Below are 72089 nucleotides of genomic sequence, written 5' to 3'. Positions count from 1 at the left end.
TTTTTTAATATGCCCAACCTACAGGCTGTTATCCTCATGTTTTCCTTATCCTAAGGTTGCCTGACAGAGATAGCTGCTTGTTTTTTTTTTACTCTTCTTTGGGTTTTTTTAACTTGTAGTGTGCAAATAAAGAGCAAAAATAAATAACTATGATTATAAATATGATTATAAATAATAATAATACAGAATAATACATCCCTTATTCAAACTGAACTATAGAAGTAATCCTTGTTGCGTACATTACGTTTTTTCGTTATTGAAGTTATGATTACAATTACGCTCGTTAACTTAAAACTGACTAAAGCAACGAGGGTTACACTCACACAAGCCCGTAACAATGGCAGTCCGTAATAATGATTATTTATATATTGTTGTAATGACTACCTAAAAAAAACAAACGATACTTTTTCTTTTTAAAATATATAGTAATACAGTCACATATAAGCAGACACATATAGTCGCATGTTATTTAAAGTGTGGAAGTATATTAATTAGTCTTATGTGTTTAGTACTTAACTTCAGTATTTGACCATCTCAATAATTTTGCATCCGAAAGTTTTTTTTGAATATACTATGTACCTACTGTTATTAACACGAATGCTAACAGCTAAATGGTCACCTCGCCTACCCTCCTCTCGCGAGTTTCGTACGTGGCGACTAAAGTGAAATAACAGAACGGCCAGCAGCGTCCTCTGTGCAACTACCATGTATCATATACTGCGATCACCAACCCAACCCGTCTACCCAACTTGGTGATTATAGGCAAATCCTCACGCTGGTCTTTTTACCAGCAGTGAACTTTAATGAACAAAATAATATATCAACAGCTACATGGTCAAAGATCTAAACTTTATTTAGAATATTTTTATGAAAAGTATGCAATGGTTGATGTCGGTAATTCGTTAACCCTGTTCAAGAGTTTCAATACTCTATTACCTATCACTTCCGACGACGAACTAATCGTTTACCAAAATTTCCGCTAGCTCCCCGTCTATATCCGAACGACGTCGTATTTTTCCGTCTGGCTGCGCGGGGTGAAGATTTTAGGGTTCTCTTTTAAAATATATACCTACATATAAATATACGCGAAGTAATCGCTTTGTTTACAGTTTTGTATATTTAATGACTGTGAAAATGTACGCGAAATACGTTGGTATATTCAATTCACTGGTTTTTATTGTTTCTTTGTATTCTGTACTGGAAACCCCAGTCCAGGTATATATTTGTTAGATCCGATCTACGTATTATCCTCGTACCGGACCAAGAGTCTTACCCTTTTGGTTTACTTCGTATAATAGCATGATTCTGTACCCAAACATACGGTACTATGTCAGTTCTCGTTTGATGATCGTTTAAAAAGCGACTCTATATAGTAGAGAACGGGTAATATCGTTTTTTGTTAGAAATCTATAGCGAGCGGACGAGCAAGCGCGGGTAACCTGAAGTAAACACCGCCTCCTATGAAAATCAACAGCACCACAATCAGCAGCCGGCCTTTGAGACATTTTTCATCCGCCCCTTAATAATCCCGTATTATTTTTATTCCACTACAAGTTAGCCCTTGACTGCAATCTCACCTGGTGGTAAGTTATGATGCAGTCTAAGATGGTAGCGGGCTAACCTGTTAGGGAGTATTGTAGTCATACCCTAGTCGGTTTATACGCGACATCGCACCGGAACACAAAATCGCTTAGCGGCACTTCTTTTTCGGTAGGGCGGTAACTAGCCACGGCCAAAGCTTCCCACAAGACTAGACCAGAGAAAATTCAGAAAGTATACATTCCTAATTTGGCCCTGCCGGGAATCGAACCCGGTACCTCCTACTTAAATTCACAGCGCTTACCGTTCCGCCAGGGAAGTCGTCAAAGGTATTGACATTTAGTGGAAACACCGCGGATGGAATTGTCGTATCCAGGCGGCCAATCAAGACCGCGTATCGTCCCCGTCAACATATGCGGACATAATATGCGTCGACGAATAAGCATACGCTGATCGGATCTGGAATGACATACATATCTGGACGTACATTAAGACGGCCGTTGAATAAATGCGCTGGAACCATTTGTTTAAGAATATGTTAAATTAAATAAATAAACACAGAGCTACAAGCACAATCTGGAAAACACACCCATGCATACCGTACGCACTTACACACACACACACACTCATACAAACTGACGCACTCAGCACAGGCACATCAAAAGTAGACACATTTTATTGTAATTAAGGTAAAGATAATTAAAATATGCGAGAAAAACTTAAATCACACATATAGGATCTACTTATTTGTTTGTATTTGTATATGATGTCATGGAAGAGCGGGGCCGGCTGCCACAAGTGCTAGTAGTACGAAATACTAGTTCTACTACTAGTACCAGGATGGGCCCCGATCTAAATGTTTTGCTAAGTCGTTTTGCGGTACGTCTTTGTCGGGAAGACAAGGCCAAACTCGACATTCTACGAACATGTTGATTCTCATAATGCTGAATCTCGCTTCCTATCATTATATATGTCATGGTACATTTTACTGCGATGCTACTCTACCAAGGGTGCAGGTAGGAGAGCAATCAAGTTGTTACATTCATTAATTATTTTTCAATGTCTAGGTGTTTAAAATTGGTTGCGGTCCACCAATCCGCACTGTGCCAGCTCGGTGGACTACGGCTTTATTTAACCCTTTCTCACTGTGGGAGCAGACCCGTGCCCTGTAGTGGGCCGCTAACGGATCGATATGATGATGACGATGACGAGGTGTTTATATGTATATTATAAGAATTTATGTATACTATTTATAAAAATATTCATCAGTCCTCTTAGTACCCATAACCCAAGCTACGCTTACTTAGGGGCTAGATGGCGATGTTTGTTTTGTCGTAGTACATTTATTTATTTATTCCATCTTTGTAGGAAAAAGTACCTAATTGGATAAATGACCTAGCATTCATGGTAACATATTATATATGAACCCTTCATAAGTGTCTGTGATAGGTCTACATGATTAAAACCAATTTAAATCGATTTTGCTATAAGACAAACTATATTACAATATGACAAAGTCTGTTTACACAGTAAACAGACTTTTCATTACTTTGTAGTGTAAAGTATGTTTTAAAAATAGAAGGAAAACAAATTTACTGAAATTTCTATATGTATATTAAACAAAATATATAAGAATAAAAGATATATTCTTTGTGAATGTGTTCTAATTATTTTTCAAACGATCTTTAACGCTAACAAGTAATTTGAATATTGTTTACGTAGAATGACATGTAAAAAAATGGAGTCTAGGTATTTAATATTCTGCGGATTGGTGTTTTCATACATCCAATCATACTTTATGCTATATTTCGCGTTCTCAATAAACATGGGTTCTGTTTCAGATGTCTTTGTTTACGTTACACGGGGCTACACATGCAATCTATTGCAATTTGTTTTGCAGCACTATCACCTTTATATTCACAACGCTAAGGGTCATCTTCACATCTATCGTTTAAAGTATCCCCGGTGGCTCGTACGTAAATGTACACGGTCTGCAATGAAAATGCGCTTCGTTTTGTGTATTTTTAGGCTTCAGTAAAAGCTATTGTGTTCCACTGTCATTTTGAGTTAACAATTAATGTTTATCTATCTATTTTTTTCTCATATAATAACTTTTAATCTGCGTATAGGTATTATGACTTTGATTTGTAGCAAATATTTTATCGAAGTGTGGAATGACATTCGTTTTGAAACCATTTTGGACTAAAGCTTAAGGCACTCATTATTTTGGATCCGCCAGTGTTCATATTTTCGATTGTAATTCATAGCTCACCAATCTTCAGGCCAAGGTTCTCTTTAGACTGGCGATTATGCTCCCTGAGACTGGATTTAAGATACCATAGTATCCTATAGTCCTCATATTATAAAATCCCAATAGAATTTGGGAACGTTTAATTGTTTGTTGGTTACGCTATTGGGCCAACAAACAATTAAACTACTCAACCGATAAAGGAACAGAAATGGTCACAAAGTATTTTTCATTCAGGAAAATAATTGAGCTCTTACAGCATTTTTTAAAAACCTTAATCTACGCGGATAAAGACGCGGGCGTTTACTGGTCTCGCATAAAAACCTCCCAGACGCTACTCGTATATGATTATTTGTTAAAGCACTCGTATAATGTGCCATTCGTCAAATAAAACTCGAGAGCCAAAGGGTTACGGAATCATTCCCCGCCGCAGAAAATCTGCCGACTCCACACAAATTGCTGGGGTCACGAGATTGTCGAAACGTCGATTTTATTCCCTTTGTAAATAAACATCGTTCGAATCGCCTGCGCAAGGACGCACTTTTAAAAGATTGATCGTTTCATTTATGTGATTCAAACAAAGGTGAGTTTTAAAGGCAATATAGTAAAGTTTTGCTGGTACTATAATACGGCTTTATTCAGTTTCGTATGACACAAAGAGATAGCGATATTACAAACGTGAGTAAATGCGAGTAAGCGCGGTATCGTTTAACTTTTAATTATTAACATAAATATGTGTTTACTTAAAAAACATTATCGACCGCATATCTCCGGGGCACGGGTAAAAGCTTAATGCCAAATAAACCCCCAATATAGAGTTCCGGCCAATTAAGCTCCTAACTAAGATGCCCTTACTTAACTAATATTGCTTACTCAAAACGATTAATTTGAGCTGGGTCACACCAGCAAGAGGAAAAAATACAATTCGTACAAATTTTTGCTCGACTCGGGAATCGAACCCAAGACCTCATAATCGCAGTCAAACATGCCAAATTCCTCCTGCATCATGTTTTTCAAGTCATCATTATCAACCCGTTAACAGAGCACTACAGCGCACGTGTCTCCCCTTAGAATAGGTTTAGACCCTAATCCGCCACGTTGGGTAAGTGTGGATTGGTATTGAGAACTTTATGGAGAACTCTAACGCATATAGGTTACCTCACTATTTTTCCTTCATCGTTACAGCAAGTGGTATTTAATTGCTTTATTTCAAGTGATTTTCCTTTATTGCTTATTTTTATGTTATGACTTATGAGACTTTGAGGTTCGTAATTCCATAATTGAACTGTCCACGTGCATATTTAAGGCAGGAATCCGGTAGCCCGGCTAGGCTGTTGCCGGGAAATGGGATTACTTCGCCCAACTGAATATAATTAATTGCGGCACTCCGTGTTAAATCGGCTTGGCCGAATTTGCTAGATGGACCATATAATAATGTCATAGGGTTCATTTAATTATCACTTTTACCCGCGACAGATGGAATTATTACTCATTATTGCGCGCGAATTTTTCATCGTTTGTTTCGGTTTTTACAAAGAACTCGCAGGGTCCATTTTTTCCGAGCTATAGTGTCCAATTACCGTCTCCAGGATTCGAGCAATTTCTATGCAAAATTCATAAGAATAAAATAGGATAATTAGGGCTGCTTTAAGAATCTACACATTCACGGATGCAAAGGGAGATGAAGTTGGTATGACCATCTTGTACTCTTATCTGAGTGTGACTGAGGCTACATTTTAGCCCCTGATATCATCTTATTTTGACAATTAATCCGAAATTGTACTGGTAGTTTATCTCTTAGTCTATTTGGAAATATCCATGTAAAAATTGCTTTGAACCCTATCTCCGTAAGGTCCGTCGATCTGCGCGAGATAAGAAAAATAAAGAAACAAAATTTAGCATTTAAAATTTAGTTGATATTCTACAAATCATTTGTCATCTGGTCAAACGAGATACAGTCACAATTGAAAAATAATGTCACAGACCTGTTTTGCTTTCAGAACATGTTAGATTGCTAGGTTTAAAAGGCTATAACTTTAGTCATTATCCAGTCATTTACAATTACTGTAAGCCTTAACAGAAGGCGAGTTTATTTACATTCCAGCTTCTGTAAATCAGCTCTTCATGGGGCGATCTTAAATTATTTAAGGATAAAGATGCGGGGAACAGCCAGTAAATAAAATTAATTAATTGAAAAAAAGGGTCCGGCACATACAAGTAAATCCCGTGAGAAATACCGAAATCTTGCTTTAATATCACTTGCACCTGCGTCGGCGAAGGGTGACGTTGAATAAAAAGATTCATTCAACAAAAGCTTTACTGCAAAGATTTTAAAACGCTGGGGATGTGGTATATTTCAAAGTTTTGCTCTTTTTTACTTACACACAGCTGATTAATGGACTCTATTCTAGCATGTCCTATCTTTAACATAAACTGTTCGAGAGCTGACGCAGTTATTGAGTATACGTACAGCCCTTTCCACATATATCTGATCAATGTTTGTGTCAGTTCTTAGTTTACCACATCACTTATTTTTGCATCATCACTCTTCACGCATTATTACATAATTTTGATTGAGTTAAATTACCTTTCAAATTTCTATTTTTTTCTGTTACAGGTAAAGTTTATTGTCTTCTTCATGTCCAGTTGGTGCATCTGCCACTTCGTACATGGCTTTGGATAGTGAATAAAAAAGAGTTAATTAGGGTAGAAATATTTAAAATGTCAAAATATGATAGGGCTTCCCAAAAACCTGGGTGCCCGAAAGCTTTGTACCGCAAGGCGCTCTTTCTGTAATATAAATATCAAGAAAAATAATATCAAGATTTTTTTCTGTGTAGTCACGGCTTGTCCCACACTTAAAAAAATTGTGAGGAGATCACTCAGTCATCCCATTATTGGTGTGGTTTTATTTTTTAATTTTTAGTTTAAACTTATTATTTATTATGGTTTCATTCGTTTACAATGAGGATGTATTATTTTTTGCGGCTATCTAACTAACTAACAAGTACCTATCTTTTTTAACTAGCTAGGTTAGGGCGTGGGCGCGTGACATTTTTTTTAACTTGTAAGTGCATCGATTCCTAAGGTTGAGAACCCCTGGTCTGTAGACCTTTCAATGTGACCTTGCTCAAATTTGCACTTGTAGAACGTGCCCACAATTATAATTTTGTTCCTCTTACCCTGATCAATGTCACTTAATCTATAACGAATAATAAAATAAAGCTACCGAGTGCGCTCGACTTTGTCCCCCGTTGGCCCTAAATTTCCCCTCACCGCTCCCTCGGGATCATCCGCCTATTTCCGCTACGGCCGGCCAACCGTTCCACTTGTCATGAAATTTGGGTCACCACATATTACTTATCTGTATGGAATTTTCATAATACCCGATAATAGGATTTTTTTAACAAGGCCACGTAACAGGCCACGTGAATTTTTTAACGATGTTTCGTATGTGTACAACTCCAATATACTAAGTGGTACATATAGGTTTGCCCTGTTTTCAAATATAACTAACTTTTTTATGCTTTAAATTTCTACATTGTAACTTCGTAATAAAATACTGATTTGTCTTTAGGAAATCAATTAATTTATTTAAAATAATCCAGAGGGAGTTCTTGGAGCCAATGCTATTGTAGCATAGTCTATATTTTGATAACCTTTAGCATTATTTTAGAGCTATCAATATTGTTTAGAGATGTGTGTCCAACAAAACAAGCTGCACCCTCAACTGTCTAATATATTTACCTATTTCGTTTATCCAAATTGTTTATACTCCCTTAAATGAAAACGCACTTTCTGTACACGTTTACCAGAACTTTAATAGAACCTTGTAACTAACGTAATTCAACAGTTCAGCTAGCAGTACACGTATGCTAATTGATGTTGGAGTTTATTTTAACTGCCATGTTTCGTACTAAATTTAGTGTAATAAACATGGAGTAGGTACGCCCCTGAGTGTTGAATGTTGCCGAATTAAATCCTTTGATGTTTGTCCATTACTGCTCAGATTATGTACGACTTTGACGTAGGTTATTCACTATAACTCGCACTGCTGTAATCTACGCCTAATTGGGGTTGTCCTGTAAATAAATGAGTGGAAAAAAATACTTTCCGCGCACCACGTCACGGCTCTTTTATTAAACTTGCCGCGAAATAACCAGCGAACTGATACATTCATCAAACGAAGAACGCTTCTTAATCCGACCAAAATACTGCGAGCTACAGCGTCTTGCTAAATAGAAATACGCAACAACACATTCTTGCTGAGACGGAAACGAAATCTTATTACTTCAGAGTACGGTCGGTTTTGAAAGAATAAGTTAGGACAATATTATTCAAGAAAACAAAACGTGGCATTTGCCTTAAAACGGACAATGCTTAAGCAACTCCAATACAGTTACAATAGAGTACATAATAAAAGAGTCGTTAAAATAACAACAATTTTCGATTTAACGGAGAAAGAGTGGTTTCCCAGGATTTTTTATCGAATTCGGAGTCATGAGTTCTTGTGTTAAGGTTAATTTTTGTCTGTGCTTAAAGGCCATAGGACGCCAAAATCATTGCCGGTCTCTAAAAGCGGCGCCTGCCACATTTCAAGGAGCGATACCTTCTTTTTTGTTGGTACACTTTTCTTACGTATCGAGTCACATTATCGGCGTTGATATATAGCCTTCGTTACATTTTAATTCATGTCGCGAGATTTAATTTGCTGTATTTCTTATTGATATAGCCGACAAAAGTAATGTAATTAATGCGGCAATAGAAGAAAATAATGAATTGAGTAGAGTATTATAACTCATCGCCGTTGATTTGATTATCAAGATAACGCAGTGTCATTCCAATGAATGCGTAAGGAAGCGAGCGAGGCTGACGCTGCAACACCGGATTATTTGGAACGTTTACAACATAATAGAGAGCATTAGTCCGATCCACTTTTGACATCATTATCTGTGTAGTCGGCTCACGATAACCTGCGAGTGGCGTACGTCGCACCCGCCCCGCCTCGATCGGCACTCGGCAGTCGCGCACTACGTCGCATGCCGTTTGGACGTCTGCGGTGCCTCACCCTCATTCTACTGAGTGATCATCTCACTTTTGGCGGGTATTCGCACGGACGCGGGCAAACGTGACGTGAATCGGAATGCGCGCGTGTTGTCAACGCGCCCGACTCGCCGTTCGCAGTGAAATCTGTGACTCGGAACACTTGGATTGCAGTGTTGGATTGTTGTATGGAATAGTGTTTCGTGGCGTTTTTTGTAAGAACATGCGGATGGATGCGGTGTCCATGATGTTGACTCATGCATGACGCGCTTGATCGCTGGAACTGGATTTTTTTCAACGCCGATTGGTCACTTATTGCAATTTTTATTAACACAAATGCCTAATAGGATATTATCTTTGTACAAGTTTAAGAAGGTTTATAGTCTAAGGCAAATTAATGTTATGAATCAGATCTCCGCTAAAAAAACAAGACCCTTTTAACGTCGTATAAATAGAGAAAGTATTCACAATACGGATTATTTTTTACTGTATACAAATACGGGCAACCACCATCGTAAATGTTGTTAGGAAAAATGTTTTTCATATCGCTTCTGACTTATATTTTTCAATGACAAAGAGAAGTCTGCAATATTTGTTTTAGACGTAAAGCTAAAGTCAAAATTACTCAAGTTTAATTACAATGATACGCTTTGCCTTAAGGAAAACAATATTCTTATAATAATGAGAAACGTGTTTGAGTAATGATTGTACTTATCTGAATTAAATTAGCTATGAGGTAAATCAGTAATTATGATTCAGACAAAAAAAGTGACATCAATGGCTTTAGTTTGAATGAAATCTCTTTTTGCTACAGTCCAAGGAATGGTTTTTGTACACAAAGAAGTCTTTTTTTAAGAATACGTAATTTGTTTAAAGGTCTTCAGTTAGTAAAACGCTGATATTTACTGTTCCTTTAATATAAAATTTTACTAACGTTGATAATTTTAAAGCTTTAAGAACGCTTTTTAAAATTTTTACAACGTCACGTCTGTATGCTAGATGTAACCAGAAATGAAGTCAGAAAGAAACTGGTCTGGAAATCCTATTGTTACCTTTTGAGGAATTGGAGTTAAGACAAATCTAACACAAATCTTGTGTGCTGATATATGCGGAACAGTATACTCTCCTGCATAGTTGTTATTATAAAATTCTTTGAATGTATAATACTTTGACTTATAAATGTGTGTTAAGCAAATTAATTAAACTTTATGAACTGGCAGTTCTGTGATTGTCTTCGGGATCATGTTATACGTAAGAATGTACTACTTAACGTTATTTCGTGACTATGATTAATAATGAAATAAAAGTAGTAAACATTAGGTACCTCTTAACATTTACTTTACAAACACAAACACAAGTGTCTCACACTATTTCCTTGAATTGAGTTTAGTAGAGGCTTATATTGTTACTATTTTGTGTACTGCTGAGAGTTAGTGGATAATAATGGTTGAACCTCAATTTGTTTTTTCAGACAAACCAGAACCATGATTGTTAACAAAATTAAAATCGAAAACATACGAAATTAAGTTTATTCGACTTATTTGACATTCAATAACTCTAGATTGACATTATAAATTGCTGTTCGAGAGTGTGTTAAGATTTGAATATCAATTGAGTAATAGAAATGTTTAGGTAATCAACGCTCAATAACCATGCACAGATGTACTTAGAACAGATAGTAAACCTTAACAAGATGGTATCGTCAAATCAAGTGGGAAGGCGATCAGCTCGACCTCGGTTTAAAGTGGGTTAATGTATATGAAATGTGGCACAAGCAAGATTTGGCTCCAATAGAAGTTTCCTCGTATATACAGAGATTGTATCAACCTTGACTGACATTTTTAATTACGACTTGTTTACACCCGCATTAGTTTGAATACACTCTCAAGACTTAAAATCTTCATGACACTTTCTCGATTGTTGACGTAATAATTTTGGTAATTACGTTTTCTTCTACTCTTGTTCATCTTAGCATATATTTCTGAAATAAATTTTTATTTTACGATGTAACTTCATTTTTCCGTGCCTTTTTTAAGAACTTGTTTGCTATCTAGTTTGAGGATTTAATCTTATCTTTAAAGATAAAAGAACCATTATTAGCAAATCTCAGACAATCAGTGCAATTGCTTAAAAATTCAGTTACTGTTTTAGTTGGTAATTTATGTAAGTCTGTTAAGTTTTTTTTCAATCTCAATGTTTTATTTGATGCGGGGATATTTGGTATTTAGTTCAGTTAATTGTATCATAGCAGTTTATTGATTTGATATAATTGGTTAAAAATATTATAAATATAATATGCGTAAGTCTCTGTGGGGGACTAGGTTTTTATTAGTTATCGTCTTGCACAATCTCAATGGTTTTTTGTATACTTTTAGTTAAAGCTTATGACTTTATAATAGGGTAATATCAGCAATCGAGCCCAGTTGAATAAATAACTTTCTTAAGTATAGGTTAATCATCATCTTCAGCCTATTAATTTATTTATCCAGTTTAGCTTAGTGTAAATAAAACTAGCGTTCGTCGTTATATTTTTTAATATCATTGTTATTATCTGTTAAACCAATTACGACACGCCTAAAGATGAACTACGTAGTTACTCGTATACGCAACACCATAAAATGTATTTCGACAACCAACGGCGATCAATCACGCGCGAAAACACCCGCGTAATGGCTCGTCATGACCCTTGCGAAAAACACCACATTCTATTTAACGCCTTGTGTTTCTTTAAGGTGAATAGACACTGGCCTTTTTCGAGGGCATTTTTGATTGACAGCGTGTATCAGTGGATTAGGTTTGTTACCATGTTGACCCAAGTGGTTTACGATAATCGCTGCTTTTCAATGATAGTGGCGACAAATTAAAAGCATTGAAGTTACTACATAGAAAGCGGTTCAATCGCAGTTATTTAGTTAATATTGATCTATATTTAAGTCGCAATAAAAATAAAATTAAGTAAAATAAGATTAATTGGTGGTGAAAAATTTGCAGCTTAACTTGTGCCCATCGACCATATGAGCGATTTTGAGCATAACGAACGTATTCCCTTCACTTATCTTAAAGGAAAAAGAGATTTTGCTTTTTACTGATCTATTTGAGCAGAATCAGCTATTGCCTCTATTAATATCTCTTACTAAAAGTGTTCATTGTTGTTGTTATAGTTACAGTTTTAAGATTTTTTTATCGATAAATAATTAGACTAACCCTGAACAGGTATGCTAGTTTAAACCCCTATCCTTTCCTAAGCACCATCGTACCAGAACAATAAAACGTTCCTTGGCGGCTTACAGTATTTGAAACAAAGGATTAGCGAGGACGTGAAACTGAAGAATGGTGTTAAAAAAGAGCAATCTGCTGAGTTTCTTGCCAATTCTTCTCAGTAGAATCTGCCTTCCGAACAGAGAACAGACTTACTTGACGTGTCAAAAGTGCTTATAAACTGCCTACTTGAAATAACTGAAGTTTGAATTTTGATTTCTAACAACGCAACCGATTATACTTTTAAAACTATCTGACCGAAAAAGAAAAGAAAGTTTATGTAAAGAGATGTGCAGTTACGTTAATGTAAAGAGAGGAGCAAATTTCATTTTAACAGATACTGTGAAGAATCTTCTTAAAAAAGGCAAAAAGTATTTGCAAGCGCCCGTCGCAATTAATCATCGATTGTCCCAAAAATCCGAGCAGAATCATTGTGCCTTGAATTAGGATTACTACTATCTTTTTGGGAACTTGTACCCATTACCATATTTTACCCTATTTTTACTACAATAATTCTCCATCATAACCAGTTTTGTTGAGAGACACCCATGTAATAAAATTCAAACATATTTTAAAATGTGAGTTCAGGATAAATTTCAATGTTAATTTTGGAAGTCTTATCATAAATGTTTTTCGTTGATTGCTAAGGCACGTTCTTACACTTAGTCAGAGCAATTACGTCGAGAAACCTTGAAAGCAAAAGAGAATTTAAGAAATTAATAAATTTGATCTTGTATTCATTAACATCAGCTTTAATTGCAATGATATTTGGGAATGCTAACACACGGATGTTTGATACAGACTTTTTAAAGCACCAACGGTTTTAAAGTGCCATATTCAAAAATATGATGGTATCCGCGTGCAAAAAGGTGCCATATCGAATGATAGTTGCCATCAATCTGTTGGAATCGAGTGGAAATATTTGGTAACCATAGCAATATTCAGATCGTAGCAATTCGCGTCGCGTGATACATGTGAGGGAGAATATTTCACGTTATTTCTTTTATCCGTGACGTTACAGATGATGACGCCACAATATGGCCGACGGTAGATAATGTTACAACATAGTCGTAAAATGAAGAGTCGTTTATTAGAGAACATAACGAGGAAAATGATGAATTTTAAATAAGTGTTTCCTTTTAATGTTGCCCGATTCTAATTTAATAACTTTACAGGTCCAAATTGATAATTAATTTCGACAAAATTTCCAAGTTTAGGCAAGTTTAATAGGATATAAAGGCCGGAGGGTTTTTATTTTAGATGTAGAATGTTTTATAGAAATCGATAGGAATATAATTCTACTCCAGCGATAAAGCGAAGCATGCCATGAATATTAACCGTCAACTGATTGGCTTAGGTCGATTTAAAATGCCGCATCTAACCTTTTTGTTCCCCGGTAGGAATATAAACGGATTGCGTTTCGGCCGATGAATGTTTCCATCCCTAAGAAAATGTTCGTACGTGGAGTAGATTAAAGTGACTGATAAGATTATGCGAAAAGTGCAAAAAGTTGGATATAGTTTTGTGATTGTGTAGGTGTTCAATAACTTCTTCAAAATTTCGTTCAGTGGCAACAAGTGTACAAGGATAGACGGTGCGATAGCACGTAACATGCATATGTGCTATGAGAGGCCGGGCGTGGTCACCACCTTGAACGGGGGTGTTGGGTAAGCATGCTTTTGTTCTCTTTCCTGTATTCATATAAGTGTTTCCCGGCTAAATATGTCGTCGGCTCTTCTAAGATCAGGTCTCCTTTGGAACCCCCGTAGCTTTAGGTTTAAGTTGGCGAATTAAATTATAACAATAAACTCACAACTATTTAAACCCATATGTATGAACGCCTTTATTAGTGCCTTTGATAGGCCCCACATGAATAAAGAATATTTGAATTTGAATTATAATGGGGTAGTAAATTTTTTTTACATAGTATAGAACAATGTCGCCCCCGATGTTTGTAGGGGTAGGTCTTTTAAAATTTGCAACGGATTTTAATGCAGTTCTCAGCAATAGATAGAGTAATTCAAGAAGAAGGTAGTAAACATGCATATTATAGAAGCAATGAAATTAAAAGATTCGTAATGTCATTTCAGTACCATATTTTTGTACCCTTACATTGCAAACGCTGGCTGGCTAAAACGAGATAAATTTAATTAATGTACTACGAAATTGTATTATTAATCACTTTAGTATCTACGTGGCACTCGTGCGAAGCCGGGGCAGGGCGCTAGTAATGCAATAAATCTATAACATTTCATGTTGGTTGTTGGGATCTAGTGTGTTTTTTGGTTATACCTATAAGAACTTGAGTAAAGAAACAAAGATAATGTTAAGAAAGTGGTGCGTAGCAAATATGTTCTCGATTTTGTAATAAACAAGTTCAGAGTTCAAAAATTGGAACTATGTTTCAATGGAACGGATTTTGTGAAATCCTATTAGGACTTTTAGAGTTACAGTGCGTGAAAAAGATTAAGACTTAGAAGATTGCTTATTGTTAAATATTCTCAATGTTTTAGTATAAAGTTTTTGCTTTTATAGGTCAGCGTGCGTCAAAGTCATTTTTTGTCTATGCTATTCACTTATAAATATTTCAATATAATAAAGGCGAATATGTGAAGGCCCAGTTCTCTACTCGACATAATAAAGAATAGATATATAGTTAAATTATATTACAGCGCCTTTTCTTTGTGCCTGCACTGCGAAAAAAATCCGCGCGATTAATATTATTATTATATTCCGCGTACGGAAAAGATATTACGCATAGCGATTAAGTTTCCTCCTTATTTTAGGATGTCTCGGCATAGACACACTTTCATAGTGTGAGTTTCAGAGAATATTCGCGTGAAATTTATATCAAAATACTGAATTTTAACCGTGCGACATTAAATCGCAAGTAAGTAGTATAGCTCTATAGGACTTTTAAGTGTTACAGAAATGTGAACAGAGATTCGCGCGATTTTTTTTCGCAGTGCGGGCTAGCTCTAAAACAAAACAATACCCGCTTTATATCATATTTTACGGCGCATAAACACCGAGCTCGCTTTAGTGGCGTCGTTTAATGAAAACAACGAAAACAATTATTTTGACGCAGCCCTTTCGGTCACTCCGAGACAGTATCTTGAATTCTTAGACTTAACTTATGCTCCCAGTTTTGTTATTATTCAAGTGGTCCGCTCCTTATTTCGACTGTAGTTACGTTTTAGTGTAAATTCAAATCTACGTTTTCCAACAACTTTCAAGTGTCTAACATCAGTTTCAGTACTAGCCTTAGCCTGTCCTACTAGCCCTAGTAATACCCTTTTTCACTAACTATCTATTAAACTTTATATTTCCTCTTGTCCTTATTTTTATTTTAATCTATTTTTTTATTTTGAAAAAATAATTATATTTTAATCAAGATGTGGTCGTGTAGATAATGCTTTGTACGAAATGCGGTGTTTAACTAAGAAGGTTCGGTTGTCTTTCATTATTTAAACTAAGATGTATGAATCGGAATGCTATTTTGCAATACATGACCACCACTTAACTGCTGAGCTCTTCGTCATTTCTGTCGAGTACTGTGTGTATACAAACAACATCAGCTATAATTATTATTTAACCGTCTTTAATATTTTAGTCGCCGTTATGTGTGACGCTTTTCGCTTTGTCAACATCGTCTTATGACTTACAAGTACCTATGTGGGTTCGCAGTTTACGTAATTGTGTTTACAATTCTATGTTGTTTGTATTTAAATAGCAACTGACAATATTAAATATGGTATTTTCTAATGGCTATCACCAACCAGTGACAGCTGAAGCTATTTCTTGGTCTTAATGTTGATAATCAAACATATCATATAAACATAGACATATGTCTAATTACATAAATACAGAAGGAAACAGATTAATCTTAATTTTAACCTGTGGACGTTCAGTGCTTAACATAGGCCTTTTGTAGGGACTTTCACACCTTTGCCGAATGTGTCCAGCGAATTCCTGTGACCCCACTGGACACCTAGTGGGGGATCTACCAACACTTCGCTTTCCATACGGTGTCGCTACTCGATCACTTTGGGAGCCACACGTCTATCGCTCCTCTGTGTTACGTCCCCGACCATTGTTACTTGCTTCGTATCTCTTTCTTGAACGTCGAATATAAATAATGCTAAATGAAATTGAATAAATGCGAAAAGTTGTTAATTTATTTCATAACAAGTTATACATACCCTCAATTTTATCTATAGTAGCAACATTTATGTGGTATTGGAGTATTCAGCAAACGGTACGTGGCCGTGCCGATAGCGTTTTTCTACGTGTTCTCAGCTCAATCGTAATCCAATAAGCTGAATTGGTAGGTACAGTCAACCTTCTTACTGCGATTTGTAACTTTATACTACGTAAACAGTTCTATGATTGTGTTTTTCCCGGTATATTAACATTTACTAACGAGCCGTATCTTATTGAAATAAAGTTGAGTTACATTTGTCCAATATTGATATCAATTTTAAATGTAGAAATAGTCTGTATTTTACTTGGAAATGAGTTTCTATATTAGGTGGAATCAAGAACCGTGACCGTGAATAAAGATAACTTAAGAGCCGACTTGCCGCATAGTAGACCTATGCTAAATATATAGATATGTATATATTAAGCTATAGGTACGTATTAATTGTTTGGAACCAATACCTCACGTATTTTCTTGCTTTGCTCATTCTTGCTGTTTTTGGTGAATTAACACTAAAAAAATAAATTTCCACGCCGTATTAGCAGAAGGTAACGTTTAACTAATTGCTAGTGGAACTATTGCATTTGTATTGTTGTTGATTCCCCAAAGGGATTGTTCAAAAATTTATTACCCCAATTTACTTACTTTCAAGTCAAAACAATATCTTCAACCATAAATATACATTAGACAATTCTAATAACAACAATAAGGTTGGTAGATTTCCTTAATTCCTTTTCTATTTTAATCGATGAAAATCTGATTACTCAATCAATACTAGTATTATGAATGTGAAAGTGTTTCTGTTCGTTTGTTACCTACGTGAGGCTCAACCGTTGCGCTGCATTGATCTTGATTAAATCTGTACACATATATAGGAAATTTCTAAACAGCCCGAGACTTTTATCGCAAGGAAACTAAATATTCTTTAAAATTTGTAAAACTGCGAGCTACAGCTAGTACGTACATAAGTGCACATAACATTACATTGAGTATCGTTACTAAATCAAATTTATGTACAGGTATTAAAATTTAATGTAAATTAGAAGCTATTGGAAGATACAGCGTCCGCCCATACACGGCAATGACCAAACAAAACGTGCAATTTAACCAATTACGACGCTATACTGATTATAAAACGACTGGAATTAATGCATCCGGGCGAACCAGTCGGGTGCCTATCGCAATAATTTTCACCCTTACACCTAATAGCCATAAGGTCGAACCATGTTAATGGATCGTAGAAAACATCGTGCCAAGAAGTGAACAAAAAACTTGCAAGCGGTGGCGCTAGAATTGTTTACAGTGATCATATTTCAAAGAAAGAAGAGCAAAAAATTGCGAAAAGTCGCCTGTTTAACGTGATAACTACGGGATGGATGGTGTAATTATATTTCCTTATAATAGGACACTTTCCCGTTGAGACATTTATAAACATTAATTCCTTTACCGTCCGCGTTTAAATTTAAACGGGAAACAAAGCTCAATGTAATCGCCGTAATGGATAACTGTTTTACAAATAAAACAAAATAAACATATATTCAGTCGGAGGACATTAATTACTGCGGACAGAATTGGACTGTGCTTTTGACGTGTCACTTTATTTTATAAATTAGGTACACTAACTTTGCGATTTTGTTAATTAGGTCATCTCTATATTCAAACTCGTGTCGAAATGTTCGGTGTTGTTTTAATAAAATTAGATGATTGCATGAAGCGTATACAATACTTTGACCGTCTAAAAGTTACTAAGAATGCTCCCGTTGCTGTTAGGTTATTCTCCATTATGGGTAGAGGATGCACAAATTAACTTTACACAACTCCAATGAATTTTTAAAATCTTATGGTGATTTTAACCAACAAAAAGGCGATACCCCTATCCTAAATTTGTGATAAGTTGTGACCTACTTTGCACCTATTCTGTCTTTTACTGTCAGTATTACAGATTCACAGGGATTTAACAGAAATCTTATTTTAACCGAAATATTACTTCAGCTACGTGCCTATAAAGCGGTTTAGCTAAAAGGTAATTTTGCATTTAACTTGTACAAAGCAGAAGTCATTACAAATTTATACAGTCATTACATTAGTTTTCAAAACGGTGTTTATTTGATAAATGGATGTAATGGATGAGTTAATGTTAATTAAACAGGCTGTGAAGTATTTCATATAAGGTATTTCACCGTTATTTCAAACCTCCGTGCCGAGTTTCAGTCTGCCTCGTTCGTTTTTGCCACTTCTTTTTTCTCCATTTTACGATGCAATGCATTATCTTTATTACTTATTATCCCTCGCGCAGCTACATTTGTCTGTCTCTCAGCTTCTAGCTTAATTGTAACTCATACTCGTACGTCAAGATAACGTTTTGATTTAATAGCATCAGCTGTTCCCTCGACATTAGTTGTTTATTGTCTAAGGTCGTTTGCAGCTTTCAATGTTTGTGAGTAATCCTCGCAATTTATTCCTCAAATCTTTACTTTTGATAAAATAATTCACCGGTTAATGTTTTCGCAGACTCGGTGAATGGTGATAGGTGAATTATTATATCTGTTTTATTGTATTAAAAATATACAAGACATAAGCTTTATTTTGTATCTTATAGTAGGATAGATAGATAAACTCTACGCTAATTGATTTATTATTTGAAACTTATCTTGTGCACATTACTAATTACAATTTCATTGCTCACCATAAGCTCAACAACCTCCGTTTTCCTCGTTAATGTATTAAATTTATGTTGCCCGTAGAAATCCGGTATAGATACATTTAAATTAATCGTCCGTTCAACACTTGCCTAGTTGTCTTTAAATATAATTTATATATCCAATTAAGTATCAATAAAAGTTCTTATTAATCCTCGCGGTTGTGCAAATGGAAGATTCTCGTATTAGTTTAAAGCTACTGTAGGCTTCTCGGTGCGGACGTTGACCCGCAAAGTTCCCCCACGCAAACATTGTCACCCGCCGCGGTGTCGGAAGTGGGAAGTTTATTTCCATGTATCGCAATCCAAAGGTTCCGATCGTGACCTTTAAGTTAAAGTCGTACTCGATTGCAATCAAGCCGCGCATTCGTGTTTTTCGCGCAAATTAATGCTAAATTGTAAACCTTGATTAATTAATTTGCGTAACATGTCTAAAATGTTTTTAGCGTGTGGATTTTTCCATAGACATCATATTGCGGGTGATTTTTCTTCACGCCTCTTCATCGCGTGTCATTGCGTTTAGTGTACCTATCGGTCAGTAAAATTCATGTCTTCTAAAAGATTGGAGTCAACGACCGCGTCAGTAGCCAGTAGTGAGCATCGGTGCTCTTGTATCATATATTAAATTTATTTTTTATCGAAAGATAAATGAAAAGGCCGCTTCGAATTCAACGTTTCGCCAATTACGAGATTGCTTTTTTTATATTAATTTTGTTTACAAGTGCAGGCATTTTAATTTTAATCATCTTATTTTATACTTCCTTATAACTGGTATGCATGAAAATACTTTTGTGTCTCAGTAATCAAGACGATCGTAATTGTAATTATTCTTAAATGTTTCACTTCCCCAAGCAGCTAATACTTATACTGCTATAAAAAAGTAAAATATTATTTGCAATTATCAACTAATACAAGAAAAAGATTTCCATTTCCATTATAATATATAGGAAACTATTATATAACTAAACTAACAATTATTTATTACCGATCTTATGTATTTGCTACCTTTCATCTACATATTGCACGATACAATCGTCAATCGTCAGTAATGTACAAATAATAAATTAAATTGGTACAATCTCAAGATATGATATCGTAAATCTGAACATAAAAGGGAGGATTATTGAAAAATTGAAAGCGAGATTTCAATTCGCTTTAGCTTTTTAAGTCTACTTCAAAAAAGAAGAAAGCATTCATTCGACTCGTACTCCTATTCCTTTTCATTCCATATACCTGTCGTATCTCAACCGATTTCGAATATTATTTTTTAATTTGAAAGCGGTTACCTTCCCCAACTTAACTTTTTGGCACAACCATTTAGAGATTTATAAAGTTCTTCGGAGATAAAGCATAAGCGGCCTTCACAGACAACAAAGCATTCGAAATCAAGCGTTATCAATCAAGATACGTTAGTTTCATAAATTTTTATCATTAGTCTCTGACCGTCCACTGCTGGACTCAAAGCCTCTAAATTGAGTAGATATATAATATAGGTTAGTGGTTAAGCAACGATTTCTTTTTTTTTTTATAAAATATTATAATAGACAACGGGCAAAGGGAATCGGTATATGACATTTTTAAAACTTTCGCTCTATTTATATCCTCAAGAATTGTGATGTTAATAAAAATAAGATAAAGACATAGATAGATTTGCTGTTTATATTTGTTTCGAAGGGAGCGTATTATGTGATGCCCTCAAGCCTCTTGAATTACGGTCGATGACCTGAAGAGGGTGACTTTAGTTGTACCTACGCGAGGGGATTGATAAATAGTATAGATACGTTAAAATGTGACGGTTTCAATGTGTGTACGCTGACTTAATTGAATTATAATTTTTTGCTGCGAATAGAAGTGTTAATTTGGATTTTAATAGATATCTGGATATTAAGTGAAATACTCTCGTATTATTTATTTATAACCTTAGCGTATTTATTTATACTCTTTATTTGTAGTCCACACCATTAAAAGTTCAGGGCATAAATAAGAAAATAGAAACTAGGAAACAAAAGGCGACCTTAACATTTAGTAGAGATCTTTGCGAGGCAATCGGATCAGGAAAATAAGAGAAAACAGCTTATAGCATGGGGATAAAAATATTGTTTAATGATATGGTTTTTTAATTAAATCGTCAATGATCATTTGCAATGTTCTCATCTCTTTCTGGATATATTAAAATTATTATGGGCATCCTCAATTTATTATGGAATTTAATCGATCGTTTTCACTTTTTAATAAGCGGCCGAAATCACGTGATTTTTTGTCGGAGATCATCCGATTAGTTTCGAAACCATTTGGGGCTCTTATTCATAAGCTTGTTCTCGCGACGCGGAACGACTCGGCCCCGTATCATCGTCGCCTGGATCCTGGTGATCTTCGTTACTAGAGTGCCAAGTGTGAGATTTTCTATCTACGTTTAATTATTATTCGACCGCGTGGATGTTAACTTCGATTTGTATGGCATCGAAAGAGCGCCATCTAGTGACGGTAAGTTTTCTCGCTATTATACGCGATCGTGTAGGTAAACGAAGGAAGAATGTCTCACACTGGGAAGTCTGTTCCCTATATGCTAGGTACAACATCACCATCATCAGTTCAGCATGTTTACACCAAAAATCCTCCATTCTCTTTCAAGCTCTTAAAGGTCGGCCGGTTCAAAGCTTAAGTTACGAAAATAAAATACAATAGTATTTAATTTCAATGCCGAAAAATAAACAATTCGTATTTATTAATTAACATGTCACTCATTTTAAGGTAGGTGCTTACAGTACCTGTAAGGCTTACGTCATTCAGCTATTTAAAATGAAACGAAAAAATAACCTGTATGTGATATTGACTTTTACAAGCCCGACCTCTCGTGAACGCGGTACTAAGAAGTGCTTCAAACAAAAAGTACAAAAGGTACTCATAGTTATTAAACCTCAGGTAAAAACCGCCAAAAAGTTGAAACTGCGTATGGTATTCTAACTCTTTAAATTATTATCGTTTTGTCCAACTAATTTATTGAAATAGGTCCAAACAATACAAGATTTTTGTAGCTTTTGTAACATTCTATAGTAAAATAGTTTCCATTATAATTCTACTTCGTCCTCTTCCTTGTGTCGTTCTCTCACTATCACGGAATAGTTAACAGTACAGAAGATATACTTCGTCAACAGCGTAAATGTAATAGATCCTAAACTTGATACGTAGTCAATGATTAGAGCGTCGCGCTGCTGGCACCATTTAACGAAGATAAAATTACTTATCAAATTTAATATCATAATAATTGTTTTCATGTTATTAACAAATGTGTGATTGACCTTAACATTATAGTTACGGATGTTGTGCATATAAAAACTGAATTAGAAAATAAAAATGCTTATCTGTTTACTATCATGATAGATGACACCTGCAATAAAAATAATTAAGTCTATATCTAATCTTACTGGTTTATGTTATAGATTACGCTTATTTTCAATATCCCTAGCATTTAAATTATATACTCTACATTAATTAAAATTGTTATAAATAATAATATTTAGCTGTCCCTGAAAATCTTTATTAAAATACATATTCACTTCTGCATAATAAATACTATTTTAGGCAACGTTTATTATTTGGAGGCTAGTAAAATTTTATAACGGTGGAATTATTTAATATAAACTTGATAAATTCCGCTAATACGGCAGGCGCTATCAATCAACCTGACTGTTGGCGTACAGTGGCCGGGAGTAGGTAAAAGCTGACAAAATAACCAGATTGATTGCCCTTTGTCACGTTATACATTGACGCTTTTGTTACTGACCACTATACTAGACAAACTCTGAGCGTGCCAGCAATAGTTTGAACGCGAAACAATTTACTCAATAACTACCGGTAATAGCTGACAAAATATGTGGATTGATTGCCTATGTTACACGTACATTGATAGTATCGTCTGTGACAAGTGATATCGCCGAGCAAAGTAGCAAGGTAACTGCTGCATCAGTTAGCAATCATATAGTGGGCCAGAGTATCTGATTGACGAAAACTGACAGGTTATCCACCAAACTTCATATCCAAAATTGGCTCATATGAAAATATTGTTTCATTTGAAATATCCGTAGATTTCCATTTTTGTACATACCGTAAAACATTGGCGTCGAAATCACCATGTTGTGACTTGTATTTTTGGATACGTACCTGTGTACAAGCAGTACAAGCAGTACCTACCTACACAGAAAACATTAGAATTACTCCGAACTTAAAAGTGCTCTTAATATAAGAAGTTCATAGGTATAGAAGTTGTTTGTGTAATGCTGAAATTGTGTCCTGATGCCTTACAAAGCCCTATGCCCAATTAGCTGTAAATATTGATACAATAGATTTAATTCTTTTAGAGCTAATTTATATAGCGTTCTTGTATAGCTTCTTAGTACCGTACCTAACTACCCGACTTAGCTTCTAACTATTCGAATACCATCGTAGTGTTAGTGTTATTTGACATGACTGCTAATCTACAATAACGAATCTTATTTGGAAATTTTAGAGTGCGACTGTACATTGCCCAACTGTTTGATAGCTAAACTGTGCTGTATCTGTGTTAACAATCGATTTGACAGGATGTATAGGATATGCCCAATAGGAAACTGGCTGACATGATATAGCGATAGATCACCGATGTTGCACTTAAGTACAATGGGTGTAAGGGTCACGGCAATATCGACTATAATTACCAGTCAAGTGGAAACGTTGTGTGACATTGACATAGTAAGTGCTAAAACCAAACTTCCATACTGATATTATAAATGCGAAAGTGCGCCTGTTTGTTTATTTGATTAATATGTTCGAAACAATCATTGCACCGCAGTAGTACAAAGTAGAACACAAAATTGTGACATTGTGATCTTCCATGGAAGAACTACTGTCATGCTCATTTCTGTAAAGTTTTGTTGCGGTTTTATAATAATAATAATAATAATCTCTTTATTTCAGGCAAAGCCCATAATATACATTTAAAACAACAATTAGTATTAGTTAAAAAATTAAAATTACAGTATAAATTGATTCAAATGGCATGTCATGAATATAAAATTAAAAAGACAAAATAAAAAATGTAAAAATAAAATATAAAATTAGTATACGCCAACCACACGCTGCACGTGTAGAACGTTTGGCAGTAAGCTTTAAAAAGCGTAATCTTTACTTCTGCATTACATCGAAATGCGCGATAGTTTTCCACATATCATCGGCTGGGTCATCTGCTTTGTCTCTTAATTATAACTTAAAAAAACTGAAGACACATACCTTGCAATATATAAATACATAACTAACCTTACTTGGTTGAAAAAAATCTCTCGCGGGATTTTAAAAAACGCGAATAAAATGCGGTTGGTTTCTCTCTTATTTTCTCTTAGGTACCGCTGTTACTTCAGCAAATAGGTTTTCTTGCCTTTTGAGCGTGGCTTGCCCTATCTGTCAATAATTAAAACATCTTTGATAAGGGAAACCCATGTAGTGTTGCATATTTCTAAAGCTGATCGCAAACTGCTGCAAATTCGGTACGGAAGGTATTTTACAGTTCTGAAAATTCGAATGACGTTCTACAACTCGAATCGGACCGTCTTAAGAATTCAGGGTGATTTCAGTTTCCGCGTCTGTAATATTTTCAGTACTGATAACAAAAATAAAACGCTAAAACTAACTTCCGTAGTACTGCTGATGGACTTTAGTCGTAAAACATATCTATCAAGATCAAATGAACACCCGAACTCTACACATCTGCTGTACGATGTTACTCTACTAACTGCGCGGACATTATCTTAAGGAATTAAAACGATCGTGATATAAAACTCCGTCAAGTCACAAAGTATTTTTGACAAAAAATAACCGTGTTTGTTATGTTACAACTAAAAAGCGAGAAATAAATATTTCAGTGCCAAGTAAAATGTAGAAAGTTTCTATGTATAGATCATATAATTCGTATTCCTTTATATAAAGTACGCTTTTTAGTGGGTAGTTTTGCAATTTAAATTATAATAGCAGAATTTCAACTGCTTATATTGCATAAAAAAATTGCTTTTCCCGAAGCCGGGACGGGGCGTTAGGGCTTGAGAAGTTCTCCCGGCATTCCACCATCAGCTCCTTTATCGTGAGCATAAATTGCTTACCTACTATAATACCATAATTGCAAAAGCGCAACCATTGTAATACTTATTATTGAGTAGTTCCGGTGGCCATCCGTTATCTCAGTCTCAGTAATCAGTTTCACTCGACCCAATGTTGCTATCAAATGCTCAAGTCACTTTACAAAATAATCAATTCGCTGTAGGTGTCACTATAATATTTAAAGAGTTCCCTCTATTTCTCCAGGATCTCTTCAACAGCTCTTGACCTGATGAAAATGGGACCACATGGGCAGTACACCGTCGCAAGGAAATACATATTTTTTCAAATCGGTTTATAAATTACAGAGTTCTGAGCTAACAAACATAAAATAAATACAACCGAATTGAGAGCCTCCTCCTTTATGGAAGTTGGTTGAAAAGCCGTGTTTAAAACTTCTATTAGAGCCATGTTAGCATAGACAGACACTGGTGTCCAAATTATAACTTCCTTTTCTCGTCTAGAAATACGAAACGTATGTGTTAAGTGGGGCAATGTGCGATCAACTTCAATAAATTACTTATTAACTCGCAAGTCCTTAGTTCGCAAAACTGCAATGCTGTCAGCTACATGGCTTCTTAAAATAATATAGTGCATAGTGATCGTCATATATCTTTTATTTATAACAATAAAACAGTATCGTGAATGTCTAACTGACTTAATGCCAGAATGACTGGCCGACTGACTCTCAATTACTTAAGACAAAAACATAAAGTTCATTGATCATGTTCATCAAAAGCTATACGGGAAGAGTTTTTTTTTATGTAATCCTAGATACATTAAACAGTTTTGTGGTTATAGTTTGATCCTATTTTACTTGCAATTAGTAGTATATAAGTAGGGAGTTTCGTAACAAAAATACCAAAATACGTATTTCAAATCAAATAATCTTATTAATAACATACTTGCAAAAGTGTTATTGTTTGTTTATCGGCTTTTGGTCTGTTTGTTTATTTTGTTATTCAAGTTCGGTTCAACTACTCCTATCTTGATAACATTTGGCACGTAAGTGCATAGCTTGCATCCTGTATGTACATACATCCTGGGTACTGTTCCCGTGGGATAAAACATTTTTTTTTAACAAACAGCTTAACTGATCTTGACGAAATGATGCATAGAGATACCTTGCATCCATCAGCAGGCCGTCTCCAGGAGCCAAACCTTATATATGCATAATTTATACTATATGCACATAGAATACTTTTTAGCCCAGAAATACGAATTGTTCCCTCGGAATATGTTGCGTAGGGATGGCGTGCATCCTTAAGTAGACAGATTCTTTTGTAACTCTAGTACAAAAATTTATTACTAAACAACAATTAATTCTTTTTTTTTTATATACTTCGACTAGCCCCAAATTAAGCGTAGCTTTGTGTTAAGATGATTGATGAATACTTTTATGAATAAATACTTTGAACATATTACATATTCATGCTCATCACACAAACATTTTCCAGTAGTGGGAACCGAACCCACGGCCTCGCACCCCGCCCACGGGGTTGCTGCAAACTGCGCCTATCGGCCGTCAAAGTCTAAAAAGTGAAGCCATTCTTTCCACCCTTTTCATTTTGTTCTTCGTAGAACAGGACAGTACTGTTACTGGGCCTATCAATTTAGGTTATTTAAGAGACGGTGTACAAAATTATAATCTTTATTGAGGAACATAAACGTGCTTTACAAAACTGTAATTTCAAAAGAATACTGCTTCGCGCGATAGTAGTAAACCCTCTGATCGCTGGAGTCAGCTACTCTTATATAATGCTCGAAAGTATATCTATGATATAAACTTGATTTTATTGCACGGGGGTATCCTATGACACGGATACCAAACCGGCTAAGCATGTTTGCTATACAAATTACAATGCTCAGCCGGTTGCTGAATTACTCGACGGTCTAAAATATGTCGTCAATAGCTTGGAGCAATGAGAAGTACTATATATTAGACTTACCTGGTTGTCAAAACATTTATTTTACAGCTTCTTTACATTATTAGGGACGTCGCTAACAGTGACATTTTGTAGCGATACAATCGCAAAATAAACGCGATACAGTCGCGATGCAGCATTGTTGTAGTACTACTAGAACACAAGACACACTAATCAATAACTCACTACAATCAAGCGTTTTTATCTATGAAAATGCAATGATATTGATTCGAGACTACGCGATTGTGTCGCTTTTCTCAAGTTTTGCAGATTCAACTTCAACAATCAGCCAAAAGTAGCGATGCAGAAGTGCGTGACTAAACGCGCTACTGTATCGCTACAAAAAGTCGCCGGGGGTGACTTCCTTAGTATTCCTTGACAGCTTTTGTCTTCGTTAGGCTACGTTTCCACTGATGCGATGGCAGACAAATATCCGAAGAAAATAGTCTTATGTTATGATCTTTATCATCATGCAGTTGTTACATTGATCGCAGGCCTCTTTTAAGCGGCGCCAACTCTGTCTGTTTCCCGGCCTTTCGCTTCTTTTCGATGTTTGCCACTTTCCAGATGCCGCGGCCGTGACTCTTCTTAGTTGGGGGCAGTGGTTTCCACTCGAGGGCCATTCGAGTTATTTGACTGGCACGTTAAACACGTCAAGTTGGTCTATCCGTAATGCTTCTTGTCCGATGCGCAACGGTTCGATAGACAGATTATATCTAGTTAGGAGTTCCGGCTAAAAACTGTAGTTCATATATCATAAATAGTAAATACATTAATATTTATTAGAACCGGACTTAAGATAATTTTGTCTTGTGCGAAAGGCATTCCGTTAAGTAGGTAAATATTTCAACATATTATCTGTAAGTGGACCTTAATGGATTTCATAAAGATTCCATAGGACCACATAATATGATCGGAATGTTGAAATATATTTTTATGACAAAATAAATATCGATTAGTTACTATTTATTAATTCTTTATTTCTTAACTTAGCTTATTTAATCCATAAGGGTTCAGCTTATAAGGATTTATCAGGATTTTCTTAAAAGTCTATGCATATTATAAAGTTTGTGAGTTTGTGAGGTTGTCTGCGGTAATCTACGGATCCACTGAACCGATTTTGAAAATTTTTTCATCAATATAAAGCCATATTACTTGTGAGTGCCGTAGGTTGCCATTTCGTGGTAGTTGGATTTGCAAAGTAGGTTGGAAAAAACTTTCGAACAAAAACGTTTCTTATGCTGCCGTAACGATGGGAGATATATTATGTTCCGGTGAAAAGCTATAGAGCTTGATGATACCGACAATCTAGCGGACGAATTCGCACAATATGGACTCTTTCACCATTTTGTTATGGAACCCTAAAAAGAACCCCCTTTTCATGTTTCCGAGTAAACTGCCGGCCCCTATTCCTAGAAATATACAGCTGGCTGCAAATTGTCGCCGGACGCTTTTGATCAGTAATGTACCTATTAGATATGCATACAAAATGTAGCAGTTTTTGTTTTGCACTATATAAAAACCTTTGATGATAAAACTATTTATTTGAATTAATACTGTGATACTAACGTAACCCACTTGTTTCTACCGGTGATCTATTAACATTTAGAACACAAAAGCTGGTATTGCAACCTAACTACTCGTATGATAGTTAGATATATTCGTTTGCGGACTTTCTTATAGGTAGTACTAATGATTACTTTAATAATGTAGTAAATATTTTTTTTAAGTATCATCAATACATCGCACTACAAGTAATGAAATTTATATATAGTTAGCTTAATTAGTTTGAATTTCTTTTGGTTAAAATTTGGCCAAAATGGTTAAAATCGGTCCAGTACCATCGATGCCCATTGTATACAAACAAACAAATGAAAATTCTTTCCCCTTTATAATATTATATTAGTATAGACTAGCTGACCAGCGCAACTTCGACTGCACCAAATCGGTTATTACGGAACGGACTATTGGAGCGACGCCTACCGGGTCTAGTTTTATTTCCAAACTATATTATACGCGGCGGGCATTTTTCTTGCTTTTAGCTTAGCTTTTCTTGCATTTTGCTTTCATTTCAATAAGTCTAATTTAATTAATTTAAAAAGGAATTTGCAGGTACATAATCAATCTTAGTTATAGAACTATTTATTTGGATAAGGATTAATTCATGATAGGAATGTCACCATCTTCTTATTGTGTTTTAATTGAAAAATTATAACAAAAAGCGGTTATTGCAACTTAATCATAACAGTTAGCCTCGCGGACTTTTTTATTATTATTATTATTTAACTCTTTATTTGTACACCACAATGAAGTTAGGAAAATAAAAAAAACAAAAGAAATACAAAGACAGAAGTAGAATACAAAAGGCGGCCTTATCGCTAAGTAGCGATCTCTGCCAAGCAACCTTTGGATTAGGACAAGATGAGAGAGAGCGGACAGGTGGTGTAAAATTATTATAAACGTACATTCAAATATAGATAATAATGATTACTTTAAACGTGTAGTACATTTTTTTTATGTATCATCAATCATTTTTGCGGAGACGGCCAGTAAAACTCCAAGTTGACAAGGTATGACATCTTTAACAAACATCGTTATATTTCAGCCAGTTTTCAGAAAACCATAATAAAATATACCCTAAAACCTTCCGCATGAGTCACTATGTTAATTAATGAAAACCGTATGAAAATCCGTTCCATAGTTCTTCATGTTTTCGCATCCAGAGATACAGACAGGCGCGGCGGAGGACTTTGTTTTATGATATGTACAGATGTAAAGATAACGCTAGACAAATATAGTATTCGCTAAACGATGATAAGGGAAGAGTTTTAATGGATTGGTAGGCGAATCTGCAATATTGCTTTCAAACGAATTGCAGGATACGCGAGTTGTATCGATTATCGCCGTGTTTATCTCACGTGCGGCTATAGGAGCCGCACTATTAGTCTAATGGTTTATATTATGTTTGCCGTGTTTGGAGTGTATCAGTTGTTTGCCAACCGTTCTGCAACTTACGAGTGGCATACGTATAACTAAATATATATATGCAAACAAACAAATGAAATTGTCTGTGATTTTGATTTGCAATCAACTGCATTTCGCTAAGAACGAGTTATGATTATCTAGAAATGGGCTTATTTAAATACAGAGACATTTGACTTTGACTTTGGCCTTTTAGGGGTTGGTTTTAGTAATACCCTATGTTAACGGATGCGTATATACCTACTCTAAGGAAGGATAGAATGTCACTAACGTTTATAGGAAATAAACTCTTATACAATCTTCATATTGCTAATCCGGCCCTTTGGAAGTGAATTGATTTTTATTTTGAGTTTTGATTCAAATATTTTAAGATGATTATTTTATAAGATGATTATCTTATCTGTTATTACTAATATGACTAAGACACCGTCTATGAATACAGAACAGTGGGCTATCTAAAAAAGTTTTTGTAAACAATATTGTTTGTTTTTCCTTTAACCGCTATGACATGTAAAAGTTGTACATACGCGAATTTGGATGTTTTCCAGGTATAAAAGTAGCCTGTGTTAATCTAAAAAATTTCATCTATCTCTATGCCATCAATCAAGTCGATTGAATGCTAAGTTAGGGCGTAAAGGAAGGACAAACAAACAAATATACATATACTCTTTTTCATCTATAATTTTATTTAGGTTACTACTATCTCTACGTCTACGGTTCTCTACGTTTTTACGTCCCGTGAAATCGGTTCATCTATCCAGCAAAGCGTTTACAAAAGATTCTTTCAAATAGTAACATGGCAGTTATTTCGTCAGACACTTACATTTCATTTATTTGTATAGATAAAGGGAATATTGCGGCTTCAATCTCGGCGGTCAACTGAAAGTTTAATGGATTACCTGCGGCGGTGTAACACTGAGTGCACATGTATATTGCACCTGTACACCGTCGACTGGCAGGTATTGTGAGCGCTCGTGTAGTCCGGATTTAGGTCACTCCACTCCGTTATCGGACAATATGCGACCGATGAGTGATGACCATTAGTCGATGCAGGCGAGTGGTGCATACAGAACAACTGTCGCAGCGATTTGACTTCCAAATCTAAATATTGGATGGAAGGCGGCTTTTCTTTGAAGAGTCGAATTTTCTCTAGTCTGGTCTGGTAGGACGCTTCAGCCGTTTCAATATGATGACGATTGGTAGGAATAAAGTTAAAAAAATTATAAAAGAAAATTTAGTTTATTGCGTATCAAGAAGCACATACAACAAACACATAAACACGACTTAAAACATAAGTGATACAATTGGCGGCTTTATAGCTAAAAAGCTAAGATAAGGGCCTATGGGTTTAATATAACAGCTATACTCTTGACAGATTAGCCCGCTACCATCTTCGACTGTATCATCATTTGCCACCAGGAGAGATGGCAGTCAAAGTCTAACTTAGAATGAAAATAAAATGTAATTAAAAAAATAGTCCATGGCGTAGAGCTATACATTTTAAATACCCATTTGTAAGTATAGCTCGGAGAGCCTATAGACGATAGGTGCTGGCGCAGCGTTGGTAGACCACCGACGAGGTCGGCAGATGACTATCAAACGAGTCGCAGGGAGCCGCAAGCGGCACAAGCCCGTGGTGTTTGTAACTGTACAAAAGACGTACCTATGTCCAGCAGTGGGCATCAATTGGTTGATATGATGATGATCACATTATAGCACTGTGGTGGGGTTTACGCTCTAAAACTCTCTCCTATAAAACATGAGGCCTGCGCTCAGCATGAGCTAATAAATAAGAAAGGAAGAAAGTAAAAGTTTTTTATTTAAATTAGGTAAATTAATATTATATTCTATACTAAACTGATATTGACGAAATAAAGGCATCAGCAGGAGTAAGATGCGCGTGTTTTTAGTGAGAGCTTGATGTTGGCTGAATTCACAATATATTTATTTTTTGTGATTCCCGAAAACCATCATGTGGTAGACCAAAACATTCTTCTTGGTCCCAAGAGTCAGCAAGGGGTAAAGAGGGATTGAAGATAGGCCTTTCGCTTAGTCATGGGAAAAGGCTGACATAGAGTAGACAGATATACAGTCGAAAAAGAAAATTTAATAGACTTCTAGGAAGTTTCAGGAGAAACTTTTTTAAAGCTGCCGGCGCCATAATCAATGGTTGCACTAAGTATGCACTATTCATTTCACTGACTCTGAGCAATACGTGAATGTGGTTATTGAACCTTGTTATTGAACCATACGACGGTTCCGTACCACACAGGCCACCCATCAGGAGGAAACGGGTTAAATACCTACCGAGGGAAACGATGTCCAAGGCAAATAAACGATAAGAACTAGGGCTGCGTGTTATCTTTCTGTCATAGTTTTTTTTTATTTGAAGACATTTATTTCAAAAATACTAATATAAATATTAAACATATCTGAAAATCTCCTTTTATGTAATAGCATTTTGTTGCAAGAAACCGAACCATAATTGGCCAGGTATAGAGATCAATGGCAAGTGCGGTTTGGTAAATATGTTGCGAGCTGTATCTCCCTAAAAAGTTCGTTCTACGACTAGTTTAGTGTGAGAAGAGTGGTTTGGTAAATTGTTTATATTAAATTTGGCTTGCTCTATCATAGTTAAGCTTGATTTAAAACTTTACGAACATAGCTACATGCACAGTGGCGTGCAGATCATATAAAATGAAGAAAATACCCAGTAGTTATAAATTACACTTAAGTGTAGGCCTTTTTATAACTCTTACAGTGACTATCCTTAAGTTTTTTTATTAAAACCGTACTGGAGATTTTCTTCATTTTATATAATCTGCATACCCTGTGCATACCCTCTATGCACGCCACTGCACACGAATAAGTTTCCTGTTGTTGCCGCTATATTGAGAGTAGCTATCTCATAGAAAACCACAAACAGAACCATCGGTATAATTATGTTATAAATCTTTATATATATATTTCTTGTGTGTGTGTATGTCACTGAACTCCTCTTAATAGGTCCACCTATTTGAATGAAAATTTTGGTATGCGTTTGGGTGGTACCCTGGATTGTTTAGATTCACAAATCAGCCCGACAGATGGCGCTGGGGCCTGGTATTTATATATATTATGCATTAAAAATATTCATCAGTCATCTTACTACCCATAACACAAGCTACGCTTACTTTGGTGCTAGATGGCGCTGTGTGTATTGTCGTATTATATTTATTTATTTATTGAATTATATACTTTTGACATTATGTACAATTATTAGAAGAAAGAGTACCACTTCAGCTCTTACATTTATATAGTATAATCTTTGCATCTTTTATTTTCTTCAAGCTCTTATCTCATGTTATGTCGAAGAAGTTCTTCAGACTTGTTGTCATTAGAAGGCATTAGCCACTATGGTGAGTTGTGAACAATGATAGCTCATTTTCAACTCATGATGTCACTCCGGTTTCACCCTAGATTCGCTTGGAGAAATCGACCCTTTCTTTTACAGAGTCCCATAGTGCGTAGTTGCATGGAGAGCTGACGACTTAGAGAGGTATACTTGGAGTATCTCTACGTGTGTATCTCTTATTCTGTTACGTAAATATGACGCTGGTCGCATTAGTCCGGCTACTTATTGATGTGTTAACAATTAGCAACGCTGTTTACATAAATTATCCCGTTCCCTCCGCATGAATATTAAAATAACAACATGATACTGAACACTTATTAGCGGTCTTCGATTCGCGTGTGACCCAATTCCGGAGTTGCTCAGCTGGCAGCCCTACATAGCTAACGCGTTGTTGCACTCGCCTCGGCGAACGTTGTAGTAACAACTTGATAACAGAAACAAACATATCGCTTTTATCTTTGTGTGTGTTGGTAGGTGCGATAATTATCGTCCCTTGAGTATATAAGGTCCCATAACTGGGCACGGGCTTCCTTTGTCATAGGGAAGAGGGATTTACAATAAATTGTATCGGAACGCTAGATCGCTTGGCGGTATGATTTTGTCGGTATTGTGGTAGCTAACCATGGCCAGAGCCTCCACGTCACCAGATCAGCGAAAAATCATGAATCAAAAATTCGGACCTCCCACATAAACGACATGTGTTAGGTTCAACGCTGAGCCGAAGAGGATGTCGAAATGACTTCGACATTACTAGCTGTTGTCATATTGAACTTTTAGCAAAGTTTCTATTGGTCTTAGCGTGATAATGGGCTCGATAAGTGGGCTTTCTAACACTGAAAGATTTTTCAAATCGAACCAGTAGTTCTTGAGATCATCGCGTTCCAGTAAACAGACAAAGAAAATCATCAGCTTTATATGTTAGTATGAGATATTGAGTGTAAGTAATAAGTTTTAAGTATTTTGATAAGAAGAAAGATGGAAGACTATAGCAGTACTCGTGTTGTTGCAGGTACGACAAGTGGGAGCGGGGCGGGGGCGCGGGCGGCGGCGGCGCGGGGGGCACGTGGCCGGGGCGCGAGCCGCGCGACGGCCACGACGCGCGCGCCGCCGAACCGCGCGAGGTGCGAGACCGCGAGCGCGAGCGCGACCGCGAGCGCGAGCGACAGGCGCGCGCCCACCAGATGTCCAACGCGCGCCCCGCCGAGCCCGACGCCTCGTCGCTCTTCCCTGCGCCTTTTAGGGTAAGTCGATCATTTCTTCAGTTTTTAAATTGGGACTTGTGTCGTCGATGTACTAAAACATAAAGTAATTTGAGTATTTCGTTTGTTTTTTTTTGTAGTCATAATAATTGCCTTAATTTATCCATCTAACATAGGTACTTACGGTGATTCCTTGTGGTGACAACAGATCAGAATATAGTTGCCACCACTCCTCTTCCCGCGGCTGTCGTACGAGGCGACTTAGGGAATATAACTAAGAACGGCCAGCGGCGTCCCCTGTGCTGCTAGTATCATCTACTCCATCACTAACCCGTCTGCTCAGCGTGGTGATTATAGGCAAATCCTCCCGTTGGGAGAAGCCTTTATTACAGTTGTGAACTGTTATAGGCTATTGATATTCCGTCTAAAGGATACAAAGTATACCTATAAGATTTTTATCGTAATAATAGTTGACGAATCAACCTGATCACTAATGGTAAATGGAAAACCATCGCCTATGCAACCATAAGATGGTAGCGGACTAAACTGTTAAGGGTATCGCAGTTATACTAAACCTATAAAACGATTCGGTTACTACGTTGCATTTTATCGGAACGCTAGATCGCTTGGCGGTATGCTTTTGTCGTTATGGTGGTAGCTAGACCATGGCCAAAGCCTCCCACGTCACCAGACCAGCGAAAATAGTAATAATAATTGACGAATCAACCTGATCACTCATGGTAAATGGAAAACCATCGCCTATATACAGCAGTATAAGTGATGCCGGTCTAGGGCAACCTGAGGCCAAGATGCTCATCATCATTAAACTTTTGTTTGCTCTTTATATTTGACTTGATGAACACATAAAAGTACAGCTTACAATATTGAGATGGACATTGAATACTTTTTATTCCGGAAGAGCACAATAACGATAGGAATATGGATTCAGAAAAATGGCTTTTGTTACCTATGCTCTGTAACTGATCTAGGCAAAATATAGACTAGAAAATACTGAAGACAGACATGATACTTCTTATCCAGGCAATACTCTCACGAATTAAGAAAATCCGAAAAAATACGTAAGAGAAAAAAATATAACCATCTTCAATAAAAATGACGCCAGTCATTAATAATAAAATAATTAAATAACCTGTATTTTAAACGAATGCAATTTGTATATTTGCATTACTACTTGACCTACAAAATATAAAGCAATAAAATCGAAGAGATCGCCCGCTAGTGGCTGCTATCGAAACCGGATTCTCTGTTTGGCAACAACGTCCGCAAATGCTATTCGGACTAGAAAACAGATTAACAACTGGCAGTGTAATTAATTATCGAATATAGCAATTGTTGAATCAACATAAGTTGTTTGGGAAATTAATGGACCTATTACTAAATTTTGATCAAACTGGTTATAAACAAGGTTTTTTTATTGAATTAGTTATTAGCAATTCAAAAATTACATGAGCTTCGTAAACCACTCATGTATCATCATCTTCATCAGACCGTACCTCTATCTATGTGAGAGAGATATAGAGCTTATACCCTCCAGCATGGCTATCATGGGCAGGAGAAATTTTTCGCCACGAGGAAAGGACAATCTTTTATCTTCTTCTACAGTTTTATTACCTCTCTGAGCATTGGCGTACTTTTGGAAATATTGTAATGCGTGTGAAGCGGTGATAACCGAATTAAACTTTCGTGATACCGAGTTCGAATCCCAGCAAGCACCTCTAAATTTTCTAAGTTGTGTGCGTTATAATAACTTAAATATCGCTTGTTTCGACGGTGAAGGAAATATCGTGATGCATGCCTGAGAGTTCTATGATGTTTTCAAAGGCGGGTGGATTCCAATCCGCACTGGACATGGTGCTCATTGTGGGAGGTGACATGTGCCCTGTAGTGGGCCTTTAATGGGTTGATATTAAATTCAAAATTCAAAATTCATTTATTTAATTTTCAAGTAGGCCTAATATAAGCACTTTTGAAACGTCAAGTCTGTCTGTGTGTAGTGACTCTACCACCGGTTCGGAAGGCAGATTCTACCGAGAAGAAGCCGGCAGTTGCAATTTTCCAATATCAACAATTTACATTTTACATTTTAAAATTCATTTTTCTTTCTTGTGAGACATTAAAGCGGAGCCGGATGCTTCCAAGCAACCTTGTCATTAAGAAATTCATCAATTGTATAATAATCTCGCTGTAATAAATGTGTTTTAACACATTCTTTTTCATTATGATGATGATAAATGTAAAAATAAACGGGGCTAAACTTATCCCACTCCGTGTTGTCGTACTTTGGCAGGTGGTCCAGTCATTTAGATAATAAATTAATATCCCTTGTCAGGGGATATAATTTTTATCTCCTGATATCAAAATTCAAAATTCATTTATTTCCAGTAGGTCCAGTTAATAAGCACTTTTGAAACGTCACGTTAATCTTTTTGTAGTGACTCTACCACCAGTTCGGTTCGGTTCGAGAAGAGCCGACAAGTAACTCAGCAGATTGCTCTTTTTCAACATCATTTTACAGTTAACAATCTTTTAAACTCACTATTTTGTGAGAGATGAGAGCTGAGCCTGCTTCCAAGCAGCCTTGTCGTTAAGAATGTCATCAATCGTATAGTAACTTAAGTAATGTGTTTTAATACAGTGTTTATACTTATGCATTGGCAGGTCCAAAATCACCTTGGGAATTTCTGTACCTATATCTCCTCCATGCCATGCTGTTTGCTCCAATATGGGCTTTCATGATTATTATACCTATTATTATCACATTATAGAACATATATTCTTACTGATGCCATAACATAATAGGAGTCTTGCCGTCTTTTAAGTTAATTATAAATCTTCCCAGGCGAGTTAAAATTGTAAGCTATAGTATATTATGTGCAAAATTGCAAAACGAACAAACATAGTTTTGCACTGAAATTGTCGTGCTATCTCATTCGGACAAAATTTGTACGCCCGTTGTACATATTGTGTGAAAAGGATAACACGAAATCGGCCGCCTTTTATGAAGATATTGTAGCAATCTCGGCATATAATATAACGTATGTGTACAGAAGTCATAGAAAACAGAGTAGAGGTACTGACCGGTGCTATGTATGTATAAATAGGTATTATTATTATGTTCATTATATAATACGGCATTAAAATTGTATTAATAAATAATGTATCAATTGAATACGGTACGGTACGCACTCTTATGTTAATAGCTACAAAATATTTAGTTATTGATTTTTATGGGTGAAAAAGGCTAAAACGAATCGTCTGCTTGAACCTCTGATATCCTCTCCGCCTTAAATTTCTGATATCCCGTGACATTAATAAGTTTTTCCACGCCGTCTCCTAAAGCAAGCTACGGGCAAAGCTAAAAAGGAAATGTTAGTCATAATGCAATTTAGCTCAACAGATGAAAACAATTGTTTAATTATTTTCATTACTTTTATATGTACCTTCATACCCTACATACTTGCATTAATATTCCGTAATATTTTTAGCAGTGAAAACTTTGATTTCTTGACACTTTACCGTCTCACTATATTTTATATTAAAGCATCTGCCCCTTATTTGTATATTAAGTACCTAATATCTTATATATATTACGGAGCTCGTTCATTAATATTCTGCAGGTGTTACGTGCTCCACATCACGTATAGACTCATCTTTCTATCTTATATTCTTGTTACTATTGAATGCTTATGATAAAAGTATAACTGGACGATTCCTGTAATTTAATATTTTTTTAAGGTTTGTATTAGTGGAAGTATTTTCGACGACCCGTAACAGAATAACTTGGCGAAATATAGATATGAGAGTTAGTCCCAATGAATATGGGGTAAGGTCCTAGGCCCCAAATCATCATCACCTAGCTGATGATTAAATGCAATTTGCATTTAGTCATCAGCTAGGTGACGTTTAACGACTAAAACTAAGCGGCAAAATTCTACGCGGTACTTTTTAGTGAGATTCAATCAAGAAATCAGTAAATTTACCCTAAAAAAGCCTTATTTTAACGTTTAATGTTAACTTTTTATTCGCTAATTTCTATCACTAGCTGCTATTTTACACGTGGATACTTTAGTTACACGTGTTTCTATATAACATAATTATTACGGGGTGAGCTTCGCGTCGAGTTTAAGTATCAGTTAATTAAACTCCCAATAGTCCTAGGAGTTGGCGGTTACTGTATTGTTTTAGTTATGATTATAATGTTTATATTTTATTGTCCATTCAATTTTCATCATTCTTCCATCAGCCTTGTGATTAATCTCCCAGTGTGGGGGCTCTAGTCACCTCTCATTCACAGTATTGACAAACAATTTTTTTAAAGAAGTTTTTTTTTAAATTAAAATAAAGAGATCTTTGAGATCTGAGATAGAGATTATTTGAGATCATGCCTTTCCGAGGTTATTATATATCAACACGCTAAGACCAATAGGAGTATAGCACCAAAGAAGAATGTTTCAAAATCGGTGTTTGTTTTTTCCTTTTGACAGCCTCCCCTGCGTGCGCAGCGTAAACAGTTTAAGTTTCGATAAAATCATGTACTACAAAGTTGTTCCCCTTTTAAAGTTCCAAAAAAAAACTCCGCGACAGCATAATATGTCTATCTTTCAAGGTTGACTCATACGCTTAACGAAGACGCGAGGTACCGCTAGTAAAAAATAAACATCAAACTAAAAAACTTTTTCTTCTGAAAAAAGAGAACGGATTCTTAGTTATAAATCATTTTGTGCGTATATCTATTGTCTATTAGTGGTTTAAAAGGAGTTTTAAATCTTTCTTTAAAGGTTACTAAATGTAACAATTTCAAGGTCCGTGAAAAGTGAACTAGTGAGTGTTTTCCAACGAGTTCTCTTCACACAAAGAGTGCCCTAGTTTTCAATTACATAAATGCTATAGAAAGCGACTATCGCGTTAGCAGAATGAAAGGTGGAACAATATTGTCACACATTTGTGAGAGTAAATAACTATTGCAACAGACACTTGATACGCGGCGAGCATGCAACTGTTATAATCGTAGACCACGTAACATGAAATATTCTTTCGTTTTGCACTAAGTTCTAAGAAATTCTTATTGTTGTAACAATCGTTTGATATCGCGTGACCGTGCACGGTGAGTATGAAGTGTGTGGTTTTATGAAACGTCCACGTGCCTTGCGCTTGGCCCGACAAACAAGAGATCGCCTCGATAGCCACTGCACATTTACTTTAATGAGATACTCGATAAGCGGATGTTTTCACGAGGGACTTTTTGTTGTGTCGCTTTTGTGGAAAGGTGACACAACTAAAAGTCTCTAGTAACACACTAATAGCGTTGCTGGGATTCGAAATGTTAATTGTTTATTTTCAAATACAAACACTAGTAGTTCCCCTTAAATAAGACTGCCTGGTATGGTTAAAACCTCTTCCGTTTAAGAGTAATGATGTAAGAATGCACCAGGAAAAACAGTTTATTCACAGCGAAAATTTAAGCGTTTCAATCGTTGACCATCAAACTTGATTTATTCGTTTTGCACTAAGTAAGAAGAAGAAGTCTATTTAATAGTCTATTGTAAAAGTCGAGTATGAAGTGTGTGTTTTATGAAACGTCCACGTGACTTACGCTGGACTGGCAAACAAAAGGTCGCCTCGATAGCCACTGCACATTTACTTTAATGAGATACTCGATAAGCGGATGTTGTCATGAGGGACTTTTTGTTGTCTGTGCTTGTGTGTGTGTGCTTTTGCGGAAAAGTCCTTTACTCCCTTAAACCTTAAACTCCCTAGTAGGAAACTAACAGCGTCGATAAGATTAGAAATGTGGATTGTTAAAGTTAGTTCGCAAAAAAAGTAATTAAAATAACAAAATTAATATTACATATAATAATAATATATGCAATCAGTGCAACATTAATAAATATGTCATTAAAACACAATTGGAAGGTTAGTTAACTACGTTCACAATGGTGATTGTGAATCTTGAAACTTCATTGTCGGTGAAAATTAATGGAAAAATAACGAATACAATTTCGCTTTACTTCCTCCGCATTCTATAATTTTACTAAGCTCAAACTCTCGGCCTCCCCTTGTCTATAATACGTAACTTATAGAAGTAGTTGAGCTTTATGTGACAGAGCTCGTCAGTGCTTCAAATTTTCTTGCAGGACGTGTTCCTTGCCCCGCGAAGTGTAGGCGATATGTTTCCACTCATATCACGTAGGCCATTTTCTTAGTCCGACAATTATTACTATAAAAAAATGAGCCTTCATGTTATTCAATACAAAACGGGGGAGTTATAAGAAACATTGTTTCGCGCCTCTTGTCTTTGTTATCGCAAAACGTACATCTGTTGTTCTTCGTGCAATCTTTAATGACGGCAAGCACAGATTCTTGCTCCGAGGATTTGGTCGAGTGAACGCTAAGTGAGTTCGAGGCCACAGTTGTTTACGCTTTGACGTCGGTAATTACGCTTACGTTCCGTTGGATCGCGGAGGAAATTGTTGCCAAATGATTTAGTTGTTCAATATTTACTCCGGTGGATAACGAGAGTGTTTCGCTTAGTAGCGTCAGTGTTTACATTTCAACCCCCGACGCAAAAACGACGGGTCGTTATAATATGTTTGATGTGTCTGTGAGTGTGTGTCTGTCTGTAACATTGTGCCTCCCGAATAGATAAGGCAATAATGATTTTGTTTTTTGAAGTTTTACTTCTTTTGGCACGTTAGGCAGAAATAAATAAAATTAATAGGCAGTAAACTTTTACGATGCGCGCGCACACCGTCACAAAAACCGACACCCTGAAGTTAGCTAGGTATAAGGTTTGACAGATGACAGTGTACACTTTCAATTGTCAAAGCCTGCAGGCTCATTCCGGTGATTTCATCGATTCAATTGTACAATATTTTATTATGTCCATTTCTTTAATTATGTAGGAATTTTTTTTTTTGTGATATTTAAAAAAACTTTATTTAACTTTAGTTTATATTTTTTATGCGAAAGATATTTATCTTGATACGCCAAAAACATGGCCGTTTTTTTATTTTATTTGAAAGGTGAATAAGTCGGGAGTGTTCTAAGCTATGTTTGATAAAAATCTTTCTACTATGGCCACAAAATGGCGGATAAGGTATATTTTCACAACTCCCTCAATATGGGTATAAAATTAAAGGGCTTGATCAGTAAAATAAAGTGCACTATATTGAAAAGGAATGAGCAATATTAACTAACGAAATTAAAAGTAAGAAATAGTGTTGTTGTGTCGGGGGTTTTTTAAATTTTCTATTTCATTTTATGTTATGTCAGCTCTATTTTCATTGTCGGCAGGCTCGGACCGCGAGGTTATTGCGAGTGCGTCTTTGTTTTGTGTGTACAGAGGATTTCCTTTAACCGTTTATATCTTTGAAACTGAAAATTATAATTAATAACACGCAATGAAATAGCCTTGTTGTATAATCCTCAGGAATCACTAGTGTTTACACGGGCGTTTGTTTAAGTGATTTAACGGAAATTGTGTAACAATTTAACCATTCGAATAGTTACAGTGTATATAGGTCTAACTTTCTAAACTCATGTAGGTTCTCCCGTGAATGTAGATTTTAATCGCCGACGATGTTTTTTCTCAACTCCTTTACTGAGACAGCTACTGAAGTTATAAAAAAAATACTTATTTCGATAACAGTAACAAAATCGGCAATGTGAAATAAAAAACACTGCCTAGGCCTTTATCCTGACATGTTAAAAATTCTAAGTGCGTTGCCGTTATATCTGCCTAACGACAAAGATGTGTCGCGTAGCGATTGCGCGTTCCGGTACGATGCCGCGTAAAAATAGATTAGGAGTACCTATGGGTTATATGTAGATATATAAATGCCACACCCTGAAAGGTCGGCTAACATCTTATACTACATCATCACTTATCACCAAGTAATATTGAAGGAAAATGCCAATTATGAGTGCAATAAATAAATATAAGATAGTCAAACCTACTACAAAAAAGACACTAAGTTTACGCCGACGTCGGGTTAAGTCGCTGTAGGTATGATTTCATACCCGACCGACCCAGTTTGTGTTGCATCGCAATCCTCAGAGCTAAAGCATATATACAACTGTAATTAAAACTCAACTGCGTCTTATCAAAGTGAATTGCTACATACTTGTTGGATGTTTATGGCCGTGTTGCTGTTTAACTTTAAAGCTTTGAAGGCATAATATATCGTCAGAGAGCTACGTGTGTTTTAATTAGGTATTTCATAATTGAAAATATATTAAAATGGTGTCATAAAAAAATACAATACAACGACTTTTAAATGCTTTCATTGTAGTTCTTATTAGCTAAATGGATAAAGTTTACCCATATTATTAATATTAAGCATACGTATTTTAGACTTGTTCGGTTTTTTTTGCTTAGCCACTGAGGCGATTCTGACCAAATTTGGAGCATACTGCAGCTTGAGATACTTTCATCCCGTTAAAGTATGGGATTTCCAAAAAATACTGCTGACTATTAAAATTTAAATTTTTGTGACGGAGCTTTTTTTTTCCGGGAAATACTACCTTAATGCTTATTTACACGATTATAAGCAGCATTTTTGCATTGCTAGGGCCGAAAGACCTGAAGTCATACAGACAGTCGATGTTATTACAGACGCTGACCAAGTAGTAAGCCACAACCTACGTCATGTAATAATATAATATTCTTATGTTTTTTATTCTGTACCTAGACCTTAAACCACTCCATATGTATAACACCTTAATCTCTATCTACGGTATGATTAAAAATAAATATAATAAGATAATACACACATCGCCATCTAGCCCCAAAGTAAGCAGTTTGTGCTATGCGTACTAAGATGACTGATAAATATTTTTATGAATAATAGATGAATAAATAGAAAAATAAACCTACTTGTAATGTACAGATTAACACCCAGATACTAAAATATATTCATGTTCATCACACCAACATTTTCCAGTTGTGGGAATCGAACCCACGGGCTTTGACTCGGACAGCAGGGTCGCTGCTCACTGCACCAGTGAGCCGTCATAAATATATTCAAGATTTGACTTTAACAAAAAATTATATAGATCGTTTTACTTCAATAGATAAAATAAACGTTCGGGACAGATGCAATATTGTACAAAACTGTTCTATTTTAAATATGTTATTCCATCTACAAGATGTAAAATTAAAATGTCTAATTTCTAAATAGATTCCTACCAAGTCGAGAGTTATTTAATCAAATTGATGCTTAAATTGCGCCTCTAATGCAACCGGTTCTGTTGCCACACGTTGTGTTTGCAGAATCTCAGCATCGCTGCGGTTAACAAGCCATTAAAACATACAGACATGTCAAAGATATTTAAACGCATACGCAAGTCACAAAGAGGATCATCATATAAACCCATTATCGGCCCACTACAGGGCATGCTCCACCACGCTAATCCAGAGCGGATCGGTGGACTTCCCACACCTTTGAGAACATTCTGTAGAACTCTTAGGTATGCAGGTTTTCACACGATGTTTTCTTTTACCGTTGAAGCAAATAATATTTTAATTGCACATATGTAAAAAAATGCACACATCTTGTAAAATGTTAGAGGTTAGTTAGTAACCGAAAATGAAGTCGCAGTCCTATCCACTGGACTAACACCGCTTCACCGCGCAAATAGGATACAAAGACTGACACGTAACTGACTGACCACTTTTAGTTTATTGTTATTTCATCTTTTTACTAGTTTTTGGTTATTATATTAATTCAAGGCTCGAACACTGAACAAATGTTGACGAAATTTGGCTTAGAGGCAACTATTTTTAAGAAAAACACTTTTGCTTTTCGACTTGTGCTACATAGCAACTTAGTATCACATGCATAAAAGCAAGTGAGGCCTTCAGTACGTCATAACTATTATCTTATCGGGGAATCAGAATACAATAAATAATTGACCAAAAATCCGTTATTTAATGCATTGGTATGTCTCCTAGGTAAGTGTAGAAAAGGTTCTCAGAGTCTACTCTATTGTTTGTGTGAATCTCTTGGATATATGTAAATAATTTTATAAACAGAAATCTTAAATGCTAGGTGATTTTTAACAGACTCGTTTTGAGATAGTCAAGTTATTAAAATTAAGTAATCAAGTATAACATTATAGGCTAGGATTTGCAATATTGCAGAAAGATTGCATAAATATATTTTAAGATATAAAAAAGAGGGGGATTAAAAAAATAACTACGACAATACACACGTCGCCATCTAGCACCAAAGTAGGCGAAGCTTCTGTTATGCGTACTAAGATGACTGATGAATATTTTGATGAATAAAATACATAAATACCTATAATATACAGATAAAACACCCAGAAACTGAAAAACATTCATGTTCATCAGACGAGCATGTTCCAGTTGTGGGAAATGTACTCAGAAAGCAGGGTCGCTGGCCACTGCGCCAGTCGGCCGTCAAACCTAAGTGAGCTGGTAACACTGAGGTGTAATTTAATTAACTACTATATACTCGAATCCAAACTCATGCAAAACATACTCAAGTAACAGTAAATTTAGTTGCAGTAACATTTGAAATTACCAAATTTTCCTTATCATACTTACTAGTTACTTGAAAATGATTATGACCAGTAGAAGGTTGTTAATTTCGCTATTTCGTTCATAAATATGATTTAATTACAATATAAGTATAGTTATTATGGGAATATACGGTTAGAACATTAAGACTCTTTCGCTTATATCCATCACTTGCATCAGTGATGAACGTAACTTGATCAACGTGAAGTGTACGATTAATTTGAGCTGTTGTTTCTAGTTAATAACCTGTTCAAAAATAATAAATATACATTCTTAAAGTGTAAAGGTGTTCACTTGATATAATGTAATTATCGAACGTCGATTCGAGTACCTCGTTTTTTTTGTTTTACTCGTACGCGATACCTGTTTTGGGTATCACCTTGGCAAGGCCATTCGGATCAATTCCGAGGTCTTCGCTCAGTGTCTTATTATAAATAATATGTTTTGTTTATTTTTTTATTCAAGATCGCTTGTTGGGGTGTAAATAATATAATCAATCATTATTATCATTCTTATTTATGTCTGAGTCCAACTACTGGCTAAATGCCTTCTCTTCCATGAGAGATTTGCTAGTCTCTATTAGCTAGTCTAATTCGGTTTGGACGTCTTTACCGATTATTATCAGTTAGAAATAAACGTCCTCTTCCTGGCTGGTATTAGTAATATTTTGATTGAAAACTCCAATACGGAGGTTCGAATCTTGAATCTTTTGTACCTTAAACCTATAAGTAAGTAGTCACATAGTAGACATGCTTACTAAAAGGCTAACGAGAGAGGTTTTTCAGCTTCACCTAATTTTAAAGTGGCAAAACTAGATAGTAAAAAAAACAAGTAGATTACGGTACACATAATATGTGTTAATTTGCCAAAAAAACATAATATGCGTTTCGAATTTATAACCTAACTAGTTTTTATTCAAGTCAATACAGACCGTTTAGCTATTTAATTTCAAAAATAATTAGTTATTTAAGCGTGCCATGTTGTAGGTACAGCTCAGTAAAACATTTGTGATCACAAAGAAAGAGAAATTTTATTATCGTTGTTGCCACACATTTTTTCCATAAAAGAACAAGTAGAGTTATAGATGTAAGTGTACGCCGAATAAGATAAGTGATAGATAATTTTATCGCATCATCTTTCGTTTATCTGATTGGCCCATTCCCTCACGTCTACACTCCACTTATTCGAAACCAACCCTTACAGCGCGGGAACTACGCGCTAAATCAACTGTTGACGTTTAAAAGGGTCTACGCTCCTTGTTATAGATAACTCAACGACTGCAAAATTAATTGATAAGACATAAAACCCATGTTTATTATAGATCCAATGCGACACTCAAAATGTCTGTTATTTATTTCCCTATGCGAAAATAATTAAGTGTTATTTTTTTATCTTAATACAATTATAAAATTAAATAGTTTTATAATTGTATTAATATAAAAAAATAACAATTACAAATCTGAAAAAATATCTAGTTTTCATTCTGAATGTAAATCAAGCTAAATAAAATCATACAGATGGTCATTGTTGTGATCATAAAAGCAAATTGACCAAAAGGGTAACAGTCATATTATTGCTCATGCCTATTAAATGCCATTCAAAGTTCTTCATTATTTTTTTAGTACACTAATTTTTTCCAAAAGTGATCCCATTAAAGAGTTAATATTCAATAGACGTAATTAAAATCAAAAATAACTAAGGCCCCATTCAAAAGTAATGGAGAAAAAGATAAAAAGGACCCTATTATAAATAATAATTGAAACATTTTAAGGAGAAGCGTCTCGACCATTCTTATGCATTACCAATCGCTTGCATTCCGTGCAGTACAGATTCTTGGGGTTAGGACGGCATGAAGAAGTATGGGGAATAATACAAATACAATATAGCATTGTAGTGTTGTACGGGCGTCTAGACGGCCTCATTACTACCACCCCGGCGCTCCCGTCCCCCTCTTCCACACCCTTCGACATGCCCTCGTCGTTGTGCAGAAAAATACTCTTTGATAATATTATAATCATATTGTCTTACTGCTTTTATTGTACGGGTGTTTTTAGACTGCGCGCGGTTTATGATTGCGGTCATATTATCTTCTATTTTCGACCATAACGAGTTTATAAGGAGTTGTAAAGATATGAAAGGAAAGCTTATTATTGTGACTGTCATTGATGTTTTTTTTTTTACTTTAATATTAATAGTTAAAAAAATTTATGCCGTTGGTTGTTTTGAGGCCGCGCGGTTTATGGTTGAGGTCGTATTTCTCGATCAATTTATGTGTTTAATAAAAAGAGTTTTAATAAATCATTGATTTATCTTCGGGCAGTAATCTTAATAACTGGTGTTATAATTAGTTTATCTTACTGCTTTTATCGTTTGAGTTTTTTAGACTGCGCGCAGTTTTATACGAGTGCGGTGAAGCGGTGACTATTTCATATTTTTGACGTGTAGGATTGACGCAATGGACTAATTGTTCAAACTTACCACTCTGCTTCAATGCAGGATGTCGACTTTCAGTTAAAAAATTACTTCTCATGAAAAACCTAAAATAAAAAGAAAAAAAAACAACTTTCCGCCAAGAATAACTACTTAAGTTATCAGCATCTGTTATAGAAGGAAACTGAGACTCGGCTAAAGCGAAAAGAGCAAATAAATTTGTCAACAAGAATTATACGATCAATTGCGTAGACGGTATTTTCTACAATGTTGTTGCTCTTTTATTACCTGTCAGAAGTGTGGCAATTCTTGTTATTAATGTTCCAGTAGAGAGGTCTCTGCCAAATTTGTTTAAATACGCTTGAAACGAACTAAGATTTCGCTCCATAAAATAGCTCTTTAAACATTTGTGATACATTTTTTCCCCGAATCTGCTGTCGTATTTAGACTTAAAACAGTGTTTCACGCCAAGTTAAAATAAAAACGTAGAGCTTACTCTAATAATCCGTTGTACCTTCTACCTATTTATATACTTTAAAGAATCCCTTCTAACCTTCCACCCCTACTTACCTGACCGATTTTCGGCAAAAGCGATTTTGTTTGAAAGTCGTTAAAAAAACCTTTATCACTTTTCATATCCTAAGGTTCTTATCAAACTATGCTGTCCTTATCTATAAAAAAAAACATAAGTGCCTTAATTTTTTTTTTTAAATACATTTGGTTTTTATAATTTTCACTAAAAAGTATTGAATAGATTGTTTCTATAATAAGGCAAGAAAAAAATTATGATAACAATCGTTACAGCCCGATAATCCGCATTTACACGTGGCGTGACTACTTGAGAGAGCGTCATGCCTTTTGCCGTGATGGCAGACGAGTGGATTTTACTGCCATAATGCGCAAATAGATTTTAATGTGAAAAAGTAAGCTGGTGCAGCTTTCATGGAAAGTTTTAAATATAAGGCTGGTAGATACTATACTCAATATGAATTGACCATGGGAAATTATTCATAAGTAACCGTGTATTTATCAATATTCTCATTTCAGCGCAGTAAATTCTCTCGTAGCTCAATTTAAAGGTAAACATATTTTACTAACCTGTCTTGTCTTATAAAAGCATCCGACGAAAATACATGAATATGTAAATGAAATACGGGCCAATAAGGCCATTATGGAGGATGCTGTAGCCTAGTTACAAGGCTGCAAATCAGTCTTTTTAGCTAGGTAAACAACGGCGACTGTAATCGGTAACTGCAATGCCTCTACCTGTTCTCACCTTTAGCATCTAAAAGTGTGAGCGTGTTACCTAAACTTACCATCCCGTGTTACAGCAGATCGGTCCTCGTCTCTATTTTACGAGGAGTACCTACCCAAAAATATACCCAGGAATATTCAATATTCAATTGATTCCTTATTTTTAAGGTTACCTTTTCTAGAGATCGAGGTTCCCTCACTGTGCTTTGGTCTCCACTCTCGAACAGATCAGTAATAGACAAGACCCGATCACTGCCACCTAAGCCTGATTATTCTTATGTTGATTACTTTAGTACTTCTACGGTTTATTTAAGCATTATGTGACAAAAATACGTTAAATTAAGACTTGAGGGCGCAGGCGTATTTGTTTTTAGTTTGTCGTCTTCGTAAGAAGGTTGGAAATCATTAGGGCTATTTCAACTTTGGAGACCTATACTCTCAGTAATGAATTGGTGCTCGTCCCAAACCATTATCGTCAGTTTTTGAACCAACATATGCTTCTGCGGCCAGGATATCTATCTTCTGCCTGCTTCTTTACCTTTTATAATCAGTTAAAGAAGTTCATACTTTTTCGTCAACACTTCAACCGATTGACCTCCCCTGCTGGACATAGGTCTTTTATAGGGAGTTCCACAGCACACACAGTTCCTTTAGCACGCTCCTGGGCCGCTTGTTTTCAGCGGCCCCCTACAGCGACTCGCTTGAAGTCTTGGTTTTTATTTCTTGGCACCTTTTATGTCGTAGAGTAGATACCTAATAGAAGCACAGACAAATAAAAGCATTTATCTAAGGAAACAATCTACGTGTTCATGAATCTATATCAACGCTTTTGAAGATAAATAATGAACGTTTGGCGTTGCCTGTTTGCGGCATCGTGCCCCACTCGGGCGGGCGTTGACTCCGCGATTTATCGCAGCCGCGCTAAAACATGTGGACGACTTTACTCGCACTATTGACATATTTATGGCGTAGGAGCTTCTCGCGGACGCTTGCGGCTTGCCATCTACACACGTACCAACTGCCTTGAATTTTTGTAAAGTTTAAAATGAAAATGTCAACCTTAGTTATAACGCTATGGCACATTCAAATCGCGTGCCTCCTACAACCGCTATAAATTGTCATTACTGGCGTATTCGAGAATTCACCTGTTTAATCCAATTGCTCTTGGCCTACGCTTAGCGGGTAACGCTTATTACTATTATTTGTACTAAAATAATAGCTAGCTCATTAACGAACGTGTATTATCTAAAATCGATTTATTTGATAAGTTCATTGACATTTTAATATGGATGTTTGTATTCGATGCTCGACAAATAGTATATTCATCGAATACACTACCGTTTAATATGGAATTTAAAAAAATTTGCATTTTATATGTGTAATGATCCACTGCTGGACATATACCTCCTTTTTAATTAAAGAAGATGGATCTATAGGTTTTATAGCTATTTCAATGCGGGTTAATTTTGTTGGGCCACGAGGTTGAAATAATAATAAAATAAAGTTTATACTGAGAAATTCATGACTTGAAAACAATTAATTAATGGATTTTTTACATTGTTAAAATACGTTTTTTTTTTTTAAACTATTCAAGCGACGTGACGATGTAGCTCGTAGGTATCTACCAACATACGAGTTAAACGTTTTACTTGAAAGCTTCCTTAACGACGTCGTAATTTGGAATTTAAAATTGGTGTGTATATAGATCCTTTATGTCGTAGGATCTCGTGGACACTCGACGCTATGGCGTGTTGGGATGGTTCTTTTGAATAAATTAACAACTCGCTGTTTGCGTTGTTGGCTCGTCTATTTTTATTGTTGGTTTATTAACGTCGGGTTAACTTTACCACGGCAATTTTGTTTGACTATTGCTTATGCGGTAAAAATGTGGACTGCACGTATTGTGTTGTCCGTCGATGGTTTAGTGATTATAGTAAAGTTAAACTTTCTATAATGAGGACTCCTAGGGCATGATAAAATATAACCGTAAATTCTCGTGATGAAGTTAATTGTAAGATTAACCTGCCTTATAAACCTGCCGATGAAAACGTTGAAGTATGTGTATAAATTCGTTTATTAGATCGCGGTTCCATTCAAGTAATGAATATCTTTAATGACAATGTTGCTTGGAAGCAATCAGCCACGATTGTTAAGTCGTAAAATGTTAATGTTTGCAATGAGGTAATGTTAATTTTCTTGCCGGATTATTCTCAGTATAGCCTGCCATCCGAACCGGTGGTAGAGTCACAAGAAACAGGTAGACTGACGTTTCCTAACTCCTTGTAGGCATACTTGAAATAAATAAATTCTAGTTTTTATCACGTCAGGAGACCTAAACAATTGTGAATTAATGAATTAATTATTGACAAAGGGTAAATTAATGATTGTTAGATTGGAAAATGTTTGTGTCGGAAAATAGTAACAGCGGCGTTTCTTTCCGGCTTATGCTAGGTAGAGCCTTACCTTCCGGAGCTATGGTAGAGTCACAAAAACAGGTAGACTTAACTTTTCCTTAGTGCTAATAAAGTAGACGCACTGAAATAACTGCCTCTTTGGTCTAGTGGTAAGCATGTTCAACTCATTCGTCATGTATGATCACGAGGTCCTCAGTTCGATTTCAGGGTCAGGCCAGCAGTAAATATATAGGTATTAGGATTTACTGATAAAAACTTCCAGTGCTGGTTTGGAGGTAGATGTATATGTTATTTGTAGTTTTGTGTTATCCGTAATATGTGATAGTAGTCGTTAAAGCCCACTTAAGCCAGTGAAGACAAGGTCCCCGATTCATATCTGAGTCGAGGTCCGAGCCTTAAGGGAAGCGCCCTTAGCGTTGACGTCCCACACCCCTCTTTTAAACCTTCAGAGTGTTATCTGCTACTGTCTACATCTCATATATTTTTTTATACCACTACAAGTTAGCCCTTGGCCGCAATCTCGCGTGGTGGTAATTGATTGTAGCGGGCTAAACTGTGAAGGGTATGGCAGTTATATAAAACCTCTACCGTTTTCTTCGCGGCATCGCACCACAACACTAAATCGCTCGGCGGCACGTCTTTGTCGGTAGAGTGGTAACCAGCAAAGCTTCCGACCAGACCAGACCAGAGAAAATTTAGATTTCCCAAATTGCATTGCATAGGATCGAACACGGGACCTCCCACTTTAGACCACAGCGCTCACCAGTGCGCCAGGGAGGTCAAATAATAAACAATAGATAATGAAGATGACTTAAAAACAAAATGTATTAGGAACGAAACAAAATTGTAGAAAATGGTTTCCTTGATATCGTCATTGTTTACAAACGTCCTTTGTTTGCGACCACGCCTAAATATCTTAGCGGGAATGCAACACGGGCCAGTTCATGAGCTGAGGGAGACCGTAACAATAAAAACGTAACGTTTCGAGCACAAAGAAAAATACACGGGATTGAGACAATGGCCCACAACTCATCGTGAAATATATTTTTGGCAGATATAAAAATTTTAAATGACTCCTTTGAGAGTGCACCCAGACAATAATCCCACGTATCACTTTGTACGTATTACTCATTTCGTGGAGAATCTTATTCGGCGGCCAGAAATTAAATACTATAGCTGTTTGGTGACGGCAGATCAGAACCACTTGTCACCACCTCTCCTCTTCCCGCAGGTGTCTCATAGAAGAAAGAAAGAAATTATTTCTTTCTTTTATATTTATCAACATAAATAATGGTTAACATGTTGTCAATTTTTAACAAATTTGTCAGTTATAAACCTGAAAACGAAGATAAATAAATAAATAAATATATTACGACAATACATGTAAAGCCATCTAGCCGAAGTAAGCGTAGCTTGTGTTATAGATTGTAAAACACTCATCAGATAACTGATGAGTGTTTTACAAACTTAAGTACTAATATATACAGATGAACACCCAGACACTGAAAAACATTCATGTTCACATACATTTTGGAATTGTGGAAATCGACCCTCAGCCCTGGGCTCATAAAGCAGTGTCACTGCCAACTGCACCAATCAGCCGATTAAACTTTCAGGTATATTAAAATTTGTCAGTAATAAGAATGCATTTAGACATAAATGTGCAGGTATACTAAAATTAACATTGGAGTTAATCAAAGAGGTTCCTTATTTGCTAGCTAATTAGTGTGTTGCTGTATTTTTGATGCAATTATGTGCTTCTTATCTCCTTTACAAATTTTAGCGTTCTTTATTTCTTTTGTAATTTGCATGTGTAATTGTATCCGGTCATAATTATTGTGGCATTCGTTATACAAAAAGCACTTTGTCAGTTTTTTTCTTAATTCGTTTAAAGAACATAATGAGTATTCATTTTTACCTTTACATTATGAGATTGGAAACAAGATAAATGTATTCTTATATTTTGTTTTCGAGACTTTTATCATTAATAAGGATTGCTTTGAAGATAATCGCTTAAGAGATTGCTTAAACTATTAATTTAGATTTTAATCTATCTAACTAGAAAAACATAATATAAATTGTATACCTATATAAACAACTTTAATGCAATCTTTCAATTTCCTCGTTTCATCTCTTCAGTAACTTTATATCCGACAAGATTTTCGTAAGAACCAACAAACCTAAATAAGTGCTATCCCAAAATTTACCGGTTTCGGTGTATTAGTACTTTTACCATTTAAGCTTATTCTGTTATATTATATAATAGTTGCATTATAGATCTATCTTATAGGGTCTGTCATTTAAACCTATTTCAACAATAGACTACGTTACGCTCCGTGACATAAATTATCGCTTAGCAATTTCATGTCAATCGCTTGACTAGATATTACCGCGTGAAAGAATAAATCAACTATTTATAAAAAACATTTTGCTGTTCCCAACCTTGAGCATTTATAGCATAGGTAAGTAGATTACACGCTACTCGATACACGCGTCGAATATGTATCTATAAATCTATAAGAATATTCAAATAAATTAATGGTATTAAAGTCTGATACGAGCTAAAGAGGGCGCGTCTTATTTTGACCGCTAATGTGAATCATCTACAGTGAGTAGGCGGTGCTATTTTAAAACGTAACCGTGTGCCTAATGTTCTGAAATTTAGACACATATAGTTTTATAGGCATGTGACAGAGGTAAACATGATTAGCCTTGATGACTGGTCCTTCCTCAATTCCTTGAATATTAGGACAAAGTCTAAGCTAATTTAAGCGCCATTTAGTAGGGAACATTGCTGTTTCAATCTACTTTCAAAGTTACTTATTTTTACCACCTCGGGAGCACATGCGATCACACTAACCAACGCGACAAACCACGGGTGTGATGGGAGACTGTGAGGAAGTCGAACGCGAGCATCCCCAATGCCCTGCCCCCCAATGTGTACCCATAGGTGATGGTACCCCCCAAGGTGATGGTTTCTCTGACGTGGTACCGATGGTTAAGCTTTAGGCCCCTATCTAGATGGCTAGATGGCAAACCTTGGCCTAGATTAGATAGGCTAAGAGGACTATACCGGGGTTTCGAGGCCGTCCTCCGATGATCAAGGCCATCCGGAGAAGACCACAGCTTTTTTAATTGACAGATAGCACTGTCCATTTTAAAAACAGAGTCACGTTTATAACAAACTGCATCAGAGGTACCATAGTCCATAACTGTGGATCATAAGACATAGCTAAAGTTCCAGCGATCATCGTTAATGGGATTTTTTTATAGTAAGTTTAACTCACAATCATCGCTTATTATCCCTACGTGACTCATGGGATCACGGGAATACGGTCGAGTACAGCGGTAGCGTATGAATAATACTCTATTTTCGCGGTGATGAGAAATTGACCGCATTTGTTACAATCAGCGCCCGCTTATGGACATTTTCAATAACATGTAATGACTCTTAACTAACTGGGTCGGATATTGCAGCACAGAGTTTGCGGTGGTAGCTTCGAGTGCCAAGAGAGATTGAGATATGAGATTTTGTACCTGCGTTTACTTATTCTGTCGTGTTAAAGTTAACACGATTTATATGTTATCGAAGGAGCGTCATTTAGTTACAATACTGGGAAACTGTACTGACAAATCTCACATTTAGCACTTTACAGAGATCTCATACTTACTCCTACAGCAGTGCAACTGCTCGCAGACAGCAAGAAAAAGTGTCGCACCCACCACCGGACCTGACAACCATCCCTTCCGCGAGATACCCCGCGAACCAAGACGGTCTTGTTGCCGCAGGCTCAAGCACCTCACCAGACGGCCCCAAACATAAAGGGAGACCTTAGCGCATATTAAGCGCTTAAACAAAACCCGACCAGGGTTAATGAGGCGATGCCTCGAGTACCCTCTACTCTACACTCCCACTGCTGCTACATTTGGCACTCTGCAGATATCCTATACTATCTTCTAGTTGCTTATACCATCTTCTAAAGTCAAAACCTCGAAAGCCCCTCAATTGCATATCAATTGAGGACGCTTGTATATTGTAATTTGACATGATTTCGGCACGATGTCGCGTGGAAACCTTTTGGGGGTATGGGTTTAATATAATTGCCATACTCCTAAATAGCTTAGCCCGCTACCATCTCAGAATATCAGTCTCATCATCAGGCATACTTGTGGAATAACCAAATACATGTTAGTAAATATGAAAATAGCAATCATTTTGCGTCAAATAAAACTCTTCGAATTACGTTATAGAAATTTGAGGTTTTAGAGGAATTCTGGCTAGCTAACCTAATTTTAGGAATTTTTACTTTTGGGTTTAAACATTGTTTCAAATGAAAGCTAAGCGAACATGTTAAAAAAACAAACCTTACTGTCTAGTTGCCAACTTAAACAATACCTGGAAAACAGTTCTACGAAAAATCTACTAATAGTGAAGTTGATAGTATAGAATATAAAATATTTCTTTTGTAGTGTTCAGTATTTTTTTGTTACAGAAGTTTTTTAATAAAGGGTGTGTGTGTATTACTTTAGTCTTAGTCTGGTTGGAGACTTCGGCCTTCGCTAGTGACCACCCTACCGACAAAAACATACCCCATAAACAGGTTAGTCCGCAACCGTCTGCGACTGCGAGATCACTTACTACCCGTTGAGATTCCAGTTTAGGACTAAATAATGTGTAGGAAAATATAAGTTCAAATGTATAAATATCCTACTAAAATAAACTAAAATAAATAAATGCATTAGTTTATATACATCTATGGATAGATGTTTGTTACTTTTTCACTCAAAACCTAATATATATATATATATGCAATATTTGATGCCTATATATATAATGCATTTGTATATTGCTGACTATATGTAAAATTTAATTCAAAACTTCGTCAAGGTATATGCAGATCAAGCTCGCATTTTCTGGTCTTAACTCAGGTCGAATGAGGAAGTTGTTAAAGAGGAAGGAAGGAAAAATGACAACTAGGTATGAATATTAAAAAAACCTCAGTGAGGTTGGGACAACTTGAGGAAATCTTGATGTTGTAGCTTACAATATGGGTGCAAATGGCTAGCAACTACAGATTCGCATTTGCAACTCTTATAAATAAAAATTGCGAACTTTTAATAAGGAATGAGGAATATCAAAGCAATATTCCTCATTCCTTATTATATATATCCATTTACAAAACGAATTAGGATTGCAAATACAAAGAATACAAGTTGTCATTCTTTTGTATTCCTTTGTTCAAATAAAGCCATTAAAAGCAAATTATATATTCACTTTCCAATATATATCAGTACAATCGCTTAGACTTATAAAAAATGCATAGGGAATTTTTTGCATCGACGAAACCGTTTCTTTGATTTTAATGTTTTAGTATATTGAGCCTTCGGTCCACTCGCTTTGGTTCACTTAACTCATGTTAATAATCGCTAAAGACTATCATATATCATAATGTATGTACATTACTAGCTGTTGCCCGCGACTTCGTCTGAGTTTGATTTTGTTTTTTGATGTGGCATTAAATTTAATCAAGTATCGCTAAGCCTTAAATGAGGGGTTTGCTGCTGTCCGCTGAGGAGTTCTGTCCTCTATCTCCAACCACAGTTTGGGCAGAATTAAAAACACATTATAACCTCTATAGTACAAAAATAATTATTTAAATCGGTTATAATTTGTCGGAGTTTTGGTGTAAAATCGTCAAATACTCATCCCCTCTCCCAAAGGAACCGTGCTCAATGTCGGGATAAAAAGTATCCTATACTACTCTAACACTTCCATGAATATGTGTACAAAATTTCATTAGGATCGGTTAGATAGTTTTTGCGTGAAAGCGTAACAAACAGACTTACATTGACTTTTATAATATTAGGGTAGGGTTAGTAGGGATTAACAAAAGTAAAATGATGATAATGTCATATTATCAGAGCAATAGGTAGTACCACCTACTATTATTAGTAGGTCAGTGTATTATATTACTTTTGCGTTACAAGTTGAAGTCAATCCTACTTGTTTCTTTAATGCCACACTAATTCGTGCCACGTTATTTATTTTAGCATTCAAGTTTATTATTAGCATATTCTCTGTGATAAGGACTAAGGCGCGAAATAAATTTTCATGTTTTACTTCCTTAGTAGCTCATGACTCATGTAAACCTTGAGGAGTTCATTCGTGTAAACTAGCTTCAAGAAATTTTTTTTTGTTGCTTTACAAGTTAGGCCTAGTCTCACCTAGTGGTAAGTGATGATGCAGATTAATATGGTAGCAGGCTTACTACAGTTAGGTTTATACATGGCAGTTATATAACATTAAATCTGGGTTTCGTTTTATAATACTCGTTGACGTCTAGTATTGTCTTTTCTTAAAGCACGCCAACCCGTTTTAAACCGGAGTAGTGGGTCAAAATTCTTAAACCCTCTTTTCTGTGCTCAGCTGTGGGACTATATTGAGACAGATGATGATGACTATATAATGGACTATTGTATAGACAATTGAGTTGAATACAATAATAATAGTAGGAGAGCTCGTGGATAGTACTTTACGTAACGCACACCCTGGGGAATATTTACTGCCATGCTTATTTTTGACGCCAAGCAGCATTACTGTGTTCTGTTGGTTCAAAAAAGTGGACTTTTCTTGGACGTTTTGGGTTCATGTGCCTACTGTTTATAGGCAGTGGCGTGGCATAGAGGGTATGCACAGGGTATGCAGATGATATAAAATTAGGAAAATCTTCAGCACGAGTTATAAAAAAACTTAAGAATAGGCATTGTAAGAGTTATAAAAAGCCTACCCTTAATTATTTTATAACAATGTACTGGAGATTTTCTTTTTTTTTTAAATAATCTACATAACCTGCGCATACCCTCTATGCACGCCACTGTTTATAGGTGATTGTTCCGCTTTCTATCAGGTGGGCCACCTGCGTGTTTCTTAAAAACCAAAAATTAAACGATTCCTCCAAAATATTTTATGTTGGCTTGGAATATGTAATGCCTAACAGATAGAACTGATCGACTTATACGACAAATACGTCTTATGCAACTCTCCATCCAACACGGTGTTGACAACCCAGGTGAACAGCATATAGTACTCAACGCTCGAACACGTCAGCAATTTGTAAATGACAGGCACGTGCAGTTCGTCTTGGACACAACGCGTCATACATGTCCACAATAGTTAACGTTTCCAGTATTTATTTTACTTTACACGTTATTATAAAATATTTGGTTTTCACAGAGATTAATGAAAATGTGAATAAGAACTTTGTATCTTTATTTATAGTTATATGACTTTCTTTTCATATTAAACAGTTTAAAGTTAAACAAATGCGATGGAGCTGGCATGTGGACTACGAAAAGATTTCCTAAAATATGAGAGACTTGCCACTGTATCCTACTAAAAGTGTTATGAATTGTCAGCTCTTTTCAAATCCTTTAAAACAATCCCACTAGCTCTTTAGCTATATTTTCAGTACAGTTTCCCACTTTCAACTGATTTTAATATACACAATTGTAGTAAAAACGTTTCCGGTGATTACTGCTACGTGACAAAATGAATTATTATGTTATTTTAAAGTACGCTATGACAATTTATCGCAAATTCACGACGGAAGTGTTTATAGCTACTGTACCCAAATTATGTAATGTTTTTAGTGGGGTTTACTTTATGCAAGTATCAGTTATCAGTATCAACGTGAAGTTACGTTATCGGCGATGCCCAGCCGCGTTAGCTTTTACATTTAGTATGTACGGGTAAAAATAAATGGCGACTTAACTACGAAAAGTTCACTTATTGGTACTTAGAAAGTGAATATAGTGAATACTAGCTGACCCGCGCAACTTCGTCTGCATCAAATCGGTTATTATCGGATTTAATATCTTTTAGCATTTCTATAACCGTAGTAACATCTAAGCGGTAGGTCCAATTTGAATAATTTAAAGAGAAATAATTATTTATTATACAATATTTACAATATTTATCCGATCTTAATTAAAATTACACAATACATATTTAATAGTATACTCTTTCAAATAAAAAATGAATTATTTAAATCGGTTCAAATTTAACGGAGCTATGAAGTAAAATTGATAAAAATTTTCATCTCATTTCCCGGGAGAAGCTAATTGTTTATCGGGATAAAAAGTAGCCTATATGTTGACCCGGAATGTCAGCTACCACTATACCAAATTTTATTTGAATCCGTTCAGTGGTTTCACGTGATGCCCGGACAGACAAACAGACCGACAGACAGACAGAAAAAAATTAAATAAAAATCTGTTTTGGACTCAGTATCGATTATAAAGCATCCCCTGGTCAATATTTTCAAAATATATTAAATGTACAGAAATCTCCCAGTTACAGTTTTATTATAAGTATAGATATAGGGTGGTAAATTGTTTTTTGTTTTCAAATAAATGGCAATTTGGTCGAGTTAGTTTCCAATTAAGTATACCTATTGTTGAAGCTTATTAAATATATTACAAAATTGTTGTGGGACTTTTTCGAGAGCATTGCTGAACGCTTAACAAAATAACACGCAATCGGTTAAAACAACTGCAGGGAGATCGAAGTTACATACATTGAAACCGATTTAATTGTAACGCATGTGAAATTTTAACCGCCTTACAGAAGGCGGTTAAAATTTCACACGATATGTTAATATCGCAAGGCCGCGCGTTCGCTCTCACGTAGATACGCGGGCCCGTGTCCTAAATAATTCGGCTCAATGTCACTGCAACTGCACGTAGGTAGTTGTTGTAACTACGTCAACGAAAAGGGGGTTCTACCGTACCTACTTGGCGAGCGTGTAGGAATTGATAATAAATATTTTCAAATGACAATCTGAGATTTTGATAACAAAAAAAAACCCGGCTTAGTTTGTCGTAGGCGTCTTCTTAGACCAGGGCGCGTTTGGAACCCTCGAAGCTTTAGTTTTAAGTTTAAGACCGTAGTCGCAATCACTACTCACTGCTATGAACACATTGTGTGTGTAATGAACGCATAATAAGTGACATCTATGTGCCTGTCGAAATAATGACATATTTGATTTTGACTTTGACATAGATAGTGATGATTTATCCTTATTTGATCCTCTTCTGGGCATTAGATCGTAAAGTAACAATATGTGTACTTTTGCGCAATTTGGACATATAGGTACATATATTGTACTATTGTACACATATTAGTAACTTCTTTAATTCTAAGTTATGTGGATTCCCTCGATACCTACCTTGTAAAGTAAAGAGGGATTGTTTATTCATACATCGACAAAGGCAAAAGCACTTCCGACCAATTCGATATATATTTTTTTCCATGACAATGGTGCGATTACACACCTTGCGACCCAAAGATTCCGGTTTCGGTATCCGGTTGGGTCAATTTGGTAAAAGGTCTTCCTTAAATTGGCTCCAATTTCAATGTTTGAGATCGAATAGATACTTTATGAGACCGACTAAAGAATTATTCCAGCGTTCAGATTTAGGATACCCGCGTGCCCCAGAGGCCAGAAGAAAATGCTAAACTGTCGCGTCGGTTCTGGTATATTCATCTAAAACACGTCGCCAAGCGATTTAGCGGTCCGTTACGATGCTGCGTAGAATCCAATGCTTAGCGGGCTCCTTCCTCCCTCATAGACGAGAGACCCACCACGCTGTTTTAATACGGGCTGACGGGTTTAAACGACTAATATCACAAGCTAGTATATATATCGGCTTTGTGGGCCTAGCCTAGCAGTGGGACGATAAAGATGATAACTAACTCTTCTTGAATGAAATATTTTCCTTGTTGCAGGTGTCTGGCGACAGGGATCGCGTGAGCCAGCAGATCCAGACAAAGCTAGGCGACTACCGGCTAGCGCAAACGCTGATCGAGGACCCCAGCAAGTCGATCGGTATTTGCGCCGAGCCCGCCAGCCCCGCACCCTGTGAGTACCTAGCTTTACTTTTATCTTATACCTACTCGAATTTATACTATGCTTAGACGATTTTCGAACGAATTATATACTTTTATTGTAAAAAACGTACCGGAATATACCTCTTTCTCTGCTACCTTTTGTATTTATACTTGTCACTATAATCAACCGAATATCGGCTTAAAGGACACAATGCTCCTCTTAGAATGAGAAAGGTTAAGACATGAAGTAGTACACCACGTTGGCCAAATACTGATTGTTGAACTTCTCACGCCTTTGATAACATTATGGAGAATTCTCAAACATGCATATATCCTTATGATGTTTTCCGTTACTGTTAAGGCAAGTGATATAATTGCTTACAATTAACATTTGTCCGAAAAGTTAAGAGTTGCGTGCCGGGTATCGAACTCGATCCCCCCGAAAATTACTCCTTACATGAAAGCAAAACCAACTTTGAAAGAATGCAGGCGAAAATGTACTCGTAAATGTAGTCGATAATATTCAAAAGTGTAGACCACCTCGATATATATTATATAAGCGGGGATATTTAAAGAATCAGTGCCGGCATTATATTGGCGAAGGCGAGGCCGGCATTAAAATGGATTTATTGTGCAGTTTCCATTATTTTAGCACTTTATTTAGCCGATGATTGTGCGCGATGATCCGTGCTAGCGGGATCGAAATGAGCTGGGTGCACACCATGATATCGGGCCATTATCGCCGGCTTAGCGTAACCGACAAAACGGAAAGTTTACTGAAGAAATATTATTTAATGTTGCCCGCGTACTTCGTCGGTTTTCGTGGGAATCGTTTGTTTTTCTGGAATAAAAAAATAGCCTATGTTAATCTCAGTTCTCTCAACTAATGGCAAAAAGTTTAAAAGTTCAATAGTTAGTGCGCGATAAACATACTTTCGCATTTATTAGTACAGAAGACTAGTATGGCAGAATAATATACAATTTAATAATTTTACATAACATCATTTATCTGCAGAAATTAAAAAAAAAAAACTTTAAAGCGTAGAATTACTTTTTTGTCTCTTACGTTAAGTCGCCGGAATCAAATAGATGGCACATTTGAGGGGTACATTACATGAAAAATGAGTAGGTACATGGTAGTTAAGATGATGGCGACAACTACATTCGTAACTTAATACAAAAGTTATGAAGGTTCCAAACGCGCCCAGATCTTGAAGCTTAGCTGGATGTTATAACAAGTAGAGATTTCATTATTTTACTGTACTCTTTAGCTCTTTAAGTGAGCACCCCGCCTTATTCGTTTGATGTTTAAGTGCTAAATCATTTATAACATGGTTATAACAATAATTCTCGACCGGAATGAGTGTTATTCATCTGACCTACACTATTGCACCATCGATATATTTGTCAGATTGATGTAGGTATTCAGTAGCATTTAAATGTAGACGAGGGTCCAAATTTTACCTTAATTTTTTCACTGTGCCGTGATGAGTACGTTAGTGAAGCTTTGGTACTATTAATTTATTACTCACATCTTTCGAACTATTTTATTTATCTTCGCCGCGAATAAAAACCTCGCAGGATAAAAGATGGCTTTTCCATGGTATAGTTTGTTCTTCTTTCACGCAGCATCAGATCGCCAGACTGACCGTTTTTATTTTTAAATTTAATTTATGGGGCGGATAACTTCATGTAGATAGTTCTATCAGCATCATAAAAAAAAAAAAATATACGAGTACATTACTGGGCGATTACAGGTCCACTATAAGGGACGCCTCTCCTCTTAGAATTTGAAACGTTTAGTCCTTAGTCCACCACTGTATTGACTAGAGTTACACTGCATTCTGAAGATTTCTCTAGAAGACTTGCTACAATATCAAAGGAACAATCCTTTGATATTGTAGCAAGTGATATACAATTGCATAAAACCATAAAATTAAGAACAAAAAATAAACCCTCAGTCAGCCATTATTGCACTCAGTGCATTGTGTCCAAAAACAGCGAAAAGCCCCGCGCACGTCTCAGTTTGAACCCGCCGAATGTTGCATTTTCCCCGTTATATGGTAAACGTTTAGAACATTAGAGGTTAAATAATTACTGTTGAGCGAAGTGACTAAATGCCTGTCCGAGAAACAATACTAAAGTGGAGTGGATTGTGATGCTTCAATACTAGTCGTGTACACGGTTTCTGAACGTTCTTAACTCAGTGCATAAAACGCATATAACTCCGAAAACTATTAATTGAACCCTAACGGTATTAAGACCAATTTAAGTGGACTTCCCGTCCACTTAAATGTCAACCATTTTGCTTTTTTAAATGTAGATATTAATTAAGTGTGGACGATATACTATGTAAACAGAACAATTTATTGTATTGTATTTTATTTTGTTTGCATCATTTTGTAAAGGGCACTGGCATAATTAAAATCTGGCGATTGTAGACGTGACCACAGTTTTCGCAGAGTTATAAACAGTCCTGTTATCATATAACAACTTTGTAAAACAATGTTAAAGAATATGGACGTTTTATAACACTTTGTTTAATTTGGACTACCCTTAAGACCAACAGCGCTCTTTTTATGTGGCACCTTACAATATTTACCTGTAGTATCATTCTGTACTTCCGCCAATTTATTTCTTGATAGCTTGCCAAAAATGTTATCTTGTTTGGCGTAAAATTGCAGTATTGATTCTTTTGGAACGGTGTGCTTTCTTTGTTGCACGAAAATGATGGATAAAATTGTTTTCTTGAAAACAGTTCAAATTCTTCAGTTTACGAAACTATGCCGCTGTGCTCTAAGCATAAAGCATATATTTCTATCTAAGGATCATGTATTATGAAAAATGTATAAATTCGAGATTGACAAAATTGTAATCTACTATGACCCCGAAGGACTGTTCAAAGTTCAAAAAAGGTGATTAATTATAAATTCGACACGAATGTATAATTTATTTTTTCTTACTTACAGTAAAGTTTATTTAGAAATTATGAAGATTATTAGATCTTGTATTTTGTTAACTAAAATCGATTGCAACGACAAAGTGTACAAACATGATAGAATGAGCGCGAGCATCAACTCTGCTTTGACACAAACAAACAGAACCGGCTAAAGTTTTATATTTGTCTTCATACAACTAGAAACGTTCACGCTTAGATAGAATATAAAACACGTTTTATATTAACTACTGTAATTTCTAAGGCTATCGTTACTTCTTTGTATTAATTGATCAAATAAATAAATAAATAAATATACTACGACAATACACACATCGCCATCTAGCCCCAAAGTAAGCGTAGCTTGTGGTATGGGTACTAAGATGACTGATGAATATTTTTATGAATAATATACATAAATACTTATAATAAACAGATAAACATCTAGACACTGAAAAACATTCATGTTCATCACACAAACATTTTCCAGTTGTGGGAATCGAACCCATGGCCTTGGACTCAGAAAGAAGGGTCGCTGCCCACTGCGCCAGACGGCCGTCAAATAAAGTATATACAAGAATTAATAATGATTCTAATGCCAAGAAACAGTCGGTTTTACTGTTCACTATAATGTTATGTGGTTAAAATAGGTAGGTATATAATAATATTATTAATAAATAAATTATGGTTAGTACAAAATAAACGAAACGTTTTTAATTAACTTATACATATAATAACTAGCTGACCCACGCAACTTCCGGTTTTAATATATTTAAAAAACCTCGAACCTAATTGCAGCGCCACCTAGCGGGTCAAGTTTTATTTCCAAAGTATTACTATAGCTATTTTACGCGGCCGGGCGCTGCGGCCCGCGGCATATTTCTTATTATTTGGTATGACTATACCCGTAACTCCTAAACGATAGGTTTATTTTGAATTTCAAAAAGTAATTTGCAGCTACAAAATCAATCTTAATTATAAAACTATTTATTTGGATAGTGATTAATATCATAATAGGAATTTCACAATTTCTCGATTGTTACCCGTGTTTTGATTGACAAATTATAACAAAAACCAGTTACAGTTTTATGATATCTAATATAAAGCGTCCTCTACCTAATGAAGCATAAATCTTCTTGTGTAATGACATGCTCATTAGCAGTGGCGTGCACTTCATACATGCACAAAAGCACTGCAAACCTAAATTATTTTATATAACTAGTATTGAAGGGGAAATTTTTCCATTTTATGCCATTTACCTGCTTTATGCATACCCTGGTCGCAAACCCTGTGCACGCCACTGCTCATTAGGCCTAATACCTGCGCCTCAAATTGATGGACACAGAGCGACATGTTGCAGGACGTGCTCCATGCATGCCCTGTGAAGTGCTGCCCTGTTTATAGGCGATAGTTATCCACTTACCATCAGGTGGCCCAGCTCTGCTTGGTCCGTCAATTATTACTATAAAAAATATTGCAAATAGATAAAATAATCTAGGAGAATTCTATTAACTTGTGTATAAATAAATAAAGATATCAAAATGATCCACAAAGCTTTTTGCGTCGTTACTCCGTTCAGTATATCATAGTTATTACAAAATCAACTGGATATGTAACTGTTAGTAATAATCTCGTAATTAAATTGTCTTCGCCATTCCTCCACACAGTAGCTACACGTCTCGGAGCCGTTTGATCATTCGCGACGGACGAGCTCTCAAAGGGTTCAAAGATTCTACAACTTGTTGGGGGAGAAATTCGATTTAATTTCGCAGCAACTTTGGGGAGTGGAGTTGAAAGTCTCTAAGTTACTCTCTTGTGTGCTGATTTGGGATAATGTATTTGGGTGTAGTGGCGTTCGTGCACAAAGGCACTAAAGCCTAACCTTTTTTTTTATATGATCCATCATGTTTCCTGATTTATGCCTCCCCTGGTCAAAAACCATGAGCAAGGCAATGACTGGTTGGGTGTCACGTGAAAGGAGCACTGAAGACAGTGTCTGTAAAATGTAAAATTTGTGCAATAGCATACGAATTAAAATTAAACTGTTGCTGAAGCCTCATGTATGTACTCTTAAAGAACCGGCTCTATTCACGCGCTAAATAGCCAAATAAAAGAAAAAAAAGAGGCAACAAATTCAAAATTAACAATTTTGAATTTGTTGTCTCTTTTTTTACTAGTTGAATGATGTGAGATGTAAGAACTAACAATAAATAGGTTTTTTTTATTAATATTAACTTCTTTAAATTCATAATGAGGATTTTAGAATAATTTTATGTAGAGAAAAATAAAAAAAATAGTATTCTCTCTCTAGTTGTGTGGGGATTTAATGTACTCGTAGGAACAGTCGAACATAAAATCGCTTAATGCGGCGGTTAAATCTTTTTACACCTCGAGATTATACACAGGCGGTAATCTCCACCGCATTACCATGACAAAGACAGAGTTATTTGACACTCAGTCGCTAGATGACTCTGTAGTCTTCCGTTTTTTTACCTGAAATACAAATAACGCAATAAAAGTTCAGAGAAAAGTGTTTTATGAAAATTGCGGTAACCGCTTCAATGCGTTCTATATAAATACTAGGCAAACAACACATATGTGATATCCACATGCGGTTTTGTTTAACGAAGAAGCTAAAATAATATTATTGAAAAAATAAAAAAAAAACTTTTAATAGACACCTTGAGGACTTCGTTCCGGAAGGATGGGCTTCGTCAGTATTAGTCTGCAACCCTTCTAGGAGAAGGAAAACTCCAAAAATTTAACCCGGAATGGTTACTCCGTTGGGTGCGGATGGGTCCAACCTGTCTAAACGGTAGTTTGCAGCGGACCTAAATCCACATGTATCGACTTATAGTTCCTGTTACCAGGCTACATAAATTTGCTTATTAATTCAAGGGCAAATTACCGAATGAAATCTTTGAGATGTCTCAATAAGTTCAAAGTTTACATAAAACGTAAGCTTACAGATAAATCTTATTATAACGTTAAGGATTACTTAAACGATAAAAAAGCTTGGGAGTGAATTGCTCTAACTTCATAGTGTAAAATAAATTTATTGTGAGAAGGTGATAACAAAAAAAAAATTCCCGGCTAAGTTTGTTGTGGGCTCTTCTTAGACCAGAGCGCGTTTGGAAACCTCGTAGCTTTAGGTTTAAGTTGGCGAACGAAGTTATCACCATCCCCCTTCCAAATTATGTAAACACATTATATGTATGACCGCTTCATAAGTGCCTGTGATAGGCCTACATGAATAAAGAAGTTTTGAATTTGAATTTGAATTTGTGGGTCAAACCAGCTAGACCGAGAGGGTGGTGTAGGTCCTGTGCACTGTCTGTGGAGAGGACGTGTGTGATGAATTTCTATGGTAATACCAGATCATAGTTTAATCCGGTGTAGTTAAAGAGTTCATAGGGCCTTACCGCTCTATCGTCAAACCATTAAAATAACCTACCGTATGAACAATTATAATCATCAGTATCAATTACTGGACCAAACCCCAAAGACATAGTTAAATAAATGCTTGAAGCCATAGCACACCAGGCTATCACTGCATGAATTCAAGGAGTCCGAACCCGAATAGCTAGCTAATCTTGAGTAATTGAAGATTTACCATTGCCACCTTCCGTCTCCATCTTCTCTTCAGACGAGATCTAGCGTTTTATTAATTGCATTGTAAGTAAAGTTAAATAGGTATCTGCTTAGTTGAATGCCTTAGTAATGAAGTGCTTAAACTTGCATTACATATTTTGGACTGGAAATTTTAGTTTAGAAATCGCATACGGGTAAAGCAAGCTCAATAAAAGCTTGTAAGTGAAATTTTCGCTTATTTCGCTCTAGATTTGTATCTAGCCTTACGCAGGTATATTCGCAAGCATGTCATATGAAAATCTTATTTACGTAATGGTCGTTTGAGATATATTTTCGGTACAGGAATTTGAAACAGAAGGCACCTTATTTGTCTTATTTTCTTTGAGATTGTTAGAATAAAGAGTTACATTGCGTAATTCAATGTCACACACGTAAACGTAATGGAATTTTTTGGAAACATATGTCGCAGTGTCTTTATGCAAGTACGTCCTCAAAATGATCCGCGGCACAGTAAAACGTGCGTTTGTCAGGTATCGTAGTGCGTACTGTGTGTAATAAAGATGTCTATTGTAGTGTTAACTGCCACTAAGTTATTCCGTCTCTCACATTTTCAAATTCTAGTGCTTGTGTCAATAATCAATAGTGGTTAAGTTAATCACAATTTGTGTAACGCTATTAAAATGAAAATTGAACAATGAACATGTCAACAGTATTAGTTAAAAACCACCACAACTAACTTTAATCCCCTGAATAAGGTCTGCCCAATGAATGGGGCTACGTCCTTCATCTTGATCCACGCGTTCCACGTTGGAACCCAGGGACCAATTGTTTCTTCAGATTGTCTGGGTTTGTGTGGGCAATGTGTCCGAAATATTCCAAGATTCGACGTAGGCATATGTGGTCGATAGCCGGGTAGGATTCAGTTGCTTTGGGATGGAAGCGTTTTTTCTTAAAGCCAGGTCAAGATAATTAAAAAAGATAAAACTATTTTGTAATAAAATAAAAATTAAGTATTTAAGTAATGTATTATGGTGCAGACAAAACTAATTAAAACAGATACCATTGCATATAATTACCGAGCTGAATTCAAGGTAGGTACAGTCGAAAATAAAAGCGCTTTATGCAGCGTTGGAAACTTTTTATACCTCGAGATTACACACAGAGGGGGTAATTCCGGGCGGCATTACCATAACAAAGGCTGAGTTATTTGATAGGCGGCCGCGAGCTGCTTCAGAAATCTTAAAATTTTCACCTGAAACAAAAAAAAAAAGAACGCACATTTTTTCGGCTCCTGTCTCGGCAGCCCTGTTTGCGTAATGGCTCATTTGAAATATTTGTTCCGCTGTATGACTTTTTTGATTTCCTTTTGTTAGTATTCATTGCTGGGCCCTAATACGCTGTAATATTCGACTGAAATACGCGTGAATCGCAATTTGTTTTGTCAAATGTGACATTTCTTGTATAACGAAGTGTCAAATCTGATTTTGTCGTTAAGTAACTAGCTGAGGCTGAAGACACACCCTTACTTTATTATTTTATGTTCGTCTCTGCCCCCTTGGTCTAGTAGTTACGTTGGACTGACAGATGAAGAGGTCGTGGGATTGATTACCGAGTCAGACTAATAGGTATGATTATTAGATATTGAGTTTATCTGTTAAAAAATTCTGAGTACCACCCCGAAATTGGAACCCCATGCATCGGTGTCGTTCCCGTTTAATATCACATGTGATGATATTCCTCAAAGCCGAATACGACTTTTGAGTAGCTTTGCAAGTTTTGCTAATTAAACTAATAAGAGCATTTAGCTTGTCTCCTGTGTCAAGCAGTAGGAGATCAATAAAGCTAGAATTGATGTTTCAATGAAGGATGATTATGAACCCGGGACCTTCCACGTAAGCGTCACAGCGCACGCAGCTGTGCCTGGGAAGTATTTAACGATAAACTCACACTCGAATGTTTTCATTTTCCATTCCATGTCGCATTTCCCGCTTTAAAAATGATATCGAATAAAGCGTATTTTTTTCGTTTCCGACGAAAAATAAATTGTATTTATTCGACTCTGTTGGCTAAAATATAAACGTATTCATTTTTGTGTGTGTTTTAAGACTGTATGGACTACATGTAGGTGTCATCTATACTAATATTATAAATACGAAAGTTTGACTGTTTGTTTGTTTGCTTGTTCTGCTATACTTCGTTGATCTAGATGAAATTTGGCATATATATAAGCAGTGATAGCCTAGTGGTTAGAGCGACCTCTCATTCCGGGTGACCGAGTTCGATCCCCGGCACGTACCTCTAATTTTTAAAAACTATGTGCGTTTTAAATTTAAGGAATTTAAAATATCACCTTGTTTAACGGTGGAGAAAAACCTCATGAAGACACTTGCATGTCAAAAATAAAGCAACTAATAAAAAAAAGTTGTAATGAAACATAATAGATAAAGATTTACTTGATTATCTGTACTTTACATATAAGTAGGTATGGAACTTATGTACAGATAATAGTCTTTTCGAAGAACCACGTGTGTTCTTGATAAATCGCATAATTAAGACGATACTAGTTTTTGTTTACAGTTGAACTTAATTACATTGTCAGTTATTATTGTTTACTGGTAAATTAACTGGGTTTTATGCGTACGAGAATGTCTCTACCGGTTATGTTGTATCTTCATGACAACATGATGAGAATAAAATAATTCTTAACAAACTTGCTTTACTCCTCTCAAAGAAATGATATCTCGCGAAAACAAGATTCATTGTGTATTGTCTCTTGAGGCTTATCTGTGAAACCGAAACCCCTTCTTTTTTTTTTTTTAATTTTAGTAAACCTCCGCTATAGTTATTACTGAAAGAAATCAGATACAGCCCTAGCATCAAATGCAAAATTAAATTAGCGCGTGTCGGTCTTTTATCTTCAATAGGGTTGTCATAAGTAAACACTTTGAATGTTTTGAATTGGTTTGTATGGAAAAATTAATATGCTTCTTTTGATTTATTATTTTTACAAGGTGATTCCTTATGAAATATACTTATACATCCTTCAACATTATATCATAATTCGGTTACACGTTGTATAGGCTGAGGACAAGTGTGATGCACGTTTCCTCACGTTATACTCTTTTGCTGCTGGCTAAACAACACCAAGAAACTTGGTGAGGAAAACTTACTTGGAAAATGGAAAATGGTAGTGTTGTAGAATTTACAGGCCGTTGTGAATCCGTATATTTTTCTGGTGCTGCCTATCTATAGCGACGAAGTGCGTTGCGGTGTCCTAATAAACAATTCAGTTTGTCGTTACGGACGCTATGTCACGTCGATGGCAGACCGATTTTGAATTTGCAAATCCATCATACTTAATAATACAATTTGGAAAGTACGACTGTTTTTTGTACGATTTTGTTATCTATGGCTTAATATATTTTGTTTGGAATACAGATATGTAGCTTAATTTTGCAGAAAATAGGATATGCTTTTTTTTTCTCAGAAATCATCGAACTGTTCACACGGGATTTGCCATCATTAAAAACTATATTTGTTTATAAACTTTCGTTATATAGAATCTTACTTTACTAATATAAAAGTAAAAAATGTGAATGGATGTTTGTTACAAAATTATGGCAGAACGGCTGGAGAGATCTGTACGAAAATTGGCAAAGTGATAGATTTTAGTTTGGAAGGAAACTTAGGCTACTTTTTATTCTGGGCAAACTAAGGGTTCCCGCTGGATAAGCGAAAACCCGTCATAAACGCGGACGAAATTGCGGGAAACAGCTAGTGCTAAATAAAGTGTAAAACAGTATTATTTTTACAAAAAATACTTTTTAAAAGGTTATGTCAACTGTTAATAATTGTTTTATATGACAATTGTCATGAACCCATACTTATAGCGGCCTATACAAAAAGTTCGGCAAAATGGGTGAATTACGGAATAGCTTGGGCAGGTAATAAATGATTCCGCGTGCTGTTGGCAACGCGCTGTCACCTCGATGACAAAAGGACGTAGTGACAGCATGATAAAGTATGTGACACTTCGAAACAAAATACTACAATGTTATCTGTCAACCACAACATTTGCCCTAATAACTAAACAGCTGTTAATATGTCACTTTCGCTGTGACTATTAAAACTTTTTAAGCTTTCTTTCCTGAATGAGGTGCCAAAACGACCCTATCACCCTATCACTATGCCTCCGCGCTGTCCGTGTCTGTCCATTTGTCTGTCTGTCAGCGGACTGTATCTCATTGCCCGTTATAGATATAGAGTTGAAATTTTCTCTGAATGTTTGTGTTTATTTTACTACCGCTAATAATTCAAATCAAATAAAGATTAACATTATTGAGGGACCCAATACAAGAAACTTGAATTTTATGGTGTTTTTTTCACAATGCAAATTTTGTGT

At 35.9% G+C, this 72089-nt stretch overlaps 1 protein-coding gene across 1 annotated transcript; it reads left to right on the top strand.

Moving 5' to 3' along the window:
• Positions 1 to 32522: 32522 nt before the first annotated feature.
• On the top strand, positions 32523 to 61589 carry LOC120625029. The gene is made up of 3 exons (XM_039891938.1): positions 32523 to 32539; positions 34421 to 34652; positions 61060 to 61589. Exons 1-3 carry the CDS (start codon positions 32523 to 32525, stop codon positions 61246 to 61248), a joined length of 438 nt encoding a protein of 145 aa, XP_039747872.1. The 3' UTR covers positions 61249 to 61589.
• The last annotated feature ends 10500 nt before the right edge of the window (positions 61590 to 72089 follow it).

This window comes from Pararge aegeria, chromosome 7 (genome assembly GCF_905163445.1).
Source record: "Pararge aegeria chromosome 7, ilParAegt1.1, whole genome shotgun sequence".
NCBI classification, from domain to species: Eukaryota; Metazoa; Arthropoda; class Insecta; order Lepidoptera; family Nymphalidae; genus Pararge; species Pararge aegeria.
This window is presented reverse-complemented; position numbering and strand designations above follow the sequence as displayed.

Bases quoted from the DNA above. Each gene is read 5' to 3' on its own strand.
- LOC120625029 (XM_039891938.1), top strand. The intron at 34,653-61,059 runs GTAAGTCGATCA...TCCTTGTTGCAG, and splicing joins TCTTCCCTGCGCCTTTTAGG to GTGTCTGGCGACAGGGATCG.